Genomic DNA, 54827 nt, shown 5'->3' with positions numbered 1-54827 from the left:
ATTATAGAGTATGTCGATCACTGACTAACCCCGGTTGATACTTCAATGACTGTCCGTCACCGTGGCTTAGCCGCGCTAGCTATACAGTTGAAACTCTCACAAATTTTGTATTTCTGCTGCCGCTAAAAACAAAATGTAAAATCAAAATCAATGTATATTATTTAACCTACATTAAAGACATGCCCATGGGGGGAAAAGTAGTACAGAAACACTAAAATACTATAAAAACGGAAACCTTCGTGCGCGAGTCGGACTCGCACTTGGCGGATTTTTTATGTCGTGTTACGGCACGAATAATATTTCATAACTATTTTGGGTCTAGAGCCTAGACCGTGATGTCGAAAGTGAACGGTGAGTTTGATGGTCTGCACGTCTAGCGGGCTAGAGGTAACTATTTTGGGTCTAGAGCCTAGACCGTGATGTCGAAAGTGAACGGTGAGTTTGATGGTCTGGGGGGACTTTCGGCGGGGTATCATAATGTTAATTAAAATCTGCGAAACCTGACACACGTTACAATGTTGAATGCGAAATTCGATATTAGCTTCCTAACACAAAACTAGATTGCGAAACATAAAAACCTGCCAAGTGCGTGTCGGGCCACGCGCAATATAGGGTTACGTACTTACGTAGCACCATAGCCGGGCATTAACTCGTTAATCCGTTAATCGTTAATTAACGAAATTAACATTTTGATTAACGGATTAACTTTTAAGTTAACTTTTAAAAACATTAAGGGACTCGTTAACTTCCGTTAATATGCAGAAGTCCGTTAATCGTTAATCCAATGCCTACTATTTACCACACGACACCGCGACGCGGCGCGAAAAAAGGTGCTGACAGTTAGTATGAAACGACAAGTGCCAAGCGGGCGGGCAGCGCGGCGCCGCGACACGGCAGTAGCGAAACAAAAACAATACTAGTTACTACGAATAACAAAAACTAGTTTTTATTATTCGTAGACTAGATACATTTTCAGGCGCATGCGAGTAAGACGAGATTTGTTTCGTTTTATCATATGATTACTCAGCGCCGGTGCTTATAGAGAGAGTGATTTGTTTATTGTTATTATAAATCATTTGCATGTTGATAAAGAAGAGTGCAGTATAATTTAGTTAGGTAGAATACAATAATTATAGGAGTATTTTGTTTTGTCCCTAACATCTTAACTTCCAAAACCTTAAACCAACAGGTTTTGTATGTATGTTATGCTCAAAGACCGAAAACGCTCAGTGAGCGAAAATATGGCTCACAACGCGTTGTGGTCATAGCGAAACGGCCACGACGAGTTCTGGTAATCACAGAAATACCACATAGCGAAATTCGTTTCGTGGCTGACGTGTGGTAACTAACCTGGTTTCAGAACGCGTCGTGGCCGTTTTCATTAGGGCCACAACACGGATCGCGTCGTGGCTGTTTTTAAATGCTCAGAATGCGTCATGGCTTTTCTCGATTACCACAACGCGTTGTGAGCCATTTTTTCGCTCACTGAGCGTTTTCGGTCTTTGAGCGTAACATGTACACTAACGCAATGATATAAGTTACAACAAGGCCATATTACACATATTAACGGATTAACGATTAACGTTAACTTGCGTTAATTCGTCCCAAATGTAACGCTTTAACGTTTAACGAAGCTAACATTTTTTTAACGGATTAACGATTAACGAAGTTAACTATTTGATTAACGGTGCCCAGCTATGCGTAGCAACTACCGCTAGTTATTTTAAAATTTTGTATGTTCAATGAATGTACATTTATAATATTGTGTTTTACACTACTAACAACATCATCTCGGTTCAAAAGTTCCTTACTCCGCCGAATTTTTAGTTGATCGACTATTAGTCTGAGCGATAAGTTGAGAATGGCGAAATATAGAGATAAGGGTCTTAAAAATACGTGCGACAGCTCATTAGATTCGGGAAGACGTCTAGAAAAATGTATCGGAAGCGTGTATTAGCACACAAAAAATTGCAAAAGTTATAAGCAAATTATGTTGCAAAAAAAGGTATTAAGTTTTTTGTTAAAAACTTCGAAACTATTAACATTTAAGAAATTAAAAAAAGATTCTTAAAGAGGAGGAAATTTCCATAAAAAAAATCCCGACTCCCGGAATTCCATCTCTATAATTATTTATAATTTTAATTTAACGCTGAAAGTAAGCCTCCGCGCGGCATTTTTAGGTAGCGCGCGCGGCTTTAAAACCGAGCACGTCACACTGATTATTTTTTTAAGGTATTACTTAAATATTAATTTAAAAATTTAAAAAACTTTTGGTGTAGGTATTCCGAACACTTCAAAGAATCCGCTCCGGTTGGAAATTTAACTTAAAGTTTTTTCAACAAAAAATGCTATCTAACGAATTTTTTTAGAACTTCCGTCCGCATTGTAAATTAAAAAAATGTTTAAATAATTTTCGTAAAAATTTTTCACACACAAGTATATTTACCACTGCCTGTCTGTCTGTCTGTCTGTCTCCAGGCTGTAACTCAAGAACGGTTACAGCTAGTTGAAATTTTTACAGATTATGTATATCTGTTGCCGCTATTACAACAAATACTAAAAACAAAATAAAATTTATATTTAAAGGGGGCTCCCATACAACAAACGTGATTTTTTTGGCTTTTTTGCTCTACATCAATAATGGCAACAGGTAGGTACTTGATTTTTTCTCAAAATTCTTAGTTATATGTGTACTTACTTTAATATTTAATAATAATATTAAAATAAAATAAAAAATTAAGGGGTCTCCCATACAAAAAACACAATTTTTAGCCGGATTTTGCTCTATAATGGTACGGAACCCTTCGCGCACGTTTCCGACGCACACTTGCCCGTTTTTTTACTAACATGAGCATTGGCCCTCAATATTATAATTTATAACCAATTGCGGCTAATAATTACCAATTAGTAATTAAGATTCAGCAAGATCGAATTGGCAATGAATACATCTAGACACGCGGTAGCGTGTTAAGCCAAGTTCCAGCATAACAGAACTGCCGAGCAGCACCGTGTGTAAATATATATTTTTATAATAATTGGCCGCCGAGTTTTGCGAGCGCCGCGTATGGCGCGCCAAGGCGAGCGAATATGGTTAAGGTTGGCTAGCATCATCCTTTTAAGCATCATAAGAGAGCAATGAGTGACAAATACCACGTACTCACAGAAAACCGATATAAAATAGTCACATGTTATGTGGATGATGAATGATGGTACCAAAGGCTGGCCAAAATGTTTTGTTAATTATTATAGGTCATTTTTAGAAAAATCGGTACTGCGGTTTGGGCGTGAATAGGTAACAGACAGACAGACAGTCAGACACACTTTTGCATTTATATCCTTTGTTGTGGATATTCTTCAAATTATTAATGTATTAAAACATCCACAGTTTTGTTACTAAAATATTTTGTGGGAGTACACACGGACGTAAAGGAGTACATAGGAAAAAATCTCACAGCAAAAAGTAAATGTCTAAAATGTCATAATATAGAAAAAACAATAATTTAAAAAACTTAGCAAAACTCTTTTATATACAATCCGCAACATACTCCCCGCCTTCCAACACGCAACTTAGATTTGTTGCAAAAGACAGTAAGTGCAGAGGAATATGCAAAACTTAAACTAAGAGTAAGCTATAAATAGTTAAACAAAAACTTAAAACTATCAGGAGACAGGGGGGCGAACGAGACGACCAGCACGAGTGACCGGAACCGAAGAAGTACTTCCTTCATAGTACGATCGCTCCCAGCTCCTCCTCACCATGAGGCTGTAGGGACTGTAAAGCGCCATTCTATCTGTAGCCTCATATTTCTCGTTCTCGTTTACTAGAAACTTTTTATTTTTGACTTTTACTTTGTTTCTTACGCCCATTGTTTTGTGTCTCCAAACATTGTCTGTCGTAGACTGACTGACTAAAACCGAGTTGTCAGTTACCTTATCCTCGTCAGTTTTACCTGGCTTGTGAATGAGCCTGCACATAATTGGTAAATGACGCTTGGCGCAAATTACGCACTTTATGCTGCGCTTACAGTGCCTCCAGTAGTGCCCAGTACTCAGACAAACTGCACAAGCCTTCTTTCGCTTTATGATCTCCCAACGTTCTTCCAGAGTCTGGTTAACTGCTATCGGGCATTCAGAGCTTGGGTGTGAAGTTTTGTCGCAGAATATACAAGCATTTGCCTTTTTAGATGGAATCTGTTTCGGCTTCTGTTTGTTATCCGCTGCTATAAAACAGCATGTCGATGGTCCGGCCGCAGATTTCGCAGAGAAAGTCCTCGCTAAACGTATCCGTTCATCTGCAAAAACTTCCCGCTTGACGAATAAAAGCAGATCGCTCAGGGAGTTTGATTCGCTGCTGCCATCTATGCGTGATGGCGGCAGGCGGCTTCCACTAGTGGGTACAAAAACGCAGCGTACTTATTTTGCGTTACGCCCATGCTCTCTAATGCTAGTACATGCGTTGTTATTCTATCATGCAATAATGCAATTGGCAATCTTGTCACACCCTTAGATTGTGAAAGTACTAACTGAAGCAGCTCTCTAACGTAGTGCTCTATGACTAGCTCATCTCTTGCAAACCTTTGTTCGAGTTGCTCTATCACTACTTCGTACTTACTGCCGCACGGTGGGAAGCTCTCGACCATGTCTCTGGCTTTTTATCCAACTTCCATACATACTCTTCTTTTGTTTGTTTGAATCTTTGCATAAACTTTGCAGCTGCTTCAGTGGTATATTTTCCTTGCCAGCTATTGTCTTCAATAAAAAATTGAATAGAAAACATAATGGTCTCACTGTCTTCCCATAAGACTTTAATGAAAACCGGTTTTCATTAAAGTCTTATGGGAATATAGTTTCTCTCCTCCATCTTATTACTGAAATATTTTATTGCAGTTGTACGGAGTACATAGGAAAAAACTATGATATCCATACTAATATTATAAATGCGAAAGTATCTCTGTCTGTCTGTCTGTCTGTCTGTCTGTCTGTCTGTCTGTCTGTCTGTCTTGCTTTCACGCCAAAACTACTGAACCGATTGCAATGAAATTTTGTATACAGTTATTCTAGAGTCTGAGAAAGGACATAGGCTACATTTTGATGTGGGAAAATATCTTATTTCCATGAAAATTTCGATGAAAATGAATTCGCATTGCGCGTGGCCAGCGCTCATCCCGGGGGTCCTGGGTTCGAGTCCCGCAGGCGGAACAAAAAGTTTTCAATTTTCCTGGGTCTTGGATGTGTATTAAAATAAAATTTCAAAAATCTTAAACATATTTTATGTATAATATTATAAAAAATCCAGAAATATATCGATGGAATGAACATTTTAGTTCTAATACGATTCAACAGATGGCGTTTTATTTTTTACTTTATTGTAACATATAACTAATCATACTTATTAGTTAGTATGTTTTTGTTTATAGTTTTTAATACGTTAGAATATTATCTATACTAATATTATAAATGCGAAAGTATCTCTGTCTGTCTGTCTGTCTGTCTTCCGCGTGGACTTCAGTTTATAGCGCGCGATGTCAACAAAATTGGTGTCAAATGCTTTGTAGTGTGTAAGTCTTAAGTATACATATTGTAGTATACCTAAGTATATAATGTGCATTGTATTAGTGTTTATCGATCAGTAATAAAGTAGATTTGAATGGATCAGGTTGTTTAATATCTGACTCCGTGGGCACAACCTTACAGCTTTTATAAAAAAACCCTGGTACCCCTTAAATCAATACAGCTGTCCAGTGTGCACACAATAAGTATTTCATTTTTTTATATTAAACTTTATATTTTATGCCAAATTTTAAAGCTTATTTAGCCCCCCAATTACACAACTTTACCCATAAACTATTTATCATTGATAGGTTTAAGGTTACGTCACTGCACAGATAAAGTACTGAGTTATTTAATACCTACCGTAGAATAGATCAACAATCGAAAAAAATCGAAACTTAGATGGAAGATGATACCACCTCTTATAGAAAGACTTTTGAGCGCTTGCTCAAAAGTCTTCTACATATGTAGAAGACGCACGGCGCCATCTATTATGAATTTTTGGAACTAACTTAATTTGAACAAATTTACGCATTTTCACCCCCTTACAACCCTTTTTTTTCAGTAAAAAAGTAGCCTATGTCCTTTCTCAGGCTTTAGACTATCTGTATACAAAATTTTGTTACAATCGGTTCGGTAGTTTTGGCGTTTGGCGTGAAAGCGAGACTGACAGACAGACAGACAGACAGAGATACTTTCGCATTTATAATATTAGCATAGATTATGTGCACACTGCACAGCTGTTTTTGGGTATTTTGATTAATTAAGGGCCGCGCTACACCGGAATGGCAGCGGCGAGGCGAGCACTTTCAGCGCTGCCATTCCGGTGTAGCGCGGCCCTAAGAGGGGTACCAGTTACCAGGGTTTTAAAAAGTTTTTAAATTTGACACAAATTTTGTTGACACCGCGCGCTATAAACTAAAGTCCACGCGGACGAAGTCGCGGGCAACAGCTAGTTATGAATAAAAACAATAAAAACAATATATAATAAAGTAGGTATGATTAGTTCTGTTACAATAATGAAGTAAAAAATAAAACGCCATCTGTTTTCATATATTAGAATTAAAATGTTGATTGCATTGATATATTTTCTGGATGGAATACAGGCCAACACGGTACACTCGAACTCCTTTATTTTAGAGCGCCTTCTGTTGTCAACTCTTCATTTTATATGTTCTTTATTTTATGTGTGTGTTTGTAACTGTGATGTGCACAATAAAGTATATTCATTCATTCATTCATTCATAATGCATGCATTTCTAATATATTATATTAGAAATGCAGTAGGAGTTCTATAAGATAAGATAGATTGATTATTATTATACCAAGTGATAATATTATTAAACATATTATTCTAACGTATTAAAAACTATAAACAAAAACATAATAACTAATTATAAGTATGATTAATTCTATGTTACAATGAAGTAAAAAATAAAACGCCATCTGTTGAATCATATTAGAACTAAAATGTTCATTGCATCGATATATTTCTGGATTTTTATAATATTATACATAAATTAATATATTTAAGATTTTTGAAATATTAGTTTAATACACATCCAAGACCCAGGAACATTGAAAACTTTTTGTTCCGCCTGCGGGACTCGAACCCAGGACCCCCGGGATGAGCGCTGGCCACGCGCAATGCGAATTAATTTTCATCGATATTTTCATGGAAATAAGATATTTTCCCACATCAAAATGTAGCCTATGTCTTTTCTCAGACTCTAGAATAACTGTGTACAAAATTTCATTGCAATCGGTTCAGTAGTTTTGGCGTGAAAGCGAGACAGACAGACAGACAGACAGACAGACAGACAGAGATACTTTCGCATTTATAATATTAGTATGGATTAGTATGGATAATCAGGTTGTATGACAGATACAAACTTGAAATATACGTACGTTTTATTATAACTTCTATGAGCTTTTTTACAAAATAATAATTGTATGGACGGTATTAGGTTGGTTGAAAATTACTTTTCGAATGTTTGATTAAAAATACTTAATAATTATAATAAGATAGGTCAAGCAAAAACCATCGAGGTACACAATGTTATTGTTGGTCTGGTCTTGGTTGGTCTGCCACACTCAGAGACCAATATTAATTTTATACTTATACTTACTTAATTACTGTAATTAAAATATGAAAATTTTTGACATAAGCCCCATACGCTATCTGTCACACTCTTTATTTAGTTAATGATTATCTAACATTCGTCTCTGAGTGGGGCAGTATGTTAGACATTATGTTTTGGAGACTGCAAATTATTACCTAACGTTGTTCGTAATCGTACTTTGTTCGTAATCGGACATCGAATTTAACCTTAACGTAAATAAGTATGTAGTTCGTCATTGTTTTTTTTCATGATACTACAATACAATATATATGTACAGTATCTTCTAAATTAGTCGCATATTTATTTGTGTTAAGATTATTGGATTTAAGTTAGTTAACGACTCGTAGAACTCGTATCTTCACTAACAGTCACTATTTTCAGTTACGTTCGCTTCGTCATACATAGAATCGAAGGCACGAATATATCATATTCGAAGAAGAAACATTAATATGACCCTAACTTGACTACATACTTTAACCTAGATCTCAAAATCTGTAAGGTCTAGAAAACTGATTTTTTGACGCAAGTAACTTCAGTTCATAAAGATTAAATGCTCAAGACGAAAACACGATTACTCAAAAAATGCTCGATAGTTTCTTTTTTACAAAAAACCTTGTTTTAGACACATTTTTGCTTGAATCTTCGAAGTTTGCAGTATTTTCTTTAATATTTTTTAATATCTAAAAAGGTATTGATAAAACCTAAATTTGCTCAAAACACTTTTTTCATAATCATTATAGTTCGTCTTTTATTCAAGTAAAACTGACTCGGCGATGATTCCGCGCCGTCCTTTTTCACCTGGCATATGAAAGACGGGCGTGAGTGTAAAGAGAGAAGGACGATGTTTGATTTTTAGAGTCAGGTGAGCTCTTAAATAAGCCTATTAATGCCTAACATTATAATGCAAAAGTCACTTGTCCGCATCGCTCGTTATTACTCCGACGTAACGTAATTAGCACACAATATTTTTACCGAAAAAAGTCGGAAATCGGAATACAATAAACATAAATAATGTAGATCGACCCAGAAAGTTTAGAATATTCAAATCGTTGACGTAATACGTACCGAACCATTTCAGCTTGGTTTTGGCGGGTCCCTCGCGGCAGTAGGAGCGCACCAGCTCCAGAAACGCGACGAAGAACAGTGCACCGAACAGGAAGTATATGAGGATCTCCAGCATCATGACTTGGCACTGCCGTTTACCCGACTAGCGAGGGGAGGGTGGCGTTTAAAGTGCGGAATCACATAGCATGCCGGCCGCGGCTGCTCGCCCCGCTGCTATACTGCGAAATAACGACAGCGCTCGCTCGACGAGCCGCACGCCAGTTTTTTATCCTTACTAATTAAAGGCCAAACGATGCTCGACGTCACGTATCGTAAATAGTCTTAAAAATCTCGTAGGTCATTCATGTCTACATGTAGAGACTAGAGTCTGCATTGTAGACCGAACTAGCTATACCTGCTTAATACGTAAAACCGCGACTGTTCTAAGTTTAGACAGAGTTATGTTTACACCACTCCACTTGCCACTTTATGTAAAGCAGGTGATTTAAATATTGTTTTATAACCTCTCAGGCCGTCGTCTTTATGTTCAACTTTGTGCATCACTTTTCACAACGCTGACCTGCAACATAGCCTGCAAGCTCGGCGTCATTAGCGTGCGCACTCAGGAGCATCACCGATTGTTATTATCATATATTCATTATTATTATATGTATCTCGGGCGCAATCATTACATCATTGTGTACCCAGCTTCTAACAGAATTGGCTATTGTTTGAAAAAATATATATTGAAGCATCACTTGCTAGATGACGCCCGCAACTCAGTCGCGTCAAAATTCCTTTATCAATAAAAACTATCCTATGTCCTTTCCCGGGTTTCAAAGCATACCCATCAAAATCGGTTCAGCCGTTTAAGCGTCAACACAAGCTCTTATGAACTGTAAATACAATTCATAAGAGCTTGTATAATGTATAGTTATCACTTATCAAAGTGTAATTTTAAGTGAAAGACTATCTACTCTATCTAGTGTTATATTAACAAGACGTAATAGTCTTATATTTAATATTATCAAGTAATCGGTTTCTTAACTATCAAATTATAATCGTTATCAATGGCTGCACGTGCTTTCATGAAATATTTTAGGAGAAAAAACGATCTAGGTCTAGGTTGAAAAGATTTCTGTTGCGGTTAACTTTTATTTTGCGTGTTTAAGTTCTGTCCATCTAGTTGACGCACAGGAATACTATCAACGCCCTCTGCCCCTGCCATACAGGTACTAATAAAAGTGACGAGGTCAAAATATATCGTTCTGTCTAGCCACCTTTACGCCGAACGCGCGATATCGAACTTCGTTCCAAAAATATAATTAGTCGTTCTAACTTCTGCATCATACTTTTCTGGTTTGTAGGTACTACTGATAATATTATTAATAAAAACCGGTGTATATGTCGTTCTACAGTAAGCAACTAAATAATAATAATGAATTAGAGGTTTTAATTAAAAGTTGTCTCTAAAAGTTGCAAATAAATTTTCCTTAATATAGCTCGTGTATTTTTTTTTGTACATTCTATTAATTTACACAGATATCGTGAAGCACGGATACATAAAAATAACTCAATAAGCTTAATTATCCCCGGACCCCGGTATTATTAGTAAGTACTAATTATATTTTCTTTGCAAAAACCTGCATTTCGGCGAGAGCATAATGTCGTGAAACTTTTTAATCGGGACTTAACGCGACTTATTTAAGTAGTAATGCTACTACGAGTACATACTTTTTCTCGACGTTTCGGCCGTGTTGCAACGGCCGTGGTCACGAGGGGACCCCATATAGAGCATAATGTCCTCTGGAATAAACCTAAAAGTCCGGGTGCCATCGACATTCTCATACAAACTTCACTGCAAAATATTTACATACCATTTACCAAAAATATTAACGATTACAATATTCACATACTAAATTGTAATCGTTCATATTTTTTGGTATGTAAATATTTTGCAGTGAATCTTTGTACAGGAACCTAGGTAATTACTATCTTAAGCTGATAATAACTCAAATATGGTAAATATTCTCGTATGGGAAATGATCTTGGTATTACGTTTGTATGAGAACATCGATGGCACCCGGACTCTAATTAATAATTCAATTTATATGTACCTGCTTCAATTATTATATTTTATATTAAGTAAAACTACTATTATCTATTATGTGGTAAAACTAGTACGTCAAGGTCTGTCATCTCAAAAGTGCCGTGGATTTTGCGGAAGTAAGCCGAACCAAGGTAACGGATACAATATGATAAACACGAAAATGCAAATGCTAAAAATACGTAATATTGAGAACTGTGTGTGGACTTGGGTATTTGTTTTCAAATTCAAAATCGCGATTAAAAACGCTCCATCACTCAATAAGGAAGTCTACGTCATTATATTGTGACAATCAATATTTTGGTATACAGTATAATTTCAATCAAATTTCATCGAGTTGTACAGTCCAATCCAAGGTTGTACAGTCCAATCCGAGTTGTACAGTCCAATCCAATTATTATGTCGGATCGGAACGATGTCGTCGAAAGGAGATTTGATGTAGATACTCGTACATGTATACATGTATATAATTTTTTTAAGAGCCTGTATTGTCCCACTGCTGGGCAAAGGCCTCCCCCAAAGTGTTCCAGTTCTCTCGATCCAACGCAGCCGTAGGCCAACGTCGCGCCATCTTTTTCGAGGCCGGCCACGGCGGCGTCGTCCATCATCTGGTACCCATTCTGTGGTGATCTTTGCCCAGCGGTCAGGATACATATGCGGCTTGTAAGCCCCGCCCAGACCCCAGTCCCATTTTAGCTTGGCAGCTTTTATTCCGACGTCTGCAATTATACTAGTTTTGTAGCGCAGTGTACTATTTCTGATTCGCTCTTTGACAAACCCCGAGCTGGGAACGTTGCGACCAGATCTGAGCACCGTAAGTTAGGACGGGCAAAATACACATATCGACGAGCCTGCGTTTCAAGGAGATTAGTAAATCTCCTTTCATCAGCGTCTTCATGGACCAGTAGCTCTTCCAGGAGTTTTCGATTCGTCGATCGACTTCCTTCCGTTTTCTGTTATCAAAAGAGACTAGCTGGCCCAAGTAGATGTACTTGTCGACATAGTGTATTTCTTGCCCCTCTACCTCAACCTTACGCTTTTTGCTATTGGTCATTCATTAATTTAGTCATTCCAGAGTTTTACAGTTACGCGAAAAACGCGCTGTGGAAGACTGCCACTCATCAAGGTGATGAGGATGGTATGTTTTTCGCGCGGGACGATAGCGAAAAGTTGCAGGTGGTATGATTCCGAACAATTCCTCAGAGCACTCCCCGTGATACAACCGAAGGATGCAGAGCGAAGCTACATCTCGGCGTAATTCCAGGGGGTCCAAGCTGTTTGAAACACTATGGCAGTCAACAATTCGAGCGGCCCTTCGTTGGATACGATCCAGAGGGAGCAGTTTTTTTTTCGCCCCTGCCCAGAGGTGAGAACAATATTCCATATGAAGCCGAACCTGCGCCTTGTAGAGTTGTAGGCGTTGGTCCGGACTGAAGTACTGTCTCGCTCTGTTAAGAACACCAAGCTTCTTCGAGGCTAATTTGGCCTTACCCTCTAGATGATATCGGAACTGAACTTTGCTCGATATGTTGACGCCAAGTATCTCAATGCTAGGGGAGATGGTTAAAGATGTGCCCTCGAAACGAGGATAAACGACCATTGGTGACTTTTTAGTGGTGAACGCGCAAACTTGTGTCTTGGCAGGGTTGAATTGGACTAAGTTACGTCTACCCCATTCAGAGACCTTCTCCAATGAATTCTCCACCTTAGACATAAGTTTGTTTCGACTCTCAGTGACATTTTGCCGAGAAATATTAGGGGAGCCGGTATATACAGCATCACCTATACTATCATCCGCATAGCAATGAATGCCGTTGGTTTGTAACATGTCATTGATATGCAGTATGAATAGAGTAGGCGATAGCACACAGCCCGGAGGGACACCAGCATCAACAGACTGAGTTTCCGAGCATTTGCCATCAACTACGACCTTTATGCTTCTGTCTGCTAAGAAACTAGTGACCCACTTACATAATTTCTCGGGCAGCCCGTATGATGGAAGCTTTGATAGCAGCGCTTTATGCCAAACCCGATCAAAGGCCTTCGCAATGTCCAAACTAACAGCCAATGCCTCTCCCTTCGACTCAATTGCCTGAGCCCAACGATGAGTTAGGTATACCAAGAGATCACCAGCCGAGCGACCCTTATGGAACCCGTATTGTTTGTCGCTTAGTAATCCCTGGCCGTCCAAGTATCGAAGAAGCTGGCTATTGATAATGGAATCCATTATCTTTGAGAAGAGAGAGGTTATAGCGATTGGTCTGTAGTTGGAAGGATTTGAGCGATCACCTTTTTTGGGGATCGGGTGCACCAAGGCTGTCTTCCAGGAAGCCAGGACGATGCCACTTGAATAGGAGAGCCGAAAAAGACGCGTCAAGACCGGAGCCAACTGTGGAGCACACTTTTTCAACACAATAGGCGGGGTTCCGTCAGGCCCACTGATACTTTTGGATATCAAGGGAACGGAGGGCTTTTCGCACTGAGCGCTGATGAAACCGAATATCCGACATGATGCTCGTGCATCGCGGTATGGTCGGCGGTTTCTGCCCCCCGTCATCTGGATGACGGGGGGCAGAAACCACCGTCTCGAGTTTGACGCAAAGAGCTTGGCCAGAAGATCGGCTTTGTCTTTTGCGTCCTGGGCCAACGATCCATTTCCTACGTGTAGGGATGGTAGGGTTGGCTTGCAGAAATTTCCTTCAATAGCTTTGGCCAGAGACCAGAATGCACGGGTTCCCGAGGGGAGGCGCTCAAGTCTCTTGCCAATTCTATTGACGTGCTGTTGCTTTGCCCGAGTAATCTCTTTCGTCGACTACGTCGACTATATTAAAAACGACACAAAGATGAAAATGACCCAAATAATGTTTTCTAATAACATTGACCCCATTGTAGTTTAAAACACATGTCTGTTCAGCATTTAAGTGTGTGACCTGGGTTCAATTCATTGGTGCCAATTCGATCCTCAATGAAGTCTAATTGAGACTCTTAAAGGTGTCTTCACACGACCGCAAAATCGTACGTACGGCGTAGCTCTGCGTAGCGCGACGTAGCCCCGCGTAGCAGCTAGCAGGGTAGAGCCGTAGAAGCGCGGTCCTTTGGCTAAAGCTGGTTTCAGACTACGCTATAATATATTTAGCATAATATTATAGTACTCTTTTATCCACTTTTATAACACGGAATAATCAATCAAAACGACCTCTGTAAAAAAAGGGATTCCTATTTTGTCAACAGAGGAGAGTGATTTAATCTTCCAAAAATTGTACATAGATTGGTTCAAGCATACACTTTAATTTGCCCATAGCTTATATAAAATGTATTTATGGTTTTAAAATTACGCGACAAAAACCATTTTGTCGCTTACGCCCTTTCTATTTTTTGCTGTTCCATGGTGGACTGTGATAGTGTTAATATTTGCCACGCCATTTTTCCAAAATTTTTAACCGGAAAAAGCCTTCCCCGAGCTGCTACGATTGTTTTAAGACCAAAACCAACCAAATCGGTTAAATAATGTGGTATCTAATTTAGTTTTTATGATGGACTCCAGCGTCACAGATGACATTCTTGGTTTGATTCTGAGATGTTGAATATCAATAGGTGCCGACTGCCGGCTGTATTGTCATTATCATAACGTTCACGACTAAATTTGGACTAAATCATTATATTTTATTGGCCGTGCTCGTTGACTTTTTTTGGCAGGTGCAAAACGTCAAATCATCATCAAAATGTACACCATGGGCGTACCCAGGATTTAAGCTGGGGGGGGGGGGAATGGTCACATTTAGCAATTCCTCTCAATCAATTCAGCAAATGAATTGTCAAAACTGTCAAACTGACAAATGTCAAATCAGTACAAAAATACAGAATTGAATTGCAAGCAGAGTTGCATTTTGCGATTTTAGAAAAATGGATCATATTATTATTCATATCATGATTCTTCAAAGCGACCATTTTAGCCCCGCTGGTTAGAGAAGATGGTCGGTCTGGGTACGCTCATGATTAATACACTAAAAGTAATCATGTTTTTTTACAGTTTACTGTCCAAAATGCGCCAAAATACCTACGTCAATGTGCCCGGCCTTTGTATTTGTTTTAAACAAATTCAGTCGCGCAGAATTCGTTTATCGTAGCCGTATTATTTTTAATTATTACTAATTTTATTTATGAAGCAATCACACTAATATTATGTTTCACTGTTAGGCTTATACGGTTACATTGTTAGGTAATGGCGCCCACACATTGATAGAGATTTCAGTCTAGACCTGTGTTTCAAAATAACAATTATTCTGTCTAGTATTAGCGAAATATTCTGACCGTGTTAGATTGTCTGAGCCTCTAAGGTCACAGTATGGCAGGTAATGGCCAAGGGTACCTAAATTCGCAATTATTAATGATTACTGGGTTATACTCTAAACCAGCTTCTCATTAATTAAAATTAAGTATTAGGTCTTTAATCTTTACCTATGAAATTGCCGTTTTGTTTGGAAAAAGTTAGCTAGAGTAAGTACTTTTTTTCGAACTCATTTATTTCTGTTATTATATTCTTTTTTCTTTTTATTTCTGAACCATTACATAACATAACATTTTTACAATATTTTTCAAAAGTAACTTTTGTTTACACACAAGTATCTAGGTGTAAAAGAGATTAGCAGGAAAATATATTCAACGTGGCATTCCCTGAAACGTCTCCGGTATGTACTGCCGGTTCCTACCAAAGTAGCCCTAGCCGAATCTCTGTTCCTCTCTATCCTCGACTACGCGGATGCTTGCTTCATTAACTTGACCGAAGATCAACTCAATAAACTCGAGCGCCTCCAGAATCTGGCAATTAGGTTCATCTTTGGCTTACGCAAGTATGACCGCGTATCAGAGTTTCGCAATAGGCTTAAATGGTTGCCCATCCGTCTTCGACGAAATTCTCGTGCACTTTCCTTCCTTTACACCATCCTATTTGATCCCAACAGTCCTAATTACCTAAAAGAGACCTTTAACTTCCGTTATCCCGACAGACACGAGCTGCGTTCCTCTAAAAATCTCCTTCTTGATATCCCCATTCACCACAGCAAGTACTTCCACTCTTCCTATTCCGTACAATCCGTCTTACTTTGGAACTCCCTCCCTGCAAGATTAAGACTCTCAAAAACATTAGGAACATTCAAGTCCTCCCTTAAAGAATATTACCTAAATAAGTGTTCGTAATTTATATTACGACATTAATTAATTTGGAACTGTACATTATAATTTCATGTGTTATGTAATTATATATATATATATATATATATATATATATATATATATATATATATATATATATATATATATATATATATATATATATATATATATATATATATATATATATATATATATATATATATATATATATATATATATATATATATATATATATATATATATATATATATATATATATATATATGTATATATATATATGTATTAAGTATAGTATATTATTTAAATTATTTTCTAATATTATAATTATTATAAAATAGTTATTTTACTCGTATTATACTTTGTATGTATAGTATTGTATATTATCTATTATGCACTTATCTATTTATTAGGATAGTATTTATAGGTATTTATATATTTTTATTATTATAATCACCATTATAATTTTTTATTCTTATTACCTATAGTTAAATACTTTTAGCACAACACCCTCTTTCCAGCAATTTGTTCCTTTCTTCCAAAGGTTGCCTGGAAGAGATTGCAATTTTGTAATAAGGCCGCCTTTGTGCACTCTCTTCATTTTATTATGTTCTTTATTTTATGTGTGTGTTTGTAACTGTGATGTGCGCAATAAAGTATATTCATTCATTCATTCATTCATAAATTGTTTTATTATACAGTTTTGTTTTAGTTATGTAGTAAGCCATACAAATTACAATGGACCCCAAACTAGGCAGAGCCTGTATCTTGGTGGTCCTTAGTCTTTCCAGTACATAATTTACTGATTAATGCAGCGCTTACGATTTGATCATAATTATTATCCACAGCTAGAATAAAAGTTTTTTTTTTTTTTTTTTTTTTAGTATTCATTTTACAAAAACTACAATCTACACAGTAATACTAGATGCATACAAGGATAATCACTAAGAATGGAAACATATTATACAAGTTGAAATTATTTAATTTAATGTGATGTGCTTGCGTGCGCGTGTGTGTGTGTGTGTGTGTGTGTGTGTGTGTGTGTGTGTGTGTGTGTGTGTGTGTGTGTGTGTGTGTGTGTGTGTGTGTGTGTGTGTGTATGTGTGTGAGCGAGAGAGAGAGAGTGAGTGAATGAGTGAGTGTGATACGCCATTTAAGATCGTGTGCTATATTAATCATTGTTAGTATTTGAGATGCTACAATTATTTATGCGCTTTGAACGTACTTCCACTAGTAGCTCTGTTTCCGCATAAGATAGTGATGAAAGCCAGGTTTTTGTTTTGGATGTTATCGACAACCCCGGAGTATTATCGTTAGTGTTTACTTTCTTCATTACCGATCGGGTGACGAATGCATGGATATACGGCGGTAATCGCGACGCGAATACTGATCTTATAGTTGGTAGCACCACCTCGGATGGAAATTCATGACAACGTCTCAAGTATTTCTTTACGCTTTTTAGAACGAACAACTGTCTCACGCTGAGCACGTCAAATTCATGCAACAGTTCTGCAGTCGGGTAGCGACGTGGCTTACCGAGAGCAACTTTAATGACAGCGCGCTGCGCCCGTTCAAGCTCAATCATATAAGACTTTGCCGCACCACCCCATGCTCCGATGCAGTACTGCAACAGAGATTGACAGAGTGCACTGTAGACAAGTTTTTTTATATGAAGACTTGAAGCTGGTCTTAAGGATCTCATTAGGAATATAAGCTTTCGTGTTTTTTTAGCCACATTGGTGATATGTAGTCTGAATGAGAGATTTTGATCAATCTGGATGCCCAGGTATTTTACCGATGCAACTCTGCTTATGTTATCGCAAGGACATCTCTGCAAGAGGGGAAACGATAAAACCGGGCAACTCTTTTGGTGCATTTTTATTTTGTGGACTGTTGGCTTGGTGGCGGCGGTTATGTGAAAACCTACAAAGTTGGATTTTGACACGTTAAGCGTGAGAAGGTTCCGATTTAGCCATTCCTTGATTCGGAAAAGGCCGCTTTCGGCAGCGTGGGCATAGATATTCAAAGTAATCACCCCTGCAATCAATGCATCTTTGCTAACAAAGTGGCAGTTTATGGATGGCCTTCTTGAGAAAATCAGCTGGACGGGAGGGAACAAACTCTTCAAAGGCATTTTGTACTGCCCCTCAGGAATTGATTTTTTTCCCACTAAAAAGTTGTTCTGAAAAAAGTAATAGTCGGTAGGTGCAAGATCTGATGAGTAGGGCGGACTAGATAGAGCTTCCAAACTCAACTCTTGCAGCTAAGAGACGGTCTGTTGTGCAGTATGGGGTCGCGCGTCGTCATGAAGGAGCAGTGGGAGACGACCGAGTGATCAAAAATGGTTGTAGGCGTGCGAGCTTCGCCATCAGTGTGGTCAGATGACAGATCTTCAATGGACAAGAGTATCAATTTTTCATCGCACGTAAGAATTTGGTTCACTTCACTTCTGTGTCTGTTAAGCAGCATAAGGTAGTTCTTGACGCGTACGTTGACTGTTGAGCTGGCGATCGTTAAGTTCGTGGGGCCCCCATCTATCAAGCTTTTTTACCTTGCCATTTCCCAATCTGTCGCAAATGGATCAATATTATTTTGATGTTAACATCAAAAGCTCCTGCTAGCTCAGCTGTAGATTGAGTTTCATTAGCATCCAAAAAACCTTTAATTCATCTTTATTGACCAAAGTTTCCGGACGAGTCGTGGTCGTTTGGTCGTGGTTTATTTTTCAAGTCAAAATTCCCAGAACGGAACCGAGCGAACTATGTAATAACGGGTTGTGCGTTCGTTTGCATTATGTATAAGCTTCTTGGGAAAATGCCTCGTTGTAAGAAAACAACTGTCAATGTCACTAGTCACCACATGACAATGACATTCGGAAATGTCAAACACTAATTGGACATTGCTGATTGCATTGGTAAACTCGAAACGTAAACATTGTTCTCCTTTATTTTTATATTTTTACTAATGGTGAATACCAATAAATTTAAAAAAAAAGGACATATACAAAGAGTCGATTAAAATATATTTAACTTACAAAATGGAAAAAGAATTAGATAAAGTCGTAGAAGAAATAATGTCGACCCCCAACATCAGCGGGTGTCTAGTGGCGGATCACCAGGGTCTCTGTCTGGCGAGCAAGGGCGCGGCTCACGTTGACTCCGCGGGTATCATCGTGGCGATATCGGAGCAGGCCTGCAAGATCCAGCCCACGCTGAAACCGCCCACCGTCTGTTTAGAGTCCAACCAGAAATTGTGTCTGATTCAACGACACGGAACTATCACTGGTGCTATTTATAAACAAAAAGAATAAAATGTTATCTAGACTGGTTTAAATTGTGCATAATCTTATTACTTTTAAATTTTAATGTAATATCATGTGATATTCATATTTTTTTCGTGTATTCCTTGTTTGATGATAATAATTTGATTTTGCCTAATCATTCAGATATGGTAACAAAACAAATTTGTTTCAGTAGACTTTTACATTATAGCAACAAAGGTTTTTTCCAAATTCTGTAGACATAATTTGTATCAAACTAACAACCACAGATATATTTTGTAGCGAGCCAGGTGGGCCCAACTTAGTGAAACCCAGGTTACCCAGGCCCGCCTGGGGACTATTTTGCTTCACCAGCCATTACGATTAGGCATATATTAAAAAATAGATCTAGAAATGCCAAGCTATAAAAAAGTGTTATGGTTTAAATAATTTCCATCTATGATATATTGTGATATTGTAATTTGTATAATATAGTTATTAAAACTTGAAAATGTTGCCTTTTTTATGTTTTTCACTTGCATTTGTAGGAATGCACTTGTACGCATGCATGCATCCGTATGGATATATAATACAGAAACCATATTGAAATATAATATTGAAGTACCACTAACCTTGGTAAAGGATAATAATATTGAAACAAAGTAATATAATTCACACATTTATTATAGATATGCCATCTTAAACAGTAACATTACCAGGAGGAAACAATACGATAACCATTTCTCTATGTCTATACAAATTAATTATTAATTCTTTTATAAGGTTGTAGCTTACAGAAGCTGATCTTAACAGGTTAATGATAAAGAACAGAGGGCATAATCAAAAACGATTGTCAACTTCAGTCCAAACCATAAAGTTAATATACCTATAGGCTATACTCCACTCGGGCTAACTTGTTGCTAGCGGTCGTTGACTCCCTGTCAAAAACTTGTAATTTTCCATATAAACCGCGATTGACAATGAAGTGTCAGATATTGTCAATCATGGTTTTATATGGAAAATGACAAGTTTTTGACAGGGAGTCAATGACCGCTAGCGACAAGTTAGCCCGAGTGGAGTATAGCGGAATAGAGCAACAATCTCGAGCTGTTATAATGACATGAAACGTAACCAAAATTGGTTTTCATCTGTGTGAAAAATATGTGTACGTATACACTTACACAAGCATGATTGAACATGAATTCTATGAGATTAAATTGTCAACGTGCGGCACGTGCCGACTGGACGTCAAAAAAAGAGTGCTGCTATCATGTATCACATGTCTCTTTTTACCACGCAGTGTTACTGATAGTGACATCTCTCTTGCTCAGGCCTTTGTTTCTCTGTTCTGCTAGGTACGGTATATTAACTTTATGGTCCAAACCTGGCTAGGCACAACATTTTATACAAATATTTTGATTTGACTAGTTGTGTGGCTTGGACTGTAGATATCAAATCAGTATCAAATGTATGGGAGCTGTAACAATTTCAGTGCAATCCTCTTGATATTGTAATAACAATGTAGCTGTTGTTTATTCCTGCTTATTCATTCTGTAACTTTGTAGTTTCTAGATTAGCACAGTCTGTGCTAATCTAGAAACTTATACAGATAAGTTACAACCTCCATAACTATGTTGTGTCTTTTTGAAGAATTATTTTCTAATTACATTATTCTATTTGTTTGTAGGTCGACTTCCAACTAAGTGGGACGACGATCTCCGCTTAGTTGCAGGCCCATGTTGGATGCGAGTAGCAGGAGATCGGTCATCTTGGCGTTCATTGAGAGAGGCCTATGTCCAGCAGTGGACGACTATAGGCTGATATGATGATGATGATGATTTGTTTGTGGAGATACACTATTAGTGTACAGTCTACCTGTCTGCAATTTGCTTTGTCTTTAGTCATCAGTCATCACACCTTTATTTTATATAAAGGTGTGATGACTAAAAGCTGATTATAAATTACTAATAATCCCAGACAAGTATACCATACAATGAAATATAAAGTGGATTATATAAACATACAATATTATCAAAATTCAAAATAATATCTACAAACTTAAAAAAAATTGTTTCTGTAGCATCTAGCATGATTTTTACAGGAAATAGGCAAGTTTTTTGTCAAAATATTGTAACAAATTCCAAATGATCTACCACACATGTTACCCTATTTTTTGTTAGCATTAATCTTTGAACGTAGATATGTATAGTGACAATAATTATTGTATATTAAAAAGCTAATAAATATTGTTGTAAATCATGATTACGGTTTAAAATCATATATATAATATAAAGATAATAGCTGCATTTTTATAAAATTATATTTCCACATACTTATTAAAAAAAATGGTTACAAAAATTTATTAACACATTAACAATAATAATTCTATTAAAAAGTAACTAAACTTATAAGCATAAACAAGCAATTCCATTCACACTTATGCTGCCAGGTAATATTAAAAATTATTTATTATTAATATTCTAATTGATTATGATATAAGGAATGACCTGGCAACACTATAACAAAATTATTGGCTGTATACAGTGTACAATGAGCAACTATCTACACTATAAATAACATTATCTAGAGACTAGGGTCTTATATGCGATAATACTTATACCGTTGCCCTCCTTCTATATAATTTACAAAACATCACTAACAATAACATTATAACATTAAGATGTGAACAGCTCTACTGGGTAGCGAGCTGGGTATTTTGAGACAAACATAATATGACGCCAATCATCTACATTACACTTTAATTATTAGTATGCCCACTAAAACATTCTACATAATATATTTATTATTTTATAAAATGTAAGTCCTGACCACAGATAGATTTACTGTAAGATACTGGTTTCAAAGATGCAGGTCACAGTATCCTAGAAATCATTTTATTTCAACATAGAAAAAACAAGCATTGTGCTTGCTGTAATCCCGAAAATTACAAGCCTTGCTTTGGTTGTAATACTCCAGAATATTTTGTAAATAGGCTCTGTATTTTAACCAACTGTATAAGGTATACACTACAGCTTTATAACTTTCCAGCATTTATAAAAGTAGGCCAAGTAGTGATAATATATAAACATGCTATAGACTTAAATCTCAACATATTTTTTTATATAGAAAGAAGACAGAGGTAACAGGCCACCTATTAAACTTAACATGAGACCATATCATTCAGTACATATCAGGGAATGTAAAAATTTCAATAGAAATAAAATAATTTTCATATTAATTTTGTAAAACACATTTTGAGCGTAATCAAATAGAACCTGTATCATGAAATTCAACTTAGGACGAAATAACATCACCTATCAAAAAACTGGTTTGCAGTTTTGTGATTGGAAGTCAGAGGTGTGTATACAGGGTGTAACAAAACTAAGTGATAATATGTTAGGGTGTGTACTGTGTATGTGTCCCTCCTAGAGTTCACTGTGAAAGTATTAGCACTGAAAGAGCAATTTTTGTGATTTGTATGGGCAGTGTCCTAGCATTTATGAATTTGCCCATACAAGTTTAAAAAGTTGCTCTTTACAGGGGACTACACACCCTTAATACTTTGTTTTGTTACACCTTATAGTTTAAAAGGGCAGGCGTCACAAACGCGTACATCGTACACAGAATAAGTTCACATAAAGCATTATTACACGCCAACATTCAATAATTTACAACGAGTTCTTGATTATTATTTATTTCGTCCGCGACAGTGATTGGTCCAAAATCTTGTTATTATTTTGGTTTAAAAGTTATTATAGTACACGTTAATAAATAACATTTAAAAATTGATCTACTCAGTATCCACTATAAAACGTTGAATATACTTAGACTTCTGTTACACTCGGTAAATCTAGATCTAAAATTATGTCTATCTACAAGCGAACAAACCAAGGTAACAATTTGGCGTTACTTATACACGGAGGACACTTTAAACAGCTTAAATGGTTACCTTATATAACAGGAAACGAAGTTATCTTACTCAAAGTTTTAAATTACTTCTTTCTCAAAATATTGTTACAAAAAGCCGAGCCACGAGTCACAAATGGCTCACCGGTGAATTGTTTTGAAACAATTTTAAATAAGTTGGATACTTAATTGGAAACACTAAAATGAACGTAAGATACAATATTCAGGGTATTACGCGAATGTTGCGGGGGGTAAACTGGGATATTCACTCACTAGTGCCGGGGGAGGGTTAGGGGGTCATGCGGGGCGGTCCGGTGAAGCTGAAGGGCTGCTCGTTGGTGACGAGCGTCGCGCGGGGGGCGGTGCTGGGCTGCAGACCCGCCTCCAGGTTCACCGCCGACGTCCGCATATCGTCGATCGACCCTCTGGAATATTCAATGAGACAAATTGATTGAGTGCTCGTGATATAATTATGCTCATTGCTCAGGGCATATAATAGTCAATATCACCAATTGCCGCACATGTCAATGTTAAGTAAATAAAATATCTACGAAACAGATATGTATCAATTAACGTAGCTCGAGACATAAAACTGGTAATTTACTCATAAATATTTAAACAGTCATCTTAATTCTACCAAATTATAACATCTATAAAAATATGTAAATAATAAATAATATATTTACGGCACAGTCCACGGAAAAGACGAGAATAAAAATAATTTGAAAGAGAATGTCAACTTGAGATGTATATTATTAAGTATATTTCAAGCACTATTTACTATTAAGGCTCTCCAACACTCCTCCTTACCAGCAAGCAATGAGTGGTAGGAGTGTTTAAGAGCCTTGTCACAAGACACAAGCAGTGCCTTTTATACATAAATGCAAATGCTCTATCCATGGGCGTACCCAGGTACGGGCAGAAAGAAGAAAAAAATATAATCGTCAATTATCCTGGCAAGTGGGAATCAAAAACGTGTTACCTACTCTGCGCAAAAATTTTTTGTGTCATAATCAAACTAATTAATAAAAGTCAAGTAATAAAGTATAAACTGGTATGCCTCCCCCCCCCCCCCCCCCCCTGGCTGAAATCCTGGGTACGCCATTGGCTCTATCTAGATTATATACTATAATCGAGATGGGGCACTTATATTATTCTAGCTATTTAGCCTAATACAACAAAGCCGTAGCTAACTCATATCAGGCGAGCTTCATCGGTCCCCATCGATTCGACAAGTGAGCAAACAAGTGGTAAAGCGTAAGGCAGCTACACCTATGTTGCAAGACAGTCTATTCGTGTGCACGCCTTGTCAACAACGCGGAAAAGCTTAATCGTATAAGGTACACAGCGCGCGATAGCTACGTCATGCGAAAGAACTTGCAGTCGGCTAGTTGGCATGCACAGGAAAGGTACAGGAGGTTGGGGACGCATGCGGAGTCCTGCCTTTAGTTGGGGCGCCACACGTCGGGGTCCTCCATGAGGGTGACGGTGTGGTCGGGGGCGGCGGGCGCGCCGGTCGGGGAGCCTGCCCCCGCCATCGCCGCCATGTCGTCGCGCGAGCCCCTGCGCGCGCGCACGCCACCACACCGGTTAGTACACATCGCACACATTGTGAACAAGCCCCATACAAAACATGTTTAGATCGAGCAATGTAAAACCAAATTAATGTCAAACAATTGAATGATTAAATTGTAATTATCAACCTATATTTCCCTTACCAAGGCCAGGTACACATAGCACAAGTCCACAAGTATGCATGCATATAATATTCTACACACATGACACAGACCTAGTTTGGCCATACTTAGATTTTAACCGACTTCAAAAAAAGGAGGTTATCAATCTGACCCGTATGTTTGTAATATTTCCAGAACTGCCCAGTTTTCGTATATTATGTAAGTCTATATCGCGTCTGAAGAAATATGCTTAGTTCCAAAAGTGTTTTTATGTTTGTATGTATGTATGTATGTGTTCTCATATCTCCAGAACTACAAGTCTGATTTGAGTGATTCTTTTTTTGTAGAACTAGGTATAGTTCAACTTAGGGAAAACTGCAATTTTCATCAAAATCAGTTCAGTAGTTATTTAGATCGGGAATTTTGAAGTCGGTTTTATCTTTTTAAAATACTAATATTTTTTATCACGAGTTTGACCTGCATACAATAATCTTTGTTTTCAGTATTAAAATATTATCCCACATTTAAAGCAATGCATTTACGTTGCAGGTCATTCAACTTTTACAAGAATAATAATATTGTCAATCAGTGTGTAATATATCACTAAATAATTATCCAAATGTTATTGTTATGTTTCCACAATAAGCTTTGTTAGTTTTTAGTTACAACCCTCAATTATTAACCAGCTTACATTGAAATAAAAAAACAAATACAACTTACTTTTTGCCTAATGCCATCATTCCATAAATGATTCCAGTGGCGAATATCAAACCACTGCCAAACCAAGTGCTCAGGCTGAGGAAACATAGGAAGAATGGAGGGAGAGCCAACCTGAAATAAACATTCAAAATGATAAATCACCATTTTTTTTTTCTTTTTTCGAAAATACCTTGTTTACACATTTATGTACAATTGATTTAGAAATGGCACCAGGGCTGGATCTACCTAAGAGCTACTCGGGCTGCAGCCCAGGGCCCCGCAGTTACAAGGGGCCCCCCAGTCCCCGCAAAAGTAGGATAATTAGAATAAAAAAATGCTTGTCTGTAAAGTCGGTTTACGGATGATATTTTTATGTGATAACATGAACACTGACTACAACAATAAGGACATAGGATAGTTTTTTGACATGGCTATTAGTTGAGTACTTGGAGGCTGGAGCCCTTAGTAGTGTCAGCCCAGGGCCACACAAATTCACAATCCGCCCCTGAATGGCATCAGCTTGTATAGTTGAGAAAGACAGTGTTGATATTTAAATGCTGGACACAATAGCTAGTGTTATCATTAGACTTCAGTTATTTATACATCACACTTTTTATTATGTAAATTTTCACTAGCACTTACAGTGGCATCAATGCTTATGTTCATAGGCTGATGATGAATAAACTTATTCATGTTATAAGACATTGTACTACATTTCACTGCATTTCTACAGTTTAAATAATGAGAAATAAAATAGCTTAGGTTGTATAACTCACCCAATGTACAACGCTGCTTTGTTCCAGTATGGACGAGCCTCAACCCTGTCAGAGAGGGTCTGAACGTAGTCTATGAAGAAGCAGCAGCATGGAGCCTCACAGACTATGACTATGAATCCGGCCAGCATCTGCCATATGCCGGCTATAAGACAGCTTACATTCAGCACCACAATGCTTAAGATGTTGAACAGGCCCAAGATGATAGCAACTAGAATTAATTATGTTAATGATAAAATGGAACACTGTAATCGGTGCTATTTTTCCTCACAACCAACATAAATTGCAGTAACTTTCTCTGGGAAGTTAATAGATTGTTTTTGCTATTTACAATTTTATTTTATAATCTGTGATGTAGTAAAGATTAATTCATCAAGCGGCTATACAGCCATACAATCACCTGTGACCGTATGGCCGTTTTTCTACGAAGTCTATAGAATAAGACAATAGAATAAAAATTAAAAGGTGTACCTACTATTTTTTTGGATTATAACGATTCTGATTCATATCATATTTTAAATAGTCTGGGATCTTGTTGATAAGAACTGTTGTTTAAACAATATCTTATATCTTTAAACGAGCAATTCTTGTATATATATAATATATATATAATTGGAATCTCGGAATCGGCTCCAACGATTTTCCTAAAATTTAGTATATAGGGGGTTTCGGGGGCGATAAATCGATCTAGCTAGGAATCATTTTTAGAAAATGTCATTGTCATCGAATACCGAGCAAATATCGGTCAAATAGCTAGTAACAATTAATTAACTGATAAGATAAATGTCAAGGAGCGACACTACAAAAATATTTTGAAAAGATGCTTGTTGGTCACTTCTTCAAAATGTAAATCTATATTGAAAGGAAATACATACTAAAACTGCCAACTGTGCCCAGTGCGCGACCACCAGTTCGCATCCACCAGGGAACGTCATCCTTCTGGGCATTCTCGCCCCCTGGGCGGGCCATAAGCATCGTCACTTTGTCCATTAGCGACTACAAACATATTAATCATTTTAATAATCACACAGTTCACTTTAAAATTAATTATAATGATATTATTTAATAATATTTATCGTAAACTTACCATTTTAGAAAAAAATCAATTCATTCACACAAACGTCAGACAAATTTGTAGAAATATGACAGTTGTTTTTTTATTAGACAGTACCTATATAAAGCTTAATCATTTGCCACGTATATTTTGACCAGCGATTGTACAGTACCAGTCATTGGACAAAGCACAAAAACACAAATATTTGCTTTAAGGATGTAGGTACCTATATAAGGTCAAATTGCGTACTCCGTCCAATTAAATTATGAAAGTACTAAATGTGTAAAAAATTGGACACCCAAACACTTATTATTCATTATAATGATTTTTTATAATAGATTTTTAAAGAACTATTCGATATTTAATTATTATTGAAAAAAGTTGTAATTTGACTACCGCAAATGGCGGCCAAGAAAGCTCGGCAAATTTATAAATGAAGGTGGTGAAAAAAGGAACTAACGCTGCCACATACAAAAACGACATATTTGTCAGTTCTTCAGTCTTCTTTACCAGCAGCGCCCCCGCCCAAGTTCATATAAAGTCTTGTCGCACCCTTCGAAGGATAATTTTCATAAATTTCAATTTGAAATATTTCCCCAGAATTACCGGTGAACCCACTTTTTTTTGGGCTTAAAAAATTGCAAATCGTACAAAGAAATTGATAAGCAGTTTTTTAGATGTTTATCTTTGATACAAAGTTACCAATTCTGACGAATTCTCAAAAATTTTAACACTTCCGGCAAACATAACGTACCGTATGATAAATGGAAATTTTAAAATGAATTATTTCACGTAACTTATCGGTAAGGTAGGTATTGATTTTTTGGTATCAATCGATGCAGGATGTTATATTCTACTATATATTTTGAATTTAGGTCAGAATCTTTGAATTTATAAATGTTATATACATCCTTAACGAGTTAATGCCCAGCTATCCAGCTATGCTTAAATATTTTTACGATCAAAGTGTAAAGTGTCCCTTTATTGAAAAATTCTAATGACTCGTATTTTACCCTATTGACATTTGCAGTAGGTATTTGCCGCTCGTTGAAGTAGTGTTTAAAAAAAAAGTCGGCTTTTCACTTTTGGTTTTGAAGTTTTGGATTTTGTAAAAATCTGAAAATTTTTGATCAGAACTCTTGCTATTGAGTTATTGTTTCAATTTCAACTAAGCCAGTGACTCCTATGCCTATTCGTAAAGGATAAAAAGATCCCACAATATGCAGCCTACTAGAAAAATAACAAATACCACTCAAACAATGTAAGTCCTTTTTCGTTCTTTACTTTCTTGGCTTATTTGTGTATTTGGCGTGTATTTACAATTTATTCTAGTCAGTATTTCTTGGTAACTTCGTTTATTTGAAAATGAACACTGCTACGTTCACATACTGACGAAAAAAATTCTATAACCTACTTTTAACAAAGTGACACCTCTGTGTAAATATACTTTGTATGATACATTTGTCCAATCAGTAAAAAAATTACTTGAAATTGCTTGATTATTTTTAAGGTTCCAAAGAGTAAAGATGGGACCCTACTACTGAGACTTCGATGTCTGTCTGTCTGTCTCCAGGCTGTAACTCAAGAACCGCTATAGCTAGACTTCTGAAATTTTCACAGATTGTGTATTTCTGCTGCCACTTTAACAACAAATACTAAAAACAAATCTCCCATACAGCAAACATGATTTTTTTTGGCCTTTTTTGCTCGTAATCAATAATGGCAACACTTGAAATATTCACAAAATACTCAATTGTATTTTACTTAATTAAAATATTTAAATAAAATGAATAATTAAGGGGGACTCCCATACAAAAAACACAATTTTCGTATGTAATCGTATGGAACCCTTTGTGCGCGATTGAAGAGGCGCATATGGCCAATCACTCTTTCAGCTAGTTAATAAAAAGGAAGAACATTAATTGTTACTTACACACAGTTTTAATTTGTAACAAGATAATATAAATAAATGATAATAAAAGTTTTGTTTAGCTTACACAAAATGATATTATGTGTAAACTAGCTGTTGCCCGCGACTTCGTCCGCGTGGACTTCAGTTTATAGCGCGCGATGTCAACAAAATTGGTGTCAAAAGCTTTTATAAAAAAACCCTGGTACCCCTTAAATCAATACAGCTGTGCAGTGTGCAAACAATAAGTACTTCATTTTTGTATGTTAAACTTTATATATTATGCCAAATTTTAAAGCTTATTTAGCCCCCCAATTACACAACTTTACCCATAAACTATTTATCATTGATAGGTTTAGCCCCAATTTCACCAACGTCTGTTAGTGTTAACAGCTTGTTAAAATATCCTGTCTTCTCTTTCATTCATATGAAAAACAAAACAGCTAAGGTGATACTAATTCGAGCATTAACTTTAACAGTCGTTGGTGAAATTTGGTCTTAAGGTTACGTCACTGCCTGCACAGATAAAGTACTGAGTTATTTAATACCGTAGAATAGATATAACAATCGAAAAAAATCGAGACTTAAATGTAAGATGATACCACCTCTTATAGAAAGACTTTTGAGCAAGCGTCAGCGCGATGTAGAAGACGCACGGCGCCATCTATTATGAATTTTTTGAACAAATTTACGACCCTTACAACCCTTTTTTCCAGTAAAAAAGTAGCCTATGTCCTTTCTCAGGCTTTAGACTATCAGTATACAAAATTTCATTACAATCGGTTCGGTAGTTTTGGCGTTTGGCGTGAAAGCGAGACTGACAGACAGACAGACAGACAGAGATACTTTCGCATTCATAATATTAGTACAGATTATGTGCACACTGCACAGCTGTTTTTGGGTATTTTGATTAATTAAGGGCCGCGCTACACCGGAATGGCAGCGGCGAGGCGAGCACTTTCAGCGCTGCCATTCCGGTGTAGCGCGGCCCTAAGAGGGGTACCACTTACCAGGGTTTTAAAAAGTTTTTAAATTTGACACAAATTTTGTTGACACCGCGCGCTATAAACTAAAGTCCACGCGGACGAAGTCGCGGGCAACAGCTAGTTATGAATAAAAACAATAATATTTATTAAAGTAGGTATGATTAGTTCTGTTATAATAATGAAGTAAAAAATAAAGCGCCATCTGTTTTCATATATTAGAATTAAAATGTTGATTGCATTGATATATTTTCTGGATGGAATATAGGCCAACACAACACACTCGAACTCCTTAGAAATGCAGTAGGAGTTCTATAAGATAAGATAGATTGATTATTATTATTGCAAGTGATAATATTATTAAACATAATATTCTAACGTATTAAAAACTATAAACAAAAACATAATAACTAATAAGTATGATTAGTTCTATGTTCCAACGAAGTAAAAAAAAAGCGCCATCTGTTGAATCGTATTAGAACTAAAATGTTCATTGCATCGCGTCGATATATTTCTGGATTTTTTATAATATTATACATAAAATATATTTAAGATTTTTGAAATATTATTTTAATACACATCCAAGACCCAGGAACATTGAAAACTTTTTGTTCCGCCTGCGGGACTCGAACCTAGGACCCCCGGGATGAGCGCTGGCCACGCGCAATGCGAAGTAATTTTCATCGATATTTTCATGGAAATAAGATATTTTCCCACATCAAAATGTAGCCTATGTCCTTTCTCAGACTCTAGAATAACTGTGTACAAAATTTCATTGCAATCGGTTCAGTAGTTTTGGCGTGAAAGCGAGACAGACAGACAGAGATACTTTCGCATTTATAATATTAGTTTTTGGCGTGAAAGTGAGACAGACAGACAGACAGAGATACTTTCGCATTTATAATATTAGTATGGATTAGTATAGAAGTATAGATACATAAAATATATTTAAGTAAAAAATAAAACGCCATCTGTTGAATCGTATTAGAACTAAAATAAAATAAAACGCCATCTGTTGAATCGTATTAGAACTAAATTGCATCGATATATTTCTGGATTTTTTATAATATTATACATAAAATATATTTAAGATTTTTGAAATATTATTTTAATACACATCCAAGACCCAGGAACATTGAAAACTTGTTCCGCCTGCGGGACTCGAACCCAGGACCCCCGGGATGAGCGCTGGCCTGCGCAATGCGAATAAATTTTCATCTATATTTTCATGGAAATAAGATATTTTCCCACATCAAAATGTAGCCTATGTCCTTTCTCAGACTCTAGAATAACTGTGTACAAAATTTCATTGCAATCGGTTCAGTAGTTTTGGCGTGAAAGCGAGACAGACAGACAGACAGACAGACAGACAGAGATACTTTCGCATTTATAATATTAGTATAGATAAACAACCTGTATTTAATATTATACCTTAACTTAAGCTGTTGAAGCTGTTTGAACAATTAGCTATATTAATAATAAATAATAATGTCAAAGTACATGATCTTTTCTGCAGATCTTTCTCGGAAGGAGATGGAGTGACAAGTTCCGAGGTTTATGCCACAGATGTGGTGGTCACCACAAATGCTGGTAACCACAACCATGGAAGCTCCAAGTTTAAGCTGAAAAGCCTGGTAGACTACAACTGGGAGCCAAAATTCTACCCTGGACAACTCTTGGCTGTGCACCTGAGTGGAAAATACTTAGCTTACTGTATTAAAGGTAACATTTCAATTTATGATTACTCAAAAGGACAGATTATTCATGAGGACAGATTTACATAGTAATTAATGCAATAAAATTAATGAAATAGAATCTCTTTTTTTTTTTAAATGAAATAAGGGGGCAAACGAGCAAACGGGTCACCTGATGGAAAGCAACTTCCGTCGCCCATGGACACTCACAGCATCAGAAGAGCTGCAGGTGCGTTGCCGCCGGCCTTTTAAGAGGGAAAAGGAACAGGGGAGGGTAGGGATGGGAAGGGAATAGGGGAGGGTAGGGAAGGGAATAGGGTAGGGGATAGTGCCTTTGGTAAACTCACTCACTCGGCGAAACACAGCGCAAGCGCTGTTTCACGCCGGTTTTCTGCGAGAACGTGGTATTTCTCCAGTCGAGCCGGCCCATTCGTGCCGAAGCATGGCTCTCCCACGTACAAAATCTCTGTCTAAGATGTGCAGTAAATTGCGAAGGCATGGTTTTTAATTGCAGCACCTAACGCCAACAACCCAGGCACCTGGAATGGGATGGTGCGGGTGGTGTACCATGCCGAGTCTGGAACTGATCATCGCACCCTCATCAAAGGAATGAAGGGAGAGGTAACATTGTAACTTAATATTGGTACATATTATAATTAGATCTTCAGTTAATAATGTTTACTAGTTGCTGAAGTTTTATTCAAAGTGAATAAAAAATATTAATAAATAGCTATCATCTAATGAAAAAGTTACACAGTATTTTAATGTAATGTGTGCTTAAGACATAATATTATAAAGAAAAATAATTTCCTTCAGATTCAAGATTTGGACTTTGCCCACATCCACAACCAAGTGGTGCTGGCGTGTATTGACGAGTTTGGAAACTTTTATGTTTATGAGATTGAAGCAAGTGATACAGGATTAAGGTATGAGATTATTCTTTAATATTCAAAAATATGATCTACGGGCAGTGCCCTCTAGTCATAGCCGCAGATCTGTTTTAGAGAAATCGCGGCCCGGTCGCTAACTTCTTAAGCGATACTATGTATTACAATAATGAAGATAAAGTTTAAAATCATATGACGAAAGTGCTCGCCGCGCCGCTGCCATTCCGGTGTGGCGCGACCCTTATTCTGTCAAATAACTTTGTTGAGCGCCATTAGGATGAATTATTTTATAATTGTGTTTGCCAAACTTTGTATGTGTGTTAAGAACCATGTGATGTTTAGGAGTGTGTGCGTGGCGGAGGTGCGCGAGGACACGGGCGCGGGGAGTGCGGGGGGCGCGGCGCACCGCGTCGTGTGGTGCCCCTACATCCCCGACGACGAAGACGACGATGATGACGTCGCCAGGCTGCTGCTAACTACGCACGCTAATATCGGTATAATTACAATGTGATTACTAGTAAAGAAACCGGCCAAGTGCGAGTTGGACGGGCCAGTCCAACTCGCACTTGGCCGGTGAAGGGTACCGCAGCAGCAATAAGGTTTATTTCTATGAAATTAATAGGTTTTTGATTAATATTTCATAAAATTTAGTTTGTATTTTTAGCAATATTCCGCTAAATAAACCTCAACCTTTAAGTGAATGAGTGAGTGTACGCATGCCTATGCTATGGATTTCCGCAAAGTAACGCCTGATTCTATTAACTATTTTATATTTCAGTTGATTTAATGAAATTTAAATTAAGGTTTACCATTTATGACGTATAAAAAAAATACTTGCTAGATCTCGTTCAAACCAATTTTCGTTGGTAGTTTTTTAAATAGTAATGTACCATCAAGGAAATTGATTCCTAGGCAGTTAACTGACCAACGTTATTTGGTCGGATCATGTCAATTCAATGTTAATTGTGGTCTGTCGGCTGGGTTTGACGTAACGCGACCAAACTACGTAGGTCCCTCATCTGCCTAGGAATCAACTTCTATGATAGTACATCATATATTTTGTTAGAATTATTATGCCCCTACTTTAGAAGTTAGAAGAGGAGTAGTAAAATGTGTCCCCCCCCGGACACATTTTACTACTTTGGAAGAGTCTCTCTCGCAAACTATTCAGGTTAAAAATACTAATAATATATTAGAAACCTCAATATAATTTTTGAAGACCTATCCATAGATATACCCCACACGCATAGGTTAGATGAAAAAAAAAATTTGTTTCAGTTGTAACTATGGGGATTGGGGACCCCTAAAATTTTTAATAATTTTTCCATTTTTGTATCAAAATCTTAATGCGTTTCACAAACTACATCTACTTACCAAGTTTCAATAGTATAGCTCTTATAGTTTCGGAGAAAAGTGGCTGTGACATACGGACGGACAGACAGACAGACAGACATGACATAACATAAGGGTTCCGTTTTTTGCCATTTGGCTACGGAACCCTAAAAAGTGACAAAATATATGTGTAAAAAAGTAATAAAATTAAAAATATATAATATTATTCTATCTGCAATTCTTGCACGCCACCATTTCCCGATTTTTGTATAACCATTTGCGTTAGGATCCTGTCACAGGTGAAACTCCAGACAGACCGTAAAACACAGTATGACCAGTATGAGTGTATAATATATTTGTATATAATATATTTGTCAATCGAATCTCGTCAAATCACACACAACCATTAATTCGCGTGTGTGACAGCGCGCATGTGGAACGTGCGGGCGGTGAGCGCGGCGAGCGCGGGCGCGGGGTGGAGCGGGGCGAGCGCGCTGCTGGCGGCGGGGGCGGGGCGCGCGGCGGGCGCGCACGCCGAGCCGCTCACCGCCGCCGCCTTCTCGCCCGACGGCACCGCGCTCGCTACCGCCGCCATGGACGGCTACGTTATGTTCGCCCAGGTTAATATTTATATAAATAATAAGGCATAATGGTATTGTTTACTTAAATCTTTGTTTTATTTGTTTGCATTGTGAAGAAATCGAATACTATGGAAAATTTTAGTAAAATTTGTCAATTATCCATAGGAATAATTTCATTTAATAATGGCATAATATAATATGCTGGAACTGAAAGTTATATTTATACTAGATATTAGAAGTAGATGTTTAAAAAAACGCAACCCTAGCTTTACAGTGAACTTGTGTACTGTGCAGGTGTACATGAACAACGAGAACAGCCCGCGCTGCCTGCACAAGTGGCAGCCGCACGACGGCAAGCCTCTCAGCTGCCTCTTCTTCCTCGACAACCACAAGAGCTACAACCCCGAGTGAGTTCATTTGTTTGTTACATACATAACTACTATTACGTGGCGACCCACTATGACAGATACACGAGCATTAAATAACCTAACAAAACACTAATAAAAAAAACGAACCAAAAAAACTAGCATTTATAAACACAGAACGTAGAGCACGTTCTAATTAATCCGGCGATAGTAGAAAAACGAGACTCTATAGAATTTTTATTGTGTCTCGGTCAGTGGTGACCATATGGGGTTTGATGAATTAATGTTTAGGGACTTTATTAAAACACAAATAATTTTTTCTCTTGCACAACGAGACTACATAATGCTTACTGGACGTAAATGTTTCGTGACAGCACGATTTTTTTACTCGTACATTGTCCACAGCGAGCAATTCTGGAAGTTCGCCGTGACGGGCGCGGACAACAACACCTCCATAAAGATCTGGACGTGCAAGTCATGGGAGTGTCTCCAGACCATTACCTTCCAGCCGACCATCAACACCAGCGGCATGAAGGCCATGCTAGACTCCAGCGCCAGCTACCTGCTGCTGTCGGACTTCGACAACCGCAGCCTCTACGTCCTCAACATGATCCGAGACAGCGAGGATACTGAGGCGTACTGCAAGAGTATATCCGAATTCCTGTTGCCATATCCCGTGCTCAGTTTCTGCATTGTTGATGCTGGTATGTGTTGTTGTTTTTCGATTCACTTTTGATTTTTCTTAATTAAAATATGGTTCACACACACAAATTCATACTATATTATCAATATGATAGTGTGTCTGTTTATCTGTTACCACTTTAGGCTTACACACAATAATTAAAGGACATCGGATAATTTGTATTGCGTAAAAATGTACGGTACTCGCGCGGTAAACTACTTTTGGCACATTGCGGGCGTAATCTAGTTTATAATTGGAAGTAAGCGCATCATTGCGTCACACCAGTATGCTGTTGCGTAGTGCGGTCATACCTTTATATTCAGCCACAGGAGCCACTGCCTCGCGCGCTGTTGGCAATATATATATGGCTGCCGCTGCCCGACGCGGCAAGTATGTAGAGGGCAGCGGCAGCGAATAGCGATATAACGAGTGACTATTTACATTCTCGCGCTGCCCACTTCCCTGCCCAACGGGGCTGAATATAAATGAAGCATTATTGTTATTCGTACAGAGGAGCAGCAGGCGAAGTCTGAGTCCCGGTGCGACGAGCCCTTCCACCGCAACGGCAACGGCGACGACTCCACGCACTCGCCCGACGACTTCGACCTGCATAACAATGTAAGCTAAATATCTACTTATTTCAACATAATATTATGAGTTTTTTCTCCCAAGTCCAATTGTAGCCCAATGTCTTATCTTTGTCTATCAAGATTCGAGAGTAACACTATATAAAAAACATGATTCTTTGTTAAGTTCTTCTATATTGACTAAAGTCAATATTGCTCGCTCACACAATACAATATGATATAAGTAACATGTGTGCAGGGTAGCGACGGTGGGTCGCCGCAGCTGGCGCGGCTGGTGCGCGTGCGGCTGTACATCGTGCAGCCGAAGGGCCTGCAGGAGGGCACGCTGCTGTACGCGCCGCCCGCGCCCCTCACACACATCCCTGGTAACATTACTTTAATGAAGATTACACATAAGTTTTATCCCGTTTCTGTCTAACTCGTCATTAAATTTAAGTAATTATTTATTGTGTCTGATTGCGACCGTTGATCCATTGATAAAGATCGTAGTCCGCTCAGAGTTATGCCCAGTATGTTCATTTAACAAATTTCTAACAAATCAGAGTGCAAATTCTACGTTACGTTGCGTAGCTTATCTCGACTGCATGTTAGGGTTCTATTGGCGACACTGGATACATTAACATAGTCAATGTATAGGTTAGCGATCTATTAAACTGTTAGGCTGCGTCCCCATCCAACACGGTTAGGAGCCGACACCGCCACATGACACGACACGACGCCGCGCCGCAGCACAGTGCACAGTGCCGCGATCCGTCTATTCCGTCAATTGTTCTTGTTTGGATATGGGTCGCGAAATAGTTATTGTAAATATATCCTGATGTTCCTATATGACGAAAAAGAAAAAAAAAAATGGGTAAATCCGCGGCACCGTGCTGCGACGCGGCGTCGTTTCGCGTCACGGTGGCGACATCGTATTGTTTACACAGTGACGGCGCCGCACCGTATTCGATAGGGACTCAACCTTAGGTTATTTATACTTATTATAGGTTTGTTTACTTATAAGATAATTTATATTAAAGGTTAACACACTCTAATGTTTAGATCTAGAGTCGCTGACGTTGGAGGAGGGCGGGGAGGAGGCGGCGGAGACGAGCGCCGTGCCGTCCAGCATCCTGCAGCAGCAGACGCAGCAGCTCAAGAACCTGCTCATGCGCTCGCAGGTAATGCACGCAGCACGCTACAGCAGACTACGGTCAAGCCGATAGAGGAATGTTGCGAGACATTTTGATCGGAAGCGGATATTGTATAGTATCTGCTGTCAAACGCCTGTTGAATTGCTGTCGCAAAGAACATCACCATGTTCGTTGCATGTTTGTTCCATCGTAGGGCCAAACAACCTCAAAATTTGTTCCTGCGTTAATCCTGCGTCATCGCTCTATGCACCACTAGATCAGTCACAACTCACAAGTGTATAATATATTTCAGACGCAGCCCGGCAGCCTTATGGTGCAGCGGCCCGAGTCTCCCGCCATGCCCTCGCTCAACCTCATGACTCCGGATGCGTTCAGGTATTATCCATATATACTTTATTATTTTCCATCTCAATATTACTGTCGTTATCACATTTAAGTGTGTAAGGATCACTACTTCATCATCAGACGTTTCTTCTAAGAATGTGTATATTTTATTACAGTTGTAATTTACTATTTATAAGCACTGTCATAAAATAAAAATGCCGATTTGTATGTTTATAAAATTGTAAAACTCTCGACCGAACGAACGAAAAACCGATTTTGGACCATGAAAAATATCTATTATTGATACACTGATTAAATACTTTGTTTTAGCTCGCCCAGCAAGCGCGATGACGACGATCCGCCGCTGTCGGCGACGCCGGAGATAGCGGCCAAGGCGCGCCTGCCCGTCGTGCCCCCGGGTAAGTCAATGGTTATTAAAAACTGCCTTCTATAAACACGTTATAGGAACGAGTGTAAGTGTCTAAACACACTAGGCGGAAAAAACGTGGCCGAAGATTCCGCCTGCAGTATATTTTAAATTAACGATGACACACCATGCCGAAATTAATCATGCCGAACTTTCGCCGCGGAACATGGTATGTTTAGACACTAATAAGTAGTGGTACAGAGATGTTTTGACACTGGAAGTAATCTTTAATTTAGATAGCATCGTGGGCAGGGCCGGATCTATCTAAGAGCTACTCGGGCTGCAGCCCAGGGCCCCACGGTTACCAGTCCCCGCCAACGATATCTAAATACTCTAAGTTCTAATTCTATGGTCCCCGCAATAATAGTCAATAATTCGAATAAAAAAATGGTTGTCTGTAAAGTCGGGTCGGGATAAAGGATGATATTGTTAGTTGTTACGGTACATGGTATACGGACACGTGGTGCCATCTAGCGACAAACCAGCGAAACTTACCGAGGGAGCACAGGCAACATAAATCCCCTACTCAATACTAGATGGCATGAGGTGCGCAAGTACATACTCGAACCTTCTAGAAAGGTCCAATGTTTGTTTACGTGTTTACCGTTTATTTGTTTGCGTGTTTACGTGTTTAGTTGTTTACTTTTATTGTGGTACATGCTCGAGCCTCCTAGAAAGTTCCCACGGTTGTTTACTTGTTTACGTGAATCGGGAACTTTCTGGAATTCGTCTCGCCATATAAAAAGCCGCAGACAGGCCCGGCGAGCGATCTTCGAGGCGACAACAAGTGATCAATAGTGAGTGAACCAGTGAAACCTGCGACTTGGCTACGACCTAGGACAGTGATAGTGCTTAGTGATTGGACCTAGTGATTAGTGTTTGGACTTAGTGCTAAGTGTTGTGACCTAGTGTGTAGTGTGGAGTCACCAAGTCTTTCTCTCCAAATCCTCGAACCCTAGCACGTAACAATATTTTTAAGTGATAACTTAAACACTTGACTACAACAATAAGGAAGTAGGATAGTTTTTTGACATGGCTATTAGTTGAGTACTTGGAGGCTGGAGCCCTTAGTAGTGTCAGCCCAGGGCCCCACAAATTCACGATCCGCCCCTGAGCGTGGGTTCTGATTTCGGACACGTGCAAAAATATACTTTGATGTTATTAACACAATGAAATGTAAGACTGCTTCACATTAAGTCGCGAGTAGTGCGGCAGCCGCGCGGCTTGTTTTAGTATAGAAGTCGCGCGGCTGCCGCACTACTCGCGAAACTCTACTTTCACTTCAAAAAAATCAAACACTTCTTAAAAACAAAACATAACAACAAATGTATAGTGTCAAGTGGAATTTCACAATATTACGGTAACTTTTACATGCTCCAACAAATTCTTGTAACACAGTGAAAAAAACGTGAAACGTCGTAAAGATTTAAATTGTTTTATTGTAGTTGTAGAAGAGATCCCGTCCATCGCTGACAGCAAGCAGGTGTCGGGCGGGTCCAGCCCCAGCCTCGAGGTGCAGCAGATCATGGGGCACAGCGACGAAACATTCTTCGCTGAGATGGTATGACCTCACCTGGCTTACTTGTAACTAATGGGTTTGGTCCGATCAGGTTTTTGCTTAATTTCAAATAAATTGTCCATAGACCTTGACTAGTAAATAGGTGATAAATTGTCATGTGATAATATGACATAGATCAAGATAGATACCGCATATCCCTTCATTTGTATGAAATCGAGCGTGCCACTTTTTTCCTACCTACTGTGACGTACCGATGACAAGAAACGTGTCCATTGCCGACACCTAGGCCAACGTTTCTATTCGAATTTCTCCAGCTTAATACGGCGCAATTAGGCATTTTCAAAATTCCTATTCTTGATCTATGTCTGTGCCAACAAAGAATTTTAATAAAAGTTTTCAATTTCCACATGTATATCTTGAGTCCCATTTCGGTTAACGCATACATAATTTGTTTCTGATGATGAATTTAAGACGTTAGTGACTGTTAAAAAATTGCTGAAACCGCATTTTTGCAGTAGATTCCAGTGTTTAAATTTTTTTAATATACTTGTGGCTTATTTTGCACTTGGCATGGAGTTCTTTAAAATAAACACAAAAATAAAAGTATCACATCTTTCCTGTAATTGTTTTTATGTTACAAAATGTTAGCTATCTGGTTCATCCACTCACATCTTTAATTATGATCATTGACTTCCATGACGATTTAGTATATCACTGAAATTGGCATCGAAATAAGGAAAAAATGTGTACAGTTTGTTTAAATTGTGCCAATGCACAGTAGATATTTAATTCTAAAGTAATGGATGTCACGATTTGTTTTGTAGGAGGACACGACCCCGACCGTGGCTGCGGCAACTGTGACCGATGGAGGCAGCTCGGGGGCGGAGCCTCTGTACCCGCCCCCGGCCTTTGCCCCTCCAGAACCCTCGGCGCCCGCGCTGCCCCACCCTGGTGAATTAACTTAAAAAAATTCAATTGGTAGAATGTACATTATTTTATCAACAAAAAAAGCAAGAAATGATACATTAAGTACCCAAAGGTATAATTTTTTTCGTCTATGATTTTTGATTCGCCATTGCACATTGACAGGACTTTAACGGCTTTTATGAAGTTTAACCGTACAACATTGGACGTTCTGAAGATAAAACTCGGATTTGCTCACACGTTATGTTAGTAAAATGCAATTTGGTGCTATAAACGTGTTTATACGTTTAGAACCGGTTTAGTGTGCGCTAAGCGCGTTCAATTTCTTTGTTGATCAATTAATCGCACCTACTTGAAATCATATAAAAAGCGGAACATAGAACAAAAAAGTTTCTAGGGAACATAATACTCAAGTTTAAGATTAATAATATGTACTTATTTTAAGAAATGTCGCAAAAAGTAAAAAAATCAGTGTGGTACTTTTATTTTAGTTTAAAAAGTTGTAATTTATGTTAAAAATCAATACATTTCAGTAAATAATCGTAATTTGAATGTTTTACCCAGTTTTGGTTTCGGCCGAAACTGAGAGTAAGGCCGAAAGTTCGGTTTCGGTTTCGGCTGAAAAATCAGTTTCGGTCGGACACTACTTTTTATGATAAGTAATTATACAATATTTATGTATTTATTTTTCTTTCTAAAGGAAACGACACATCGTGGCCGAAAATATCCCTGGCGCACATAACAGAGGCGAATCAACGCAAAGCGTCGAGCGACAAGTCGAGCAACCAGAGCGTAAACACGTCGCTCAACTCGTCGCTGCCGGCGCCCCTGACGCCTCTGGCGGCGCCCTACGCCGCACCCCTGCCGCCCTCCGCCCCCGCGGCCCCGCCCGCCGCCGTGCCCGAGCGTCTGCCCGCCGACTACCTGTCCAAAGCTAGGCTCGACGCTCTTGAACAGAAGTTGGACAGTTTAATGGGTAAGTATGTATGTTAATTTTTTTCCATCTAACTGAAGTTGTTGGCTTTGCGCTGTTTTCTAAGTGTCTGGATTTTTTGGTCTTAATATAGTTCTAAGCATCTAGAGATTAAATAATAATATTTAGCGTTTGTAACTCTTTTGACTCGCACCCAATATATTGCTATCTCAATTACACATTTATGCTATATTAGCGAACGTTTTAACAGATCTGGTGGGGGGTCTGGGTCGGGAGGTGCGTGCGGCGCGGGAGGAGGCAGCCCGCGCGGAGGCAGCGCAGGCGGCGGCGCGGGCGGCGGCGGGCGGGGCGTGGGAGGGGGAGGCGCGACGTCTGGAGCAGCTGCTGCTGGAGCAGGCCGCGCGCTCAGCACACCATGTCGACCAGGCGCTCACCGCCGGGTAAGCCCCGCTTCATAGAAGATAATCCATTCTAATAATATAACTGCGAAAGTGTATCTGCCTGAAGTCTGAACAGACATAGATTGATCTGTAACAATACCAATCATAATAGCAACCGCACCATCTGGTGTGATTCATAAAACCAGACTTGTAGGCGGGACTTTTCATCCCTACCAGCCTCTACTTTCATAGAGACTGGTAGGGGAACTCTATATAAAGTCGACATCGCATTCAAATGGCACTCTTCGTTCGGATCTCTTGGCTAGTAGAACCTATGCCGGAAAATTGATTGAAGTGCTTGAGTATATTATAAATTATATTGTGAAATGTAAAATAAAAGTGGATTGAAAAGTATATCTTGTTTTACTCGATCTTACATATCAGAAGTGGCATACGATAACAAGGTACGTAACGTATTTTTTTTTCTTTCTTTTCTCTTCTCTTTTCTATTAAATTGTTAACACATTAGAATTTTGCATGAAATGATATACTTACCGTGTTTATTTTAAACCTTGATCATATTTAACTAATTATGGTGTCATTTCTTTTTTTTATATACATCAAAATAAAAGTAATGGTTATTTAAATATTATATTTATAGAGATAATATGATAATATATTTCTAATTAATTATTACTTCCGGTTAACGATTAAAATAAATTGTAATATTTTAGATACTATTACAGCACTGACTAACGATTAATTTAAATTATTATAAAAATAGTTTACCTTACTGTTATCGTACCACACCCACAATTGAAAATGATTACTTTGCAATCGAATAAATAACTGACCTATGGTTTTTAATTTATCTTAAAAAGAAAAATTGAATTATTATGAGAATTTTATGTTTATTTGATTTATTATTTTTCTTTTATTTATTTTGATCATAATATTAATGGAATCAATTAAAATCTATAATAACATCTTTCGAATGCAACTTTGAGCTTTAAAATTATTGTTATGACTCAAATATTAATATTTGAGTTTGATAATTTTGAAATCATGGTCAATATAAGTAGTATATTTTATTATATCATATTATTTTATATATCATGTAAAAAAAAAAAAAAGCGACAGATATCATATAAAGTGATAAAAGGATTGTTTATTCTATTTGATTCGATTCGACTAAATAGCGTCTAATTTATGTTCTCCCTTTTGACAATTATTACGCTGTATTGTTGTAAACATTATAATAATACAATAATTTGAGTTTCAGAAATAATATTCAAAATGGATATGGATAAAAGTCAGGAATATTCAATCGGATCCAAAAGTCCAATTTTGCAAAGATTGTCCATAGCTAATAGAGGTCGTTCCCGATCGAGAAGTGTTGATCGGACAAGGAAACGCCGCACACGTAGTCGCAGTTTATCCAGTGAAAGACTGCGAGAATTACTAATTAATAGACAGCGAATGTATAATTTAGAAAAACAATTAAATAATGAACGCCGAGAGCGTGAGTTACAAGAATTGGAGCTGCGTGACTGGAGGCGACGATACCATAATCGCTATCGAAGCACTGATCGTATGAGTTCTGAACGGGACAGGACTCGTGAGAATCCTTATCGACCTATGCACAGTATTGGAAAGGATAAATATAGGAGCCCTCTAAGGGACAGGAGCCCTCTAAGGGACAGGAGCCCTCTAAGGGACAGGAGCCCTCTAAGGGACAGGAGCCCTCTAAGGGACAGGAGCCCTCTAAGGGACAGGAGCCCTCTAAGGGACAGGAGCCCTCTGAGGGACAGGAGCCCTCTGAGGGACAGGAGCCCTCTGAGGGACAGGAGCCCTCTGAGGGACAGGAGCCCTCTGAGGGACAGGAGCCCTCTAAGGGACAGGAGCCCTATAAGGGACAGCAGCTCTCTAAAGGACAGGAGCCCTGGAAGGGACAGGAGCTTTGGAAGGAACAGGAGCCCTGGAAGGGACAGGAGTCTTAGAAGGAACAGGAGCCCTAGAAGATACAGGAGCATTGAGAGGGGCCAAAGCCGGATCCTTGGAAGGGACAAGAGTCGGAGCCCCGATAAGGACATGTTTCTGAGCCCTAGACGGAAAACGTATAGGGCTGTTGAAAACAGGAGGAATTCTAAACGAAACAGCTGCTGGCCTGGTGAGTCAACATCTTCATTATTTAAAGACTTTTTAGACGTAATTAAAAATACAAATTGTAATGAGCGCACTAGTTTTCCTAATCTAAATAATGTCTTGCCAGAATTTGATCCAATGTGTAGAGAACAACCGATTACTACTTGGCTTGGTAAGGTTGATGAATGTGCCGATATATATGGGTGGGATGACCGCCAGACCATTCATTATGCCTTGCCAAAGCTAAGTGGTCACGCTAAGCTTTGGTATCAAGGATTACCTTCTCTTAAGAGATCATGGTATGAGTGGAAGATTTTGTTAAAGGAATCCTTTCCAGATACCGAAAATTATGCAGAGTTATTGACGGAGATGCTCGCTAAAAGAGCTCGATTTGGAGATTCACTTGAATTATATTATTATTCCAAGATTAATTTATTGAATCGCTGCAAAATTTTCGGTAAGGAAGCAATAGACTGTTTAGTTCACGGTATTGATGATAAAGGTGTAAGGGTAGGTGCTCAAGCTGCGAATTTTGCCAAACCAGAACAAGTATTAAATTTCTTCAAAACTTTTAAGTTTCAAATGAAAGACAATAGCGTAGATAACAAGAAAGAAAAGAGATTTAATAGTAATAATTTATTTCAAACTCGATTGGCAAATAAACATAACGATTTCTCTGTTAAACCAAAACAAAGTCAGCAGTCGGATTCTGTAATTTGTTTTAACTGCAAAGAGAAAGGCCATCCTTGCTCTAAATGTCCAAAGCCTATCGTCCAGTGTTCTTATTGTCGTTTGATTGGTCATGCTCTTACAGATTGTCCAAAGAAAAGATTAATGAAGCCTGAATCTGAAAAGAATAAAAATGTTTTAAAAGTTAATATAAGTGAAACAAATCCAATAAATTCTGAACTCGTTAGTTTGTGTCACCACGATAAAATATTAGATAGTTCTTCTCATAAATATAAAATAATAGTCAAGATAAATGGACAGCCAACGGCCTGCCAAGTAGATTTAGGTAGTGAAGCCACGTTAATACGTAAATCGGATGCAATAAAGTTGGGTCTATCTTGGCTAGCCGTTGACAGTCCATTATTACGTGGTCTAGGAAATGTACCTTACTTACCATTAGGAAGACTAAAATTGATGATCGAAGTTCAAGGTGTAATTGAGAAAGATGTAGATTCCTTAGTTGTAGATGATCATTTAATAAATAGCCCAGTTCTTTTAGGACATACCTTTACCGAGCGTCCGAGTATACGTATTGTGAAAACAGCTACAGACTTGCAATTCGAGAAAGTAAACTTCGACAGTAGAAAAGAATTAAAGTGTCAAAGTGAATTTAAAATAGGTATTGGAGAAATGAAAACAATCAGAGTTTATACAGATGATGATATTAGTGGTAACGTGTATGTCGGTGGCTCGGTAAGGGGATGCGTAGGAAGGGAATATTACTTGTTACCAGGAGAATACGAAATTCGTTCGGGTTCTTGTTTATTGTTAGTACAGAACTTGGGCACACAACCTCTTATTTTTTTGAAAAACTCATTAATCACACGAGCTAGGTATTTAGGTGAAACAAAACAAATTTTCACTATAACCACAGACATTCAAACGGTTACTGACGACTTAAAAATTTCATGCGGAGAATTTTTGACTAATGATGAAAAGAAAATGTTGAATATCGTTTTGGAAAAGTTCAAAAGTTGCTTCTCTACTGGTGTTCATGATTTAGGTTACACTACAGAAGCTGAAATGATAATTCAGCTTAAGGACACTGAACCAGTAGTATATCGGCCTTATAGAATGTCACATTCAGAAAGGGAACAAGTAAAAGAAATGGTGACCGACTTGGTTGAGAGCGGGATAGTTCGCGAGTCAAGTTCGCCATATGCAAGCCCAATTGTCTTGGTAAATAAAAAGTCCGGTGAAAAGCGTCTATGTGTGGACTATCGCGCTCTTAATCGGAAAACTAAAAGGGATCATTACCCTCTTCCCCGAATAGAGGACTTACTAGATCAGTTGTCAGGACAGATGATTTTCACAACACTAGATTTGGCATCCGGTTATCATCAAATCCCGATTGCAGAAGAGTCCATTGAAAAGACCGCATTTGTCACACCCGATGGGCAATACGAATATGTTCGTATGCCCTTCGGTTTGGCAAATGCGCCTGCAGTATTCCAACGTCTCATGCATAAAGTACTGTCTAGCGCTAAATATGTAGTTATATACATGGATGATGTACTGATTCCAGCAGCTTCTTTTGAGGAAGGTCTAGCTCGCTTAGAAGAAGTACTAACATTGCTACAAAAAAGTGGATTGACACTTAAAATGAGCAAGTGTAACTTTTTCCAAAATCATATAGAATTTTTAGGATATGAAATCGATAAAAATGGTATCAAACCGGGGTTTCAAAAAATACAGGCTGTATCCAAATTCCCATCTCCAAATAATCAACATGATGTTAGAAGATTCTTAGGTTTGGCTAGCTTCTTTAGAAGATTTGTCAAAGATTTTGCTGTTATAGCTCGACCTTTGACAAGTCTTTTAAAGAAGGATGCCGGTTGGAAATGGACATCTGCGCAACAAGATGCTTTTGAGACCTTAAAAAATAAATTGACAGAAAGACCAATTCTTACTTTGTATAATCATAAAGCCGAAACACAATTACACACAGACGCGAGTAAGGCTGGAGTAGCAGGTATATTAATGCAACGATTAGGTTCAGATCCTTGGAGAGTAGTGGCATACTATAGCAGACAGACTACGATTGACGAGCAAAAGTTGCACTCCTTTGAACTCGAGACCTTAGCTGTAGTTAGTTCTTTGAGCAAATTTAGAGTGTATCTGGTCGGTATTAAGTTCACAATTGTTACAGACTGTAACGCCTTACGCTCTACTTTCACTAAGCGCGATTTAGTACCTCGCATTTCCCGATGGTGGATACAATTTTTGGAATACGATTGTGAAATTGAATACCGACCTGGCGAAAGAATGGCTCATGTAGACGCCCTCAGTAGAAACCCAATACCCTCAGACATAGAACAACCACATACATTAGACATTTTGTCGATTAATACAGAAGATTGGATTGCAACAGTTCAATCCGGGGATTCCGAAATTAGACTAATAAAAGAAGTTTTAGAAGATCCCTCCACTAGTAAAATTGCTAAAATATATAAGGAATATAAAATAAAGAATAATAAAGTTTTTCGTGTTATAGATGACAAAACAATACGATGGGTTGTCCCAAGAGGTGTTCGTTGGATATTACTTAAAGCTAATCATGATGACGTAGGGCATTTTGGATTCGAAAAGACGCTACAGCGCCTCCGTGCTTACTACTGGTTCCCAAAAATGCGACGATTCACCAAGAAATATGTGTCTGCATGCCTAGAATGTGCACATCATAAGCTCCCATCTGGAGCGAAGGAAGGGGAACTTCATCCAATCCCTAAAATAGAAGTCCCGTTTCATACGGTACATGCTGATCATTTAGGCCCTTTTGTGCGCAGTAAACATAGAAACACTTATTTGCTGGTGATCGTTGATTCCTTCACCAAGTATGTAAACCTAACCCCAGTACGTAGCACCAAGACTAAAGCGACTATTAAAGTATTTAAGACATTCTTTAGCTATTTCGGAACCCCTACTCGCTTGATAACAGACCGAGGAACTAGTTTTACAAGTAAGAAATTTAAGTCATTTCTGCAAAAATCGGGGATTAAACATATATTAAACTCGGTGGCTACACCACGAGCTAATGGACAGGTAGAACGTTACAATCGAACGATTCTCGCGTCACTTAGCACAATGTCTCATGGAAAAAGTCCTGATAGATGGGATGAATTTGTTCCGGACATTCAAATAGGTATAAACTCTGCTGTGCATGACATCACAAAGAAATCACCATCAGAATTATTATTTGGCAAGCAAATTAATAGTGCATCACAAGGCGTATTAAATGAAGTTGTAGAAGACGTAGTAAATAGTTCAGTAGATGTTAATTTAAAAGATATTAGGGATCAAGCTGGGGAATTGATTAAAGAAAATCAAAAGCGTAATAAAGAAAGATATGATAAAAATAGAAAGAAAAGTACTCAATACAAAGAAGGTGATCTTGTTAGAGTAATAAAAACTATAGTAGGTAATCCTGGTCAATCTAAGAAACTCGAACCCAAATGTCAAGGTCCCTTTAGGATTAAAAAGCTGTTGCCTAATGACCGATTTGTAATTGAAGACACACCATTAACTAAGAAAAATGGTAAACGTTACGAAGGAATAGTGTCTATAGATAAAATATTCCCTTGGCTTAGTTTCGATAATAGTCCGGAAAGTGATTCCTCTAGTAATGATTCCTCAGATGAAAAGTAATTAATTTGTTAAAGACTGGTGAGAGATTATTTCAATAAAAAAAAAATGATTTGTTATTCATGTTAATTTATTTATTGTACATCACAACTCAATCAAATGAATGTTATCTCCTCTCGCTGATTGTTTACTATTTATTTACATGTTATTTTAAGTCACTGTAATTAAACTTATAATTTATAGTTGTATTTCTTGTATTATAGTATATTGTATTATAAAATTGGTGTTTATATTGATGATTTATGAATGTGTAAAAATTATGAATTATTATTACTTATGCAATAATTTTTGTTAGGTTTAATTTATTTATTTTTAAGACTATTGTAAACGAGAGGACTCGTTTGAATCGGATGGCCGACTGTAACAATACCAATCATAATAGCAACCGCACCATCTGGTGTGATTCATAAAACCAGACTTGTAGGCGGGACTTTTCATCCCTACCAGCCTCTACTTTCATAGAGACTGGTAGGGGAACTCTATATAAAGTCGACATCGCATTCAAATGGCACTCTTCGTTCGGATCTCTTGGCTAGTAGAACCTATGCCGGAAAATTGATTGAAGTGCTTGAGTATATTATAAATTATATTGTGGAATGTAAAATAAAAGTGGATTGAAAAGTATATCTTGTTTTACTCGATCTTACAGATCTATGTCTGTTCTTGTTACCTCTTTACGCCTAAGTCGCTGAACCGATTTTGGTGAAATTTGGTTTGAAGATACTTTAAGTACCAAGAAAGGACATAGGATACTTTCTGTCCTAGAAAAATGTCCTGTATGTTAAACGAATATCTGCGCAAAGGATGTTATTTAAAAATATAAATGAACAAGAGCTGGAGTGAAATTGGGAGGGAAGTTTTGAGTTTACTTAGTTGTTAACAATAAACATAACTATAGTCGGGGGATTTTAATAGGTCACATTTGACAGTTCATCAAAATTGCACAACGTAACTTTGTAGCGACGTGCATAAAAAATAAATATTTTCTTTTAATTATAACTGCACAATTGAATAACTTTTTTCAATTACGATTACATATTTATTGTAAATATGACCGATACGAATTATTTAACGATTTGCTTTCTCTAATCTAATAAGCTAATCAATCAATAAACCAATTTTTTTTAATGAAATAAGGGGGCAAACGAGCAAACGGGTCACCTGATGGAAATCAACTTCCATCGCCCCTAATGTTACTCTAAAAATCGAAAGCGAATAAAGAGAATCAGATGCATTGATTATTTGTAACGAAATATCCACATAAATTAATAACCACGTTGTGACATTAACACACATTTATGTGAAATAAATAATGAAAATTATAAATTTTACAGTTTTTATAATTCAAGTGTATAAAATGCAATTTTTCTTGTAAATTATGTACCTACTTGTACTACATGTACCTACTTGTACTTGTCTTATTTTGCTCCGTGAATTTACAAAAGGAAAAGTAATAATGGGACAGGAATTCGATTTTGTTTTTACAAATAACCGTAGAGTAAAAATATGTATGTCTGGTCTCTGGAATAACATATAAAATTCAAATATTTTATTTCAAGTCCATATCGATTTATTCTTTTTGTTCGATATTTTTAAGCAGCTCACCTTACTATGGAGATTAATCTGACAGATGTCAAATGTGACCGTGACCCATTAAAATGCCCCGACTGTAGTATATAATTACATAATATATTGAAACTTTGTTTGAAATATCATACATTTTATAACACATAATTAGCTATAATTGCATTGAGCATCGTAATTGAATTAAAACATAATATTATGTGTACAATGTACATAGGTTAGAGCGCGTGACGCGTCTGGGCGAGGCGGCGGCGCGGGCTGCGGGGGGCGGCGCGGCGCGGGCGCTCGAGCCGCTGGCGGCGGCGTTGCAGCACGAGCTCGCCGCCAAGCTGTCCGCCACAGACGACCTGCTGCGGGCCAACATCGACAAGCTCGCCGGCAGCAAGGTAAGTGCCACGTGGTGCTACTACTATGGCTGCTTAATGCTTATACAGTATACACTGCATTAAGAAGTGATGATCCTAGCCTATCGTTGAATATTATGATGATTGATACTGTTAATAGAAATAATATTATGTTGTTGTAAACGCAAATCCCAGCCAAGTTATTAGAAAACAAACTACATAAGATGAGGTGAGATGCGAGTTTCTTACGCCGGTTCTTCTCGGCGGGGTAGTTCCCGAACCGGTGTTAGGCCTCATGTAGACACGACGTTCTAAAAGTGTTAACTTTGTCAACCTATTTGGAAATAAATATTTTTGATTTTGATTGTTTGATTTTTGAGGAGTTTATTTGTTACACATCATATTCTTAGAAATAAATAAATAACGCGTTTGTGTGCAACGCGTGCGTAAAATATACTCACTATTGCGTAAATACTCACTATTATATTACTTTGTTCAGACAATAATGGAGAAGCTGAGCAGTTCCATCGCGGCGTCGCTGGCGGACATGGTGCGCGCGGCCCTGCGCGACGCGCTGTTCGAGAGCGCCGTGCCCGTCATGGAGAAGGCGCACGCGCAGATCTTCAAGCAGATCAACCAGGCCTTCCAGAACGGCACTAAGGAGTGTAAGTTCCTGCTGATAGTGCGAATGGGGATATTACGTCCGAGTTGTGTCAAATGTTGATGATATAAAATGGGAATCACGTTAAAGAATTGTTGTGTTGAATGTTATGGTATGAAACTTGTAAAAATTGGGAAGCTTTATTTAAAATTAAGGGTCTTTACGCTTGCCTAAAATCTAAACATACATATTATTACATAACTATATAGTAAGTTTTGTTGTTTCCTTACAGACTGCGCTCACACGGAGACAGCGGCTCGCGCGGCGGCGGAGCGCGGTGCGGCCGCTGCGACGGCGGCGCTGCGGGCGGCGCTGGACGCACACGCAGAGGCGCTCGCCGCCGCCACGCGCTCGCCGCTCACGCCGCAGGCCTTCGCCAAGCAGCTGCAGGAGGTCGCACACGCGTACGTCCTACAAGTTACACTTAACTTTACAAGTGACTTTGACGAGAAGCAGACATTTATTAGTTACGAGCTTTTGCCCGCGGCTTCGCTCGCGTTAAGAAGTATTATTATATACAAACTTTCATCCCCTATTTGAACCCCTTGGGGTTGGAATTTATCAAAATTCTTTCTTAGCGGATGCCTACGTCATAACATCTACCTGCATGCAAAATTTCAGCCCGATCCGTCCAGTGGTTTGGGCTGTGCGTTGATAGATCACTATGTCAATCAGTCAGTCACCTTTGAGATTTATATATATATAGATTAAATGACGCCCGCAACTCTGTTGCAGTGTGAAGATGTAAAAGACAGATACACACAGACAGAAATTGTGTCCGTCTCTCTACTAAAGTAAGGAAAACTTAGTGATAATCGAAATTTATATATTTTTAACTAAAAAAAACAGAATTGGTTCGTTTATTGATATAAGTGTGTGTTTGCAGAGTTCTGGAGAAAGAGATGACTTGGTGGCGCGAGCAGGCGCGCGCGGTACAGATGTCTCGCACGCACTCGCCCGCCACACCCGCCTCTACGCCTGCGATGGACCGACAGGTACTTACTACTTACACTATTATTCAATACAATACACCATAGATAAGTGCACGATGAAATCAATAGAAGAGATTTATATTCTTCGATTGTTCGTGACGTCCATGATTCTCTTGTAGATGCAAGCGAACCAGATCCTGGCGATGATAAACCGTGGCGAGGTAAACGCGGCGTTCCAAACGGCGCTGTCGGCGGCGGACCTCGCGCTGGTGGTGGCGGCGTGCCGGGGGGCGGAACCCGCGCGCGTTTTCGGCCCGCCCTGCCGCCTCCGCCAGCCCGTGCTGCTGTCGCTGGTCCAGCAGCTCGCTGCAGACATGGCGCACGACACCGCGCTTAAACATAGGTAGCTAAGTGATAAAATTTATGACGTTATAGAGTATAGACCAATTACATGCCATCAAGGTTGTATTGAAATACTTGTCAGCAACGAGGCCCGACTTCCCGTGCTATACTTTTTAATCACTAAAATACTAGCATTGATGTGAATCTTCCAGATACCTAGAAGAAGCCATCATGAACTTGGACACGAGCAACCAGGTGACCCGCGAGCACCTGCCGGTGGTGATCCGCGAGCTGCAGAAGCAGATCGTGGCCTTCCTCAACGCCAACCCGGGCTGCGCGCTCGGCAAGCAATTCAAGATGCTGCTGATGGCCACCGAGTCGCTGGTCAAGTCGGTCTGACCGCGCGCGTGCTGCCACTGCCACTGCGACTACCGGACTGCGCACTGACGCGGTGCCCCCGTGTGCTCGCACTGACGTAATACACGCGGTCAGAGACTGTCGTGACACGCCCCACTCCCCACTCCCACTAAGTGACAACGGATTATTCGGAGCTATGTTCAAACTATTAGTGACTCCACTCTCACTAAGCGACACTAGTGTTAAGTAAAAGGCTGTGATTACTGTATAACTGACTTGTAAACGAGATCGTAACGATGCTTCCTGAGTTAAGGTAACTGTAAGATTCATAGTGTAAGATCGAGTGACATATAAGTTGGTTACGATATTTTGCTTGTGAGATAATTCTCAATTCTTGAGAAAAAAAAAACACTTTAAACCAGGGGTTCCCAAACTGTGCGCCGTGGAAAGGCAAGAGGAGCGCCGTGACTCGTTCGTCATTATCCGAAACCACAAATATTATAAAATTAAATTATGATAATAATTATGTAAAGCTGTTAGATGATTAAATATTTGTTTATTACTATTAACCTGCTTAGCCTAACTATAATCATTAAAGGTATAGCCGGTATTTTATGTATCTTTTTTCTAATATCTAGGTAAAGTAGGACGCCATGACAAAATATTTTACGTGTAAGGGCCGAGACACAAAAACACGATACGACGTCGTATCGTGTTTTTGTGTCCCGGCCCTAACTGCGCCGCAAGCTGAGAAAGATTGGGAACCCCTAAAAATATTTTGTTCTATAACTGTTACCCTCACAACATTATGATAAAAAAGTTCTGCTTACTTCCTATGTTTAATGTTACGCTATAACTATTGACAATGTTTAGGCTGATAAAATGTTTCTATTACCTACTCGAACAGCTATAACATAATATTGAATTTCATTAAATTTTTCATAACTTACAAACATAATATTATTGTGTTACACTAGTATTCAAAGTTGTAATAATAATATGAATTATTGTTATGCGCTATGGTTATTCCTATGTCAAACAAATAACACCAATAACTGCCTTATAATGACTGTTTTATTGCATCTAGTTGTAAGCTTGACTTAACTCTCAATGTGCTAAAAGCAAATTCTAACATTATATTATGACCATAAGGAACAGCTCTGTGTGTGATTGGAATTTTTTGGTTAAGAATATTATCTAGTCTTATTCCTTAGAGAAAGTGTTTCTAAAGTACACACCAAGTAAAGGCAGCATGGCTTTAAGATCGGAAAAGGCGCATGTGACTGGCAAGTGGCAACCAATAACATTCCAGTGTTGATCTTGATCTACCAATAGCGGGTCTTCGTCCGCTTACGCCTGGTTATTCCTCGTAAGCTTATTCCGTCGCATACCACAAAAAACCTAGAAATTTTTCGTCGAGCCATCTGTAAAACTTAAGTTTCTCCCGACTTATATAGTATAACTGTTATGAAACGCAGAGATACCAATACTCACTTTATCTACTTCTAAATTATCTTTATGTAGCTATGGAATTTGGCTTGTCCCAATTTCTCTGGTCCGACTGAAACTTTAATGACTTTAACTACTACCAGACATCAAAAGCCAAAACTTTTAAAAATTTACGACTATCGGGAAGACTTTTTTGTTTTTGTCCGTGGATAGTAAAAAAACGTTCCAGCAGATTGATATCGGTAGTTTGTAATTTGTAAGTACTTTTATAAGCTTAATTTAAGTCCTTAGAAGTCCAACGGCTAGTAAAACATTACTTTTTAAGTAAACTTATAATTAGTTGAGGTTCCTGATAAGTACAGACAACTATACTATGACGTCAATAATATTCTACTTATACAGATCTGTTACGTCCATACTATTTTCCGGCTTTTAATCTCTTCCGAACAATTTTCAAATTCAAAATTGCAAACATTGACAAATTTGACAGATAAGTGAAACAAAAGATACGAAAAACCATTTACATAAAAGAGACAGTTCTCTTTTTAAACGTCGAATCGTATCGCTGTCTCTTTCTTCGCCTGAGCTATGACGAAAATTCGATTTTTTTCTATATTGTTC

The 54827-nt window shown here is 38.2% G+C and overlaps 3 protein-coding genes across 4 annotated transcripts; 2 read left to right on the top strand and 1 right to left on the bottom strand.

Moving 5' to 3' along the window:
• Nucleotides 1-18897: 18897 nt before the first annotated feature.
• LOC121738589 (ragulator complex protein LAMTOR5) lies at nt 18898-20101 on the top strand. Its single transcript, XM_042130789.1, has one exon. It carries the CDS (start codon nt 19031-19033, stop codon nt 19301-19303), a length of 273 nt encoding a protein of 90 aa, XP_041986723.1. The 5' UTR covers nt 18898-19030; the 3' UTR covers nt 19304-20101.
• Nucleotides 20102-22731: 2630 nt separating this feature from the next.
• On the bottom strand, nt 22732-27444 carry LOC121738474 (calcium channel flower). Of its 2 annotated transcripts, XM_042130668.1 has the most exons (6): nt 27394-27444; nt 27182-27302; nt 26310-26517; nt 25555-25665; nt 24602-24721; nt 23491-23583 (listed from the first exon to the last, which is right to left on the bottom strand). In XM_042130668.1, exons 1-5 carry the CDS (start codon nt 27394-27396, stop codon nt 24604-24606), a joined length of 561 nt encoding a protein of 186 aa, XP_041986602.1. In that variant the 5' UTR covers nt 27397-27444; the 3' UTR covers nt 23491-23583; nt 24602-24603. The 2 variants fall into 2 exon arrangements, with proteins under 2 accessions (XP_041986514.1, XP_041986602.1); XM_042130580.1 differs by lacking the exon at nt 24602-24721 and having other exon boundaries at nt 22732-23583.
• A 999-nt stretch (nt 27445-28443) lies between these two features.
• Nucleotides 28444-53187, top strand: LOC121738665 (enhancer of mRNA-decapping protein 4-like). Its single transcript, XM_042130910.1, has 22 exons — nt 28444-28621; nt 31769-31974; nt 32461-32567; nt 32763-32872; nt 33176-33327; nt 34592-34785; nt 35041-35153; nt 35517-35815; nt 36305-36411; nt 36619-36745; nt 37422-37540; nt 37806-37888; nt 38168-38256; nt 39710-39825; nt 40608-40734; nt 41408-41687; nt 50339-50507; nt 50965-51130; nt 51359-51530; nt 52013-52121; nt 52238-52461; nt 52613-53187. The coding sequence occupies exons 1-22, from the start codon at nt 28581-28583 to the stop codon at nt 52797-52799; spliced, it is 3297 nt and encodes a 1098-aa protein (XP_041986844.1). The 5' UTR covers nt 28444-28580; the 3' UTR covers nt 52800-53187.
• The last annotated feature ends 1640 nt before the right edge of the window (nt 53188-54827 follow it).

Source organism: Aricia agestis, chromosome 1 (assembly GCF_905147365.1).
Source record: "Aricia agestis chromosome 1, ilAriAges1.1, whole genome shotgun sequence".
Classification (NCBI taxonomy): Eukaryota; Metazoa; Arthropoda; class Insecta; order Lepidoptera; family Lycaenidae; genus Aricia; species Aricia agestis.
This window is presented reverse-complemented; position numbering and strand designations above follow the sequence as displayed.

What these genes read in the sequence shown, in the direction of transcription:
- LOC121738589 (XM_042130789.1), top strand. Translation starts at nt 19,031, where the DNA reads ATGGAAAAAGAATTAGATAAAGTCGTAGAAGAAATAATGTCGACCCCC.
- LOC121738474 (XM_042130580.1), bottom strand. An exon ending in GGGCACAGTTGGCAGTTTTA is followed by an intron (nt 26,518 to 27,181) that starts GTATGTATTTCC and finishes AATTAATTCTAG; the next exon opens with TTGCTATCATCTTGGGCCTG. An exon ending in AAAGCAGCGTTGTACATTGG is followed by an intron (nt 25,666 to 26,309) that starts GTGAGTTATACA and finishes TGTTTATTTCAG; the next exon opens with GTTGGCTCTCCCTCCATTCT.
- LOC121738665 (XM_042130910.1), top strand. Translation starts at nt 28,581, where the DNA reads ATGCAGCCTACTAGAAAAATAACAAATACCACTCAAACAAT. An exon ending in GCTACGTTATGTTCGCCCAG is followed by an intron (nt 34,786 to 35,040) that starts GTTAATATTTAT and finishes TGTACTGTGCAG; the next exon opens with GTGTACATGAACAACGAGAA. An exon ending in GACACCGCGCTTAAACATAG is followed by an intron (nt 52,462 to 52,612) that starts GTAGCTAAGTGA and finishes TGAATCTTCCAG; the next exon opens with ATACCTAGAAGAAGCCATCA.